Here is a 71,502-nt window from a genome sequence, read left to right as displayed (position 1 = left end):
GTTGGTTGGTTGGTTGGTTGGTTGGTTGGTTGGTTGGTTGGTTGGTTGGTTGGTTGGCTGGGTGGGTGGGTAGGTGGTTAGTTGGTTTGTTGTTTGAAATGATGTGACCCTTGGTAGGTCACCCACACACCAGGAAAGGCCCCACTTCCAAGACTGCTTGAACAACACAAAATAAACTTTAGACTGGATGGAGAGGGAAAAAAGAAATATTCGAGTGGTACGGGTAGGAACTGAGGGTGGATAGGGAAGGCATTGGGAGAAAAGTATGATCAGGACACATTTTATGAGATTATCAAACAATTAACAAAAATACTATTTAAAAAAAAATTCTCATCCGTGCAGTGATGGTACATGCCTTTAACTTCAGCACTCAGGAGGCAAAGGCAGGTGGATCTCTTTGAATTCAAGGGCAACCTGGTCTGCAGAGCTACTTCCAGGACAGCCAAGGCTACACAAGGAAACTCCATCTCCCAAAACAAACCAAAACAAAACAGAAACCAAACCAAAACAAAAATATTCTCTTTTAAGAATATTTTTAAGAATGCTTTTCAGATTTGATTTTGTCTTCACTTAGATTATCCCCCAATTTCCAGCAAAATATATATGGTATAGTGTGACTAATAATGACGGGTGACAGTTGGCCCTGCCACTGCATTCATCTTTATTCTGTTCCCTAAAAACTTACATTTTTAGTGCTGCATAAATATTATACATTTTATGAGATGTGATGTACCATGCCAGTTAGGATACTTGTGAAAATATAAACATCACAGTCTAAGGTAATTTACCTTGTGTGTTAGTGCTATAATTTATGCAATTCACCTCTGAGTGTTGTTAGCACTTCAAGATATATAAATGTAGCAAGACTCTTTTTACTGTGGTTTCATTTCCCATCATTTGATACTTGTGGTAAAATGTGGTCTGAAGCTATTAAGAGAAAAAAAGGAGAAATAAGCATCGTGTAAGTTTCAAATTCTGTGCCGTTCTGAGTATAAGGAAACCTTACACTGCCCTTCTCTGTCCTGCCTAGAATACGAATCCCCACCCCTTGTCCAGTGCATCCATGTGGTATACACTACCCACCCCTTAGTTACTTAGTAGCCTTCTCAGGTGTCTGATACAGCAGGGTGTGTGTTCAAATAACCCTCAGATCTTTTAAAAAACTAATCATCCCCAAAGCGAGCATAGTTTCTTTGTATGAAAAGGTAAAGGTTCTTGACTTTATAAGAAACAGAGGGGAAGACTTCTATAGGGAGGTTTCTGAGCAAAGAGGGAAAACCCAGCGTGTAGAGCACCCAGCGCTCGTCCTGGTTTCAGACAGGGCTGGAACATTCAGAACACGTCCTCCCAGAGCTAACGGAGGCCCTTCTCTAATGAAGTAAGTAGGTAGTTTGTTCCCCATTAAAAAAAAAAAATGTGTAATGGACATGTAATCAGAGTAAAAGAAACCCAGAAAGGAAGTTAGTGAGGAGAAGTTGGTTTTGCAGATTTTGTACTAAGTCTAGTAGAACTGTAGTTGCTAGTTCTCAGAAGGCTACATGGATCTGAGGTTAAGTCATCATCGGCAGTGGGGAAGCACCTCACTCACTATTTATGAGAATGGTCCAAACTGTACTTTGGAATAAGAACTATATTTAAATTATTATGTAATTTACTTCAATACAAATGGTGAGAAAGTTAATACTGTAAAGTTTTATTTAAATACTGAATTTCTCCATAGGGAGTAACAGTCTTTCACTGAGTTCGGTGAAGAAGCTCTGCCTGTCTGCTCTGTCTTGGTCAGGATTCCACATTGCTGACCACATCTAAATTCTGCTTATTTTTTTAAATCCATGCTTCATATTTTGTGTCATATTAGAATACAGAAGAATGTTTTTTAATGACATCAGTTTAAAGTATTCTCATTCTCTACAAAACGTATGCCTTTCTGTTGATTTTAAAATTATGTTTAGTGCGTGCGTGTGTGTGTGTGTGTGTGTGTGTGTGTGTGTGTGTGTGCGCGCGTGTATGTGCACATGCTTGTGCTGAGGGGATGAGGTGCATACCTATCACGTTACACAACTGGAAGTGATGGACAACTTTGAGGAGTCAGTTACCTCCTTCCACCACGGTAGTTAGTCCTGGATATGTATCTCAAGCCATTAGGCTTGGTGTAAGTGACTTCATCTTTGGAGCCATTTCTCCAGCACATAAGTTACATAACAAAACAACTTTAAGTACAAAGTCAGCCTGGGAACAAGTTTTTTTTAGTGTTTTCCGAGATGTTTAATTAATTATCTGGGTTTAACATTCTACTCTTTTCCTTCCATTTGCTCAATATTAAGTGCAACTCTACTGATTTCTATTTTTGAGAAGAAATATCACAAGTTGTTTTATTTCCTGATTATTATAACGTTTTACTTTAATAGCATTCTCTATATTTTACCTTATTCCATTCTTCCTACTACCAACAGCCTTCAGCATGTCCTATGAAAGGTAATGTTGGAACCCACAATCTAGAAGGACATTCTCCTTCATCAGCTAATTGGTGTAATTAATCTAAAGCATAAATACGGTGAGTATCATATGGGAATTATGCATAAAGCTAAGGCAGAACTAAATAAAGTTGAAGAGGAGTGTAGACTTCCTCCACGCATCTACAGTGTGGAACTCTGGGAGCTTCATGGGTATCGACAAAGCCAGAGGTGAATCAACAAAGAAGAATTGCCAAGGGGTGAGAGTCATCATGACTGTAGAACTGACTAGATTCAACAGTGTGCTCTGGCTCAAAAACTACCCAGGCCTATGGTTCTGACATGTTGTAAACTAAATTACCCAAGGGCTCTCAAAAGGTGCGTACATGTGCAATGGGAACACATACATTCATAGACATTTTTTCCAGAACTTCAGCTGAGAGTCAAAGAATGCCTAGTCCTGTTGAGGTCCCCAGAGGTCTGTTGCTGTGAGGGAGCCCGTTGTAAGAAAAGAAGCCTCTAGGTAATTTGAGCTACTTGTGGACATAGCTTTAAGTCACCGGTGGGGAAGTGTGAACCTGAGTGCAAGGGTCCAGCACAGCCAGTCTATCTCCACCTTAGTTCCACAGACCTTGTCTTGGAGGAGGGAGAGAAAGGAGGAAAGGTAGAGGGGTTGGGAGAGGGGGTTCTGCCTCTCAGGAGTGTGAACTTGCACTCACCTTCCAGAAAAGGCTAATATGTCTGTGTATCTGTGTCACTGTCTTTCTCCAGGTTATGTTATTAACTACCTAGGAGATAAGGTTACACAAGGCGTGATAACAGCACATCACCAAACCTTAAATCTAGCTGATCAAGTAGGACATAGGCTTCGTGTCAAACTCTTTCAAAGCACTAAGTAAAAGCTGTATGCTACCACACCTTTAAAAGTCACAAAGCCTGTGGCAGCAGGCAGGATGTAAAGGGAAAATGATGGGATGGTGGTGTCCAGACACATTCCTGGAGACCAGGGACATTTGCTAATGTTACAGTGTTTCTCTGTGTTTCAGGCTCTGCTGCAAAGCAAGGACAGCCATGGTCTGCAACAGCTAAGTAAAAGTGGATGAGCAGAAAGAGTGTATCGTATCATACCGTATCTATCTATCTATCTATCTATCTATCTATCTATCTATCTATCTATCTATCATCTCCCTTTCTCCCTTTCTTGCTCTCCCTGTCTCTCTGTCTGACTCTGTCTGTCTATCTGTCTGTCTGTCTCTCTCCTCATTCTCCCCCTCCTCCTCTCTCTAATGCTGTTGAAAACTGAATTTAGGGCTAGCTATATTTATGAACTGGCCAAGGTTGTTCCTTTTAAAAAGATGCTTCTTCTTTTAATCAAACTATCACCAACTATCTACTTCCTTATTAAAGAATATCATCATACTTACAGAGAAATCTGATATCTGTTTTCAGATTCCAAATCTGAATGCTGACTTACAAGTTTGCTCCTACTCAGTTTTACATAATTCTGAGACCAAAGAACATCTACTCCCTCCTACAATAAGCAGAAAAAATAAACACACACACACACACACACACACACACACACACACACACACCCCTTCCAGCTTTCATCCAATTAGGTGAGAATATCTTGTCTTCTTGTGTATTATGGCTAGGTACCATTATAATTATATGGACTTCAGAAATGGGCTCTTGTTGTAAACTTCTTGTGAGCCAAAAGAATAATGGTAGTGACTTTTACTATTGTTTTGGTAGTCACTCAGGGCACTCATGGTCAACAACTCATATGTATTCCAAATACATAGCTGGAATTTTTATTCTGGGAGGAAGCTTATAAAACAGTAGGTTACGGTCAGATAGTAGGGGAGGAGGACTAGAGGAGGGACATGGGGGGAAAGAGGGAGAGTAGGTAAGACCAGGAGAAGATGAAGGAAGGGGCCACAGCCAGGCTACAAAGTGAATAAATTGTTATGATAATAATAATAATAATAATAATAATAATAATAATAATAATAAAAGAAAAAACAGTGGTTTCTATAGGCTTTTCCAAATATTCTTTATACTCATTATCTCGTCTCTCTCTCTCCTCATCTCTATCTTTTCATTATATCTTCACCCCAACCTGCCTCCCCATTATTTTCTCTTTTTTCTTTATATCATCTGTGTTCTTTTATGTCCTCTGAAGTAGAAATTTCTGGCTGCTTTGAAGACTGAATTTTGTCATGTGCTGTTTTGCTGCAAGCTGGGCATGTGATGTTTTGCCCAGGTTGTCTTGTGAGAGGGCACATGATATTTTGCTCTTACCCCTCACATGCAAGGGGCATGGCATTGGCCAGCTGAGAACATCCATGGGTGGACTTTGAGGAGAGGACAGATATAGAGGCCCAAGAAGAGTGAGACATCACTTTTTGGATAGACATTGCTGCGCTCATCTTTGTGCTTCGACACTTCACAGAAAGAAACGTTCAGGAGAGCTTCTCCAGGCAATCCAGCTGGGCCTTGCAGCTTTCACTGACTTCATGTTGCTGCTTTGTGCTGGCCTTTGGACTGGACTGTTGGTATCCTGACTACTGAGTCTGGTATTCCCGGTATTCCCCTAAAGATCCATCAACCCTAATCAGCATGCCCCTCCTTAAGATCTTTCTTTGCATCAGGACTGAGTGCATCCTCTTCCTCTGTAGCCTGATGAGGAGCCCCACCAAGGGAAAGTGATCAAAAAGCAGACAACAGAGTCCATGACAGAATCATCCCCCATTCCTCTTACTAGAGAACGTATATGAGGACCGAGCTGTCCATCTGCTACATCTGTGTAGGGGGCCTAGGTCCGTTCCATGCATGGTCCTTGGTTGATGTTTCAGTCTCCGCAAGCCCCCCTGGACCCTGTTTAGTTGGCTCTGTTGGTCTTCTTGTGGAGTTCCTGTCCCGTCTGGGTCCTTCTATCCCTCCCCACCACAAGGCTCCCTATGCTCTATCCAATGTAGGTCTCTGCATCTGTTTCCATCAGCTGATGGATGGAGCAACTGAGAGGACAGCTATGCCAGGCTCCTGTACGTAAGCACAGCAGAGTATCGTTAATTGTGTCAGGGGCTGGCTGTCTCCCATGGGGTGGCTCTCAGGTTGGGCCAATTACTGGGTGGACATTACCTCAATCTCTGCTCTACTTTTGCCTTTCATGTCTTGTAGGTAGGTAGGGTAAATTCTGGGTCAAAGTCAAAGTGGGTTTCTGTTCCCCTTCCTCCCCTAGGAGTGTGTCTAGTCAGAGGGTGGCCTCTTCAGTCTCTATGACTCCTGTTACTAGGGTTCTCAGCTAGAGTCGCCCTCAAATCCTCCCAGAAGCCTACCTACCTGGGAGGCTTTTCACAGAGAAGTCCCTGCCCAAGGCTTCTCTTCTCTCTGCAAGCCCCCTGTCCTTCTGGCCCCCTGCACTCCCTAGATCTGATATCGACCCTCATTTCTCTCCATTCTCCCTCTCCTACCCTGTTCCCTCTCTTCAACTACTTCCGCTGTCTATTCTATTTCTGATTCTGAGTGGGAGCTAAGCATCCTCCTTATATCCTCCTTGATACTTATCTTTTTTGGGCTGTGAGTTATAATATGATTTATGTGGCTAAAACCCACTTGTAAATGAGTCTATACCATGTGTGTCTTTCTAAGTCTGGGTTACCTCACTCAGGATGACCTTTTCTAATTCCATCCATTTGCCTGCAAACTTCATGATCTTCTTGTTTTTAATAGCTGAGTAGTATTCAATTGTGTAAATGTGCCACAGTTTCTTTATCCATTTTTCAATTGAGGGACAGCTAGGTCGTTTTCAGATTCTGGCTATTGTGAATAAATCTGCTTGAACATAGTTTAGCAAGTACCCTTACTGTACAGAGGGGCATCTTTTGAGTAAATACCCAGGAGTAATATAGCTGAGTTTTGAGGTAGAGCTATTCCCACTTTTCTGAGATAATGCCAGATTGATTTCCAGAGTGGTTGTAAAAATTTGAACTCTCACCCGCAATGGAGGAGGGTCCCTCTTTCTCCACATTCTCACCAGCATGTGTGGTCACTTGTGTTTTTGATCTTTGCCATCCTGATGAGTGTGCAGTGAAATATCAGAGTCGTTTTGATTTGTATTTTCCTGATGATTAAGGATTTTGAGCATTTCTTTAAGTACTTCTCAGCCATTCAATATTCCTTTGTTGAGAATGCTCTGTACCCCAGTTTTAACTGGATTATTTGGGTTGTTGGTGTTTAATTTCTTGAGTTCTTTATATATTAGATATTAGCCCTTTGTCTGATGTAGGGTTGGTGAAGATCTTTTCTCAATCTGTTGGATGCCATTTTGTTCTATATTCAGTGTTCTTTGCCTTACAGAAGCTTTTTAATTTCATGAGATCCCATTAATTAATTGTGGGGTGGATGGGTTGGAGGTCTCCTTCTGTGAGAAGTAGTGGAGGGGGGATAGAGGAAATGGAGAGAAAGGGTGGAGTCAGGAGGAGAGAGGGGAGGGGGCTATGACAGGTATATAAAATGAATAAATGAAAATAAACATTTAAAAAGTATAATAATTTTTTTTAAATCTCTCTTTGCTTTCTCCTCCAATAGTACCTTTCCAGTTTCCTGGATTCTACATGTTCTGCAAGGTAAGCACAGAAACTAGAAGACTTGACACTCAGATCCACATATGATTGGGAGCCCACCACATTGGATCTGTGGGATCTGGGTTACTTCACAGAGCTTCGTTCATTGCTGAAGACACTACACACTTCAGTCACAGGATATGGAGAAATGTAGTTGGTGCCAACTGGACGCTTCTTAACTGAAATCTACTTGCTGAAATTTGTGAGAAAGACGGGGCTTTCAAGGTGGCTCAGCAGTTAAAAGCACTTGCTTCTCCTGCAGAGGGCCTGGGTCAGCATCCACATGGTAGCTCACAACTATCCGAAGCTCTCCAGTTCCAGGGGATTTGATGCCATCTTCTGACCTCTGTTTAAAACTAAAAAAAAAAAAAAAAAAAAAAAGGTGTAAGGAACAGACCAAATGATATTTAGAATCCGTTCCAACACTGGTCCATAATTTTCTGCAATGTGCCACAATGTCTGGTCATAGCAGGTGTGTGTGTGTGTGCAATTCTACCGCATCTTAACTAGAAATATTAGCCACCTGGTTCAGTTGTTGTCTCGGAGGCTTACAGCCTCTGTCTGCTAACCTACACCTAGTCCTGGAAGCTTCAAGCCTCCATACAACCTAACCTAGGCCTGGAATGTCTTCAGCCTCTGAGACTTACTGCTTAATAAGCTCACCCTTTCTTGTTCTTCCTGACTTCCTGGCTGGCTGGTTCAACTCAGCTGTTCTGGCTCAACCTCCTCTCCCAGCTGACTTACTCAATCTGTTTTTTCTGTCAGACTCAGAATTGCTCTGCTTAGGTTCAAACTAACTCCAGGAATTGAATCTGCTCTAATCTTTTGGCTCCTCATTCTCTGGTTCATTCTAACTTCACCTTAGTTCTCTCTCTGAAGCTCTTCTCCCTATTTACTGTTCCAGTAAAATTGCCTCCTCTCTCTCTCATTGCCCATTAAGTAGCTTCCCTTTCCTCTCTCTTCTCATGAGAGTTGGGGATATCCTATTCTTTCAAGTCTTTCTCTGATTCATCACATTTTCTGCCACTCAATTAGACATCACTTTCAAACATGGGTGCTTCCTTCTACAAACTAAGTTTACCTTTATTTCTGGGGATTAAAAGCATATGCCACCATGCCTGGACCTAAGCTTTTCTTTACCTGAGACTTGTTCTATACCAGGCTGGCCTTGAACCCAGATCTGCTTGCCTCTGTCTTCTGGATTAAATTTGTGACTGTATTCCAGCCAGATACACAGCCCTAGAAGGATGTGATCTCTTGCCAGAACATCCAAGTTCTGAATTAATATTCCTTTATACCCAAACGTCAACTTTTTCTTATTTTTACATCTATGTATCTCTAAAACATATTTTTAAAGATTTATTTTTATTTTGTGTGTATTGTTTTGCCTACATGTCTGTTTTTATATGTCACATGTGTGCACTGAAGGAGGAGGACAGAAACAGGCATCAGACACCCTGGAACTGCAGTTAGAGACAGTTGTCAGCTAACATGTGGATACTAGGAATTGAATCCAGGCCCTCTGGAAGGGCAGCTAGAGCTCTTACCCACCCTCCGGCTCCCAAGATGAGCATGCGCGTGAAGGCATCAGACAAGGTGATTCCTAGTGCTGAAAGAGCACTAAGATCAGCTTGTCCCATGCTGGACCTTCTGGGCACAGATCACTTCCAGGTTGAAGCTAATGAGACTCGTGGGCTGTAACCTAAATGTCAGCCATTCACCATTGAGAAGTCTGTTTATGGCTTTAAAGTTTGTATGTGTGCGTTTGTGCTATCATATGTGTGTGTGTGTGTATGCGTCTATCTGTGAGTATGTGTGTGTGTGCTCATGTGCATGCTTTTGCAAGGGCACCTGTGGGGGCTCTCACTTTTTGCACCCCTTGAAGTTGGGTCTCCGTTATTTCTCTGCCAGACTAGCTGTCCTTCAAGACTCCATGGGCTTTCTTGTCTCCTCCTGTCTCTCCCTAGGAGTGCTGGAACTGCGCCTGCTCTTACCATGCATCCAGGTTCCTCATGGTGTCTGACTCAGTGCTCAAGCTTGTATCCACAAACTCGTTTTCCCCATGTAGCTATCTCTCAGCCCTTAAATATTTTTTTAATAATATAGAATGATTTCAAAGGATTCTCTAATGACCCTACCTTATATTAATTCAAGTATTTGTCTCAAAACTATTCCCTATTATTTGAAGCTTAATTCGCCCTAAGAGACTCAATGGATATTATTCGGCATCTAGTTCTTGGAGGTATCAAAGGAACAAATGACTAAATGTCTTTCTCCTCCTCCTCCTCCTCCTCTTCCTCCTTTTCCTCTTTCTTTTTCTCTTCCTCCTCCTTTCCCCCTTCTTCACTCCTCTTCCTCTCCTCCTCCTTCTCCCCCTCCTCTTCCTCTTCTTCCTCCTCCTCTTTCTCCACCTCCTCCCCTTCTCTTTCTTTCCTCCTCTTCCTCCTTGTTCTCCCCCTCCTCTTCTTCCTCTTCTCCTCCTCCTCCTTTGTGTGTGTATGTGTCCCAATCCCTGTGTGCATTATCACTTGCTAGTGTTACTTTTGACAAATAGAGATGGCCATTGCCACCCCTGAGCTTTGCCTTCATTGCCTTGGGCTCCCGGAGCCACAGACAGGAGATGTAGGGCACTGAATGATTTGTCCTCTTGGTCCTATCTCATTCTCTCTGCCCCAGCCAGGATCAGTCGTTTCTATTTTTCTCAATCCTTAATTTGTAATAGTTCTACTAGTGGGACATTAAAGTTCTTTTTTCTCATAGGCATTCATTCTATGTCTAGGAATGAAGTAGCATTTTTTTTTTGTGTGTGTGTGTGTGTGTGTGTGTGTGTATGTCTATAGTTGTGTATATGTGTGAATAATGTGTGTATCTGAGTACATGTGTTTATGTGTATGTGCTTGTGTGTGTACTGTGTGTGAGTATGGGAGGGAGGGGCTTTCTGTTTTGAGACATCACCTAAAATGTAACCCATGTCACTCCCAAGGAGAAGGTGATAGGGGTAGGGAATAGGCTAGAGATCACAATTTTCACATTATATCTCTTTAGGGATATTTTGTGGTTTTATATTTTTATGCTTTGCACTTATTGTGTTAACAATTTTAAAGGGCAAATTGTAAATAATCAGTAATGTGAAATGTACTAAAGAAGTAATGATGGACAGTGCCAGTATTTATACTGTTGATTTTTTACTTAAATAGTCTTAATCTCTTTGGATCTCATTTGTCACATCTTTAATGACAATATCTACCTCAAACCCTTTTTACTTGTATTAGAACTATGTGTAAGATTGGCAATCTGGAACTCCAGAGAGGAAGGATGAAGTTTTGCCTGTGGTAGTAGTTACCCAAAGCTATCTTTTCAACGCTATGCTCTTCATCTTCACAGCAAAGAAAACTCACTCATCCTAATCAATTTTGTCCCAATTTTTGGCATTCATATCCCAGACCACAGTATGATCCTAAAAACCAAACACTAACCTGTTTTCTTCCCCACAATCTTAAAACATATGTTTTGTCCTTACTTAGGTATGGTATGAAGGGGACAAAAAAAAATACACAACTTCCTTTTTAAAGATAATCTACTTCTCACATAGAAAAAGGGAGGGAATGTGTCACCCATGGGCATCTGTATGGAGAAGCTCTGGTGGGCCAGGAGGCAAGAAGAAACACAGGCAAAAGCGTCTTCCGCAATGCTTATGGGCAGGGTGTGGTAAGGCAGGGCAAGCAGGCTTTGCTTAGTTTAGGTCATTTCACCAGGCTCTACACTGTTCTTTATTTGGGAGTTGATCTTGGAGTAATTACAGTAGGAGAATTGGGGCTGACTCTAGCAGACTACACGGAAAATTTAGATTGGCTTGCTGGCACTGGATGTGCTCTCTTCCAAGGGGAGTTCTTGGCTGTCTCCAAAACCTTGCTGATATAGGGTGAGCAGTCCCTGAAAGCCAACAACCTCCCGGATTTCAAAGCACAAAGACGTCAAATAAAAAAACACATGGTATCGTGCAAACGTTCTTCCTCGTCAAGCGTGTAGTAAAATGGGAAATTCTCATGGGGTATCACTATAGGTAAAATGAAAAGGAAACGCTAGCAAGAATTAATACTGCAAAGCCCTGTTCTGCTAAACAGCCTGGGCTTTGCAAGTCCTGACTGTCATGTCACATGCTGCTGTTATTACTGAAGTTCTGTTAGCATGCTCTTGCATCTATAGACATGTCCTCAGTTAGATGCCTGGCACCATGGAAGACAATGCTGTGAGGCAGATGCTTTTGAAATCTTCAATTGACCATACATAAGCCCAGCTTCCAGAGTCTTCTATGATTCAATTTCTAGGGGTTGTCCTATCAAAGAATTTTTGGTTTCTTTTGCAGACCAAGAAAATCTCATTTGTACAATTTGTAGATTTTGTACAATTTGTAGATTGTGTTGTTGTTGTTTTTCAAGACAGGGTTTCTCTGTGTAACCTTGGCTGCCCTTGAACTCACTCTGAGACCAGGCTGGCCTCAGACTCACAGCGATCCACCTGCCTCTGCCTCCCTGAGCGCTGGGATTAAAGGTGTGCACCACCACTGCCTGGCCGTAGATTTTGAACAGCTGTTACGTTACTGTGGGTTCTTATGGTTTTCTCCATAAGTGACCTTTGCCTTCCATTTTCTCTAACAGCTATGGTTGCTCAAATTAACGAGTATTTCTTTACTTCCCAGGCTTGGAAAAATGCTCTGTTAAATGCTTTATGTATTTATCCAACACACACTTACCAAGTGCTGATTCCGTGTCAGGCACTTCTGTAAGCGCTGAGGATGTGGCAGTGTGCAAAACAGACAAAAGCTCCCCTGTGGATCTTATTTCCTCGCAAGGATCTGGCAATTAGGCAAAGCAAAAAATACCCCGCACGTCAGATGGTGTGAATGCGGTGGAGCTAAGTGTTACAGAGGCAGGGGCCCCAGCCTTCGGGTTTAAAATAAAGCATAAGGAAAGGTCTTTGCGGAGGCGACAAGTTAGCGAAGACTGGAGGACGTGCTGGAGAAAGGAGGGTTGCATACGGGAAGCTAGCAGAGGCTGCGAGAAAAAAAAAAAAAGTGACAGCTGAGATTTGGGTTGCTGAAAGTGGAGATCCTGGAGGTGGTGCATAACAGCGACGGGAAGAAGCAAAATCAAAGATCAACTCCCTGCCTCAATGGACTTGCTGGTCTCATCAGGGAAAGATAATCCACAGTGTTTCATCACACCAGTGAGTAAATTTCTCCATTAAAGTACTCATTGCTAGGGATCAGCCCCTACCAGAACGAATACCATCACAGGTAGGGATGGAGAACTCAACACCAAGGAAGAGACTGAATGGAACAGAACAGCGTGCTGAATGAAGGGACTCTCCCCTTTCCTCCACACACCCCACTACTCAGTATGGGGGCGATGGCACTGTGGCTGACAGCTGAGATGCCAGTTAGTACATGCATAAGCACGTCCCTGACATTCCTGGGCCCTTCAATGTGGTAGGACGCACTCACGCCAGGCTTCCTAAGGTGTCCTCTTAGAGAGCTTGGCCATACATACAGGGAACAATAGTGCCCTCTTGTGTCCAACACGCAGAACTGGAATTTATTTTAACGTACCCTTCTGACTCAGGATTTTGTCCAGAGCAATCTGCTGCCTGCCAAAGTGAAGGAAATGATTCACTGAATTTACTGGATAAAATCCAGACTCAAATAATTCTGGTTTTGTCTAACTTATCTGGCTGGTTACAGCCCCATAGTCCCACTCAGCCTTTAGGGCAATAAATTACACATTTATTCTATTCACAATTCAGCTTTCTTCTGGTCAAAATCAAGATGCCTCAGTCCCGACTAAATCTTCGAGTGATCTTTCATCGGTTAACTCTGCAAACATTTTCCCCTGTCAACCTCACAGATGAGAGGCCAGTCCCGTTATACAAAGTGGAGAAGCATAACATTCCAGTGAGGAAAAAGGATCCTTCTCTGTGGTCATTTAGCACACTTCCTTGAATTTCTGTCTTAAGATTTGCCCCAGACATTCGATCTCACTGTCTCCTTTCCCATATACACATGTGTGAGCAGCCATACTTGAAAATTGTATTATGTCACTATAATTTTATACTGAAATTATGTTGTTTGATATGTTATATTGAAATTATATTCTAGGTGAATTAGATTCAAATTATATTGTATAATATTATAGGTAATTTACATTAAAACTATTTGTATGATATAGGTGAATTATGCTAAAATATATAATGTATATAATAATTATATATTATATAAAATATATAATTTTGGAAGCTATGTTATACTATATGTAATTGCCTTCATTATAGGCCTAAAAATCTCATTGTAAAGAAAATATATAGCTTGTGACTTTGGGGAAAAATACATGCTTTTATCTTCATGATTCTTCAATGAATTTGAGACCCACATTTCCAGAACAGCCATTGGTATACCTCGATGCCTTTGCACAGCCCTTATCACAAGGATGAGTGTGTTCAGCAGTGACAATATTGACAGCGGACTATTTCAGCCCTTATAGCACAAAGGGGAGACTTCCTAGGAGGTACAAGCACCAGTTTGCTTTAAATCACTTTCAAGGCACTAAAGCTCAAAGGAGGAGGTCATCATGAATGACTACTCAGATGGTCCCGTTTTCACTATATGAGGATGAGGATTGGGTGATGATTCTTGGATTCCAACTGCCTAACCAGGTGACTGTGTTTTTGCCAGAAAACTATTATCAGTAAAATATCAGAACTGAGGAACAAAATCACAGAAAACACCTTCTATGTGATAGAAACCGAGGATCTGAATAAATATTTCTATCAAGAAAAACGTTTACTTAATGCAGGCATTGTTGTTTTTATAGATGTTTAATCTGTAAGTAGATATTGACTATGTAATTACACCAAGATAGTTAACATCTTGTTTGACAACTGTTCTAACGTCTTAGTTGTGTGAAAATTTAGACTATCAGACCAGACGATGCTGAGATAACTCAGAACGAGCTGGCTGTTTGCTTAGCATGTGTAATTAACATACTTCACAGCTGAGGACATCCACCTCTGCTCTGGTTGACCCTTAAATACTTGGTAATATGTTGGCATGTGCAGACCCAAATTGTGGAGTTATCTTTCATTCACCCCAGCCCTCCTTCCTCTGCTTTCTTCCTTCTTTCCTTCTCCCTTCTTCTTCCCCATTCTTACTTCCTTATTTTGTCCTCCTCATACCTACTCTTACTCTTTTTCTCACTCCATTCTTTCTTTTTGTGTTCCTTTTATTTTGTTTTGAGACAGTATCTTGCTAGGTAGCCCAGGCTGGCCTTGAAATCACATGTAGTCAAGGCTAGTCTGGAACTTACATTTCGCCTGCTTTGGCCTCCCAAGTGCTGAGATTTTAAGTGTGTGAGCATACCTTATTCAATTGTGAAATTTCCTGCATTCTTTTAATTTCTTTCCTTATAATCTAATCTTTTTGTCTTCGTTGGCCTCGTTTTAAAGCAAGTAGTTGAAGAAAAGGAAAATCTTTCTTTTTGTTTTGAGTTTTTGAAATTGCATTAGTCTACTGATCTTTGGATAAGAGGCTGCCTACACTCAGTCTACTGCACATTCACCTATGACCATCAGGATCAAATTTTGACCCATGGCCTATGCTTTTCTGGGCATCTGGCTCTAGCAAGCCTCTATTTGGGCTGTACTATTCTGGGCCTGGCACTGATGTATTGTACTGTCTGGACTCCACTGAAGAGACCGAAATAGGAGAGCTTTGGTTCTGCATAGTCACTGCTCTTTTCAGACTGAAGCTGACCCCCCCCCCTCCAGGAACTAAAAGTAAGCTATCTACACACTTAGGGTGCAACACAGAATATCTAATGATAAGGTAAGTATCGACAGGGAAGTTGCAAAATATAGCATCCGAGATTGTTAGGGTCTCTTGCTATTGCTCTACACCCAGAACTTGCTAACCCAGGGAGGGACTAATGTCAGCTAGGAGATCCAGGCTCAGAGGAGACCATGACTGAAACCAGCCTGGCCTCCTAGACCTAGACAGAGAATAACATCCCACCTTTTCAGCCAAGAAAATTCTTTTTATTAAAATTCCAAGAGTTTGCTGGCTGTTAATTTTTTTGTTTGTCTGTTTAACAACATGAAAGAAGCTAGAGTAATATGGAAAAGAGAATCTTCACTGAGCAATTAATCGCCTCCATTAGACTGGTACGTAGACAAGTTTGTTGGACATCTTCTTGATTAATGATGATGTGAGAAGATTCAGGCCATTTTAGGTGGTGCCACTCCTGCATAGGCGATCCTCAAGTTGTAGAAAAAGCAGGTGGAGCAAGCCAGGCAGATCAAGCCAAAAAGTAGCACTCTCCCGTGGCCTCTGCTTCGGTTCCTACCTCCAGTTTCCTTCTTGAGTGCCTGCCCTGATTTCTCTTCAGGCTAGACTCTCCTCAGGCTAGGTAGCTGTTCTCAACTCGTGGGTCTCCATCATTGGAAAACATTTCCAATTGTCTTAGGAACTGAGACACTCTCTCAGTTGCAAAACCACAGTTATAAAGTAGTAACAAAACTAAATGCTATGGTTGGGGGTTCCTAAGACCATAAGAAATACGTGTTTTCCAATGGTCACAAACCATAGTTTGAAAGATGCTGCTGTAGAGTGTAATATGAAATAATCCCTGTCCACTCCCAGTTACTCTTGGTCATGATACTATCACAGCCACAGAAAGCCAGCTAGGATGCGCTGCAGATAATTACACCTCTTTGTTGCTTCGGGGTCCCATTGATTCATATCCACCCCATGGTGGTCCCCATCCATTCTCAGATGGCAATCGCCACACTGCTCTATACATTTGTTTATGTACCTTCGTTATTCCTTTTAGACCCGCAGCAACCAGAAGACAATGAATGTGCCTCATTCGTCCTTGCCTCCTCAGCACGTCGCATATTGGCATGCAAATACATACAAGCAGAATGACCTAATCTGAAAAATCTAAGTCCAGCACACAATGCCCAAACCATTTCCAGTGCTAACAGGGCAACATAGTGAAAACAGTTCCACACCTGACAGGCCACAGCCAAAACACAGACACTCTGAAAATACCGCACAAAATCGTCTTTGTGCTATTGGAGAAAGCATATATAAAACAAACAAATTTTGTGCTTGGGCCTGTGTCGCATTCCCAAGACAACTCGTTGTTATTGTAAATATTTCACAAATCCTTTCAGAAAAATCTAAATTTCTAATCATGTTAGATAAAGGATACCGATAAGCAATTGTAAGTTTGTAGCTAGTGTCTGGTGAATGAACAAATATTTCACTTCTAGAGGTTTGGGAATGTGGAAGACTTGATCTCCTTTGAGGAAGTGAACCAAACTCCCAACCACCCATGTTGAATATCTAAGTAGACAGAATTTAGCTTCTGCTTAGGATAAAGACAGCTTGAAGAAGATATCAATCCCATCTTAGCAAGAAGAAGAATCCAGGCAATCTACAAATTTGTAGTCATAGTTTTGTGTGTGTGTGTGTGTGTGTGTGTGTGTGTGTGTGTGTGTTAGAAAACTGAGGTTGAGCTGGGCAAGGTGGCACACGCCTGTAATCCCAGCACTCAAGAGAGGCAGAGGCATGTGTATCTCTGTGAGTTTGAGGCCAGCCTGGTCTCCAAAGCAAGTCCAGAACATCCAAGGCTACACAGAAAAACCATGTCTGGGAAAAACAAAAACAAAAAAAATAAAAGAAAGCTGAGGCTGCATAGTCTCCAGAGACTATGAAAGGGGTAAGCCCTGAGAAATAGGTGACACAAACCTTCTCTCCTGTGGAAGGGCCTGTGCAAGGGGCATAGGGAGGGGATGCAGCTGTCTTCAGAACAGGGTGCAGGACAACATCCAAATGTTCAGATAGCTCAAAAAGACAAGGCACAGTCTGGCACTACAGATAGTTTATAACACTGAGCACCCTCAAGGAGATGTGTGTTGGGGGGGTGGTATTTACCCACTTGCTGTTTTCCAGTTTTTAGTTATATGTTCAAGAGCAACATTTGAGGTAACACAGAAACCTTCCATCCATCAGTCTCTGGCAAAGGATTGCTTCTAGAAGAGGCTGATGTTTGTCTTAGATAAGATGCTGTAAAATATGCAGAATTAAAAAAAAACAACTCTGGATAGTTTTCTGAAAATTACACAATATAGGTGTATCAAAATATCATCACCACCATCTGTTCTTGAGCACCCACAACACTGGAGGAATGAGGATCACCTTTCTCACTAGGCTTGCCAAGATATCCCTGGTCCTCTAGCCTCTTCCTGTTGCTGCTCATGTTCTCTAAGTCTCACAGGGAGGGTGCAATCAGACCTTAGCTGCAAGGGAGTCTAGGAAGTATAGGTATTATGGTCGTCATTTTTGTTGGCTTTTTTCTGTTGCTTCCAGTTCAACAGGAATTCTAGTTATAGTTCAGAAAATGATCCTATAAGTTAGTTAAAATTGGAGTTGAAAGTCCAGTTGATAATACATACCATCAGTCTACTATCCAACTAGAAACATAGCATCAGATCCATGCTAGTTTTTTGTTTGTTTGTTTGTTTGTTTTGTTTTTTCCATAGTGACAGCGCAATTTCAGCAAAATAAAATTCATGTGCTCATTTGTTTATTGGTTTGTTTGTTTGATGTGCCCCTCTCCCCTTTTCTTTACACATCCCTTGCTCTGTGTTCACGCTGTTTTTTTGGGTGACCTCGTTTTAAGTTTGTACAGAACATAGTTAGCGTTGACTAAATGCTGCCGAGTAAATAATCTGATTCTGATAATTCAACATGTACTAAAGTGAAAGTGATTACTCTTCCCGTGGGAAAGCACAGATGTGTTTATGTTCACCTTCCTGAGACCCAGGAGGAAAGTACAGGAGGGATGTGCAGGCAATGCAGGAGCCGCAGCTGTTTTGCATATAGAGCTGTTACAATATATGTGGCTGACTCTCCTCTTCATGGCAGAGAGAGAGAAGGAGGTAAGGAGGAGGAGAGGGGAGGAGGGAAGGATGGTGGGAGGGAGGGACAGAGACAGACAGAAAGAGACACAGAAAAAGATAGACAGAGGCAGGGAGACTGGTCTAAAACGTCCCAAGCTCCAAGCCTCTGTATGTGTACACTATGTGTTACTGGCAACACATTACCCTAAAAGTACAAGATACCATCTAGAACCATGTTTGGGAGTGCCTGGCAGCCCGCAGAGACTGCTTGGTGTATCTCCAGTCAGCATTTCGCGGATTCCTAGAACCTGTGCCAGCTCAACTTTCAAGCTAAATCATTGGCAACTGGGAGGAAAAAAAAAAAAAAAAACAACCCACCCACAAGGTCTTAGGGTGCATTTTTTTCATTCTTTTTCTACAGCAAAAAGATGCCAGAGGCTTAAAGAGGTATTTGCGACTGCTGAATAGTAGCCAGCAAGGGAGTTTAGCCAGGAAGGGAAGTTAGCAAGAGTCCTTCCCAGAGTTAGGGTACTGGTCTCAGTCAGAGCAAGAGAAGACTTCTGTGTTCTGTGCTTTCAGCTGCCTAGCTCCATGGGTACGACCCAGCACAGAGCTCACAAGGCCCCTGGGGCTCTTTTCTTCTCCACGAAGGGATTGGGGTGGCAGGGCTTGTCTGGAAAGCACACTCCACCAGGACCCTGGAAACAGAGCAGGACATCACAAGGCCTACTGGCTGGAAGGAAAAAGAAGAGACTTGCTTGCTTGGCTCCCTTCTGCCTGGCCCCTGAGAACAGTAAATCTTGTGTGGATGCTGAGAGACTTCAGTTTGGCACGGAGCAAAGCTCCTACTGGTGATTAATGTGTTAGACTGTCTCCATATTTCCTAGGCAAGCCAGCAGTAGACAGCAAGTGAATAAAACTGTTCTACATTTCTACTTTCTGCTCTCATTTTCTTGGCAAATGCTGTCTTATGACCTTCTCTTTTGTACAGTTCAGTCATCCTGCCAAATGAACATACCTTAGACTCATTTCCCCCCTTGATGAGAAGGAAGATCTTCCTAAAGGAGTAAAGGAGGAGAAGATTGGAGAACGTTTCTTTATATCCACCTCCCTGTATTTGGGGCAGTTCATAATGAATATATTTTTAGGTATATGCCAATTTCCTACAAAGTGTAATGTCTTGGACACCCTAGCTATTGAAATGGTGGACTTTCGTGTTCACAGGTAAAGAATCTCAGGAAATGCTACCCACACAGAGAGCTGTGGTAATGAAGAGATCAGTGGGCACTTGTGCGTTACTCAGCTTGGCATCCTTGTGACAAGATACCTCACACATTCAAACAAACAAACAAACAAACAAACAAAAGAAAATTTGAGACCAGGGGTTGGGCCAGTAATAAAGTGCTGGTCCTGTAAGCATGAGGACCTGAGGTTGGATTCCCAGAGCAGACATCAAACCAAGGTGTAGCAGTGTACATCTGTACCTTGCATTTGACGTGTGTGTAGGGCTTGGTGCGTAGGGGAGGGACAGCCATCTCTCTGTCACACTATCCAAATATGTGAGTGCCAGGTACAAGTGGGCTCTGTCTCAAAAATTAAGGTGGAGAAACACACCCGAGGCCAACCTCTGGCTCCCGTAGGGAACTGCACCTGTAATAAGCAGACATGAACTCATACACACACTTGCCCACACAGAAACACACACATCTACTCAAAGAAAAAGAGGAAGGAAGGTTCATTTGGGCTGCAGTTTCAGGGGCCCTGTTTCTTCTCTTTCACATCATGGCAGGAGTAAGTGGTAGAGGAAGCCTTTCACCTCATGCCAGCTGAGAGGCCAGACAGGTGGAGAAGAGAGGCCAGGACCCCATTATCCTGTCCATGAACGAGTCACCAGTACCCTAAATTTATTTTAATAGCCACCATCTATAAGGTCATCTTCCAAGAGTACCACAGGCTGAGGACCAAGCCTTCAAGAAATGGGCCTTTTGTGAGAATATTCAATACCCAAATTATGGGCGAGAGAAGATGTTTTGTGAAGAACATTGTATAGAAAGCTGCATTCTCTTCCCATGTCTAAGAGTACCCATTCAGGTCACCAAACTTAGCCCAGTGTTGTGAGTCTGTTTTGTCAATGGAATAGCCCAATGGTGGTGAGTAATATATGATATCATACGGAGACTGGGGTCTTTTCTCCGAATGACTTTTTCTCTCACTGTTTCTAGAAGGAGCTGGGGTGGTAGCTGTAATGGGTCAGTGTGGTCGGCATGCACATCAGGGATCCCTTAATGTTTCATTCTCACAAAATGGCAGAACTTCCGTCAAGGAAGCCAGTCAAGGCCTGGTGAGTTCAGCATCTGGAGTCTCTTTCCACATAACCTAAAATGACTTGGGTTTGGAAGAGCAGGATGTCCACTACAGACTCTTCCTTCCCAGCACCCCCAGGCTTACACTGACCAACACATCAATAAGTATTGTGCTCCCATCTGAATCCTTTGCTGTGGAGACTAAAGGGCAGAACCAATATGCAAAGGCAAATCCAACAAAGAGAAACAGGACAAACCATCGAAACAGAAGGCCACCACCCTCACTAAAGGAGTGCAGAGGACATTGCTACCTGAATGGGCAAGAAAAGAAAAAAAAAATCTAAGTACATTTTATTTCACTTGCTGGGACAGCATCCATATCTGTGAAGATTTATGCATACATACAATTGCTACTTTATTCATTTCACATCCTCCTTTCCCCTTTACTCTTTTTTTTAATTAGCATGCAAATTAACGTGTTTCATTTTGTTTGCCGTGCCTATGTGTCACTGTACTTTCCTCTCCTTCCCTATTCTGCACCCTTTCCCCTCTTAGCTGGTTCCCCTTCTCCTCTGAAAGCACTATTCCCTTCTGTTTCTGTGACATTCATGCTTCATTGCCTCCCTCCGCATTAAGATCTCTTCTCTCAAGTTTCTTTGTGTAGTAAAGGGTGCTCGACACAGAGACTCACAACTGGACAACGTGCTGAGAAGGTCAGCGGAGTGCTCAGCCATAAAGGTGATATCTATATCACCTCCTTACCCTAAAGTTCAGGGACCACCACAAAAAGGGGAGGGGGAACCATGATGGTAAGAGCCAGAGGTTGGGGAGATCCTGAACAGAACAGTGTCTTCAGGACACATGACAGGGCTGCTGTGCTAGTGAACGCACATTTTCCTTTGTGGTACATGCCCACTCCCCTGCCCTCAAAAGTACAACACTTGTAATGACATATAATTTTGTTTTATAAAAATAATTATTTCTAGATTTTCCCCTGAATTAGCACTTAAACACTTACCTATTTGTACTATTAAAATTAAATTTTTATGAAAATCTTTAAGGACTGAACTTTTGTGGGGCAGGAGAATTGTTGAGACACTAGTTTCACTATGTAGCCTGGCTGATACAGAACTCACTACGTAGACTAGGCTGGCCTAGGATCTACTAGGATCTCATAGAGATCCACCTGTCTCTGCTCCCCCCCCCCCCAGTGCTAGAATTAAAGGCATGCAGCAGCAAGTTCAGATTGGAAACTTTTTAAAATTTAGCAAAGTTTAAAAATAATTTATAACCGTACAGTTACTTCTCAAGATCTCAAATCAGTGTGTGTGGGTGTGTGTGTAGGTATGTGCATGTTGCTAAAAATCAAACACAAATCACACATGCTAAGCATGCACCCTATCAGTTAGCTATTCTACCAGGTCTTTTATTTTGAAATATTAAAATCATACTTGCTTATGTACGTATCCAGTTTGAGCGGGTCTGGCCTGTTGGGAGAAAGTTGCTACTGCTGTTTAGTATAAACAATAGGAAGAGGGCAGAGGAGGTGCCCTCTGATGACTGGTTAGTCATTGGCACATAGAATAGAGCGGATATCCCCAGTACATTGCTCCTTTGTCATTGCAGTGTGCTGAACATCCGAATGAAGGCTCCTTGCCCACTAGTTAAGTGCTCTAGCACTTAACCCCAGCACATCACCTTTCTAACCCTGTGAGAATGTTATATTTATTTCAGTCCATTGACCCCAGGGGCAATGCTTAAAAAACAAAAACAAAAACAAACAAAAGACCAACCATTTGTGGGCCTAGTGCTTCCTAACCACGCATACTACAGATTCTGTTTTATTTATAACCTTATAAACTACTCTAGCTCATATTTTATTTGAGGGCTGAGGTGAACCTAAGTCTGCCACTTCAATAATAAATATCTCATCTGAATATAATTTGATGAGCAGAAATATGCATATAAAGAGGTGATACAGAATACAAAGTAAAGAACAGTTGGCATTAAAATGACCCAGTGAGACAAAACCACAGTACAGAACAGACTGTCTGAGGAAATTCGTTATAAAGGAGCAATTTGAACAAAACCCTTAAATTCCCTCTCCAACAAAGGATAATTAAATGATAAAAACAATTAAATAGTAAGGGGTGAATATAGAAAAGAAAAAAAAGTTGAAGATTGATGAAGTCAAGGAAACTAATCATCCATTTACTTACCAACTCATTCCTTGACTTAAAAAGTGTATTTAGGATAGGGGTGCTCAACCTATAAGTTGCGACCCTTCTGCTGGTTGAACAACCCTTTCACAGGGGCCACCTAAGACCATTGGAAAACACAGATGTTTGTGGTATGATTCCTAACGGTAGTAAAATTACAGTTATGAAGTAGAAGCAAAATAATTTTATGCTCGAGGTCATCACAACATGAGAAACTGTATTATAGGGTTGCAACATTAGGGAAGTTGAGAGCCACTGGTTTAGAACAAACTTTGTGAAAGTTGTATGAAATGTCAGAGAACAGAAAAAAAGGAACTAGGGAATAAGAAGCTCTGGCTGGAAACTAGAAGGCGTTTTATATTAGGAAAATGATTTTTGAGGAAGGAGTCAATGTGTTCATTGCACATATGAGAGAGAGGATAAAAAGGTGTCCTCGTCTAGAAGAAAGGAAAGGTGTTACAGGCAAGACTGGAGATTAATGGATGGCAGCAAGGCCCAGGATAAACATACATGGTCACATTCTTTAACTTGATAGAGGGAGGAGATGGGAAATAAGTGTGAAGGCAGATTGACCGGAGCCTAATGCACCAGCCTTCAAAGACAGGGAACCAGACGTACAGACATACCTTGGACAGTTGACACTACAGGGTCTCTATAGACAAAGGGAGGCCACTCCTGTTGAACCCTTTATTCACCCCACCCTATATACCCGGCCTGTTATAGCCCTGCAAAGGAGCAGGCTACAGGACCAGGCAAGGAAAATGAGACCACAGAGAAAACAATGAAGAGATGGGAAAAGGGCAAAGTTAGTCGTCTGTTTTTTCTGATTTCTATGTGACTGACATTTAGTCATCTAATTTTACTTTGCCAGTACAGTATCTAAACTCAGGGGGACTAAAATAAAGGAGAAAAATAATCTCTCTACTCCACCTAGTGTTAAATCTTGAAATGGCATCCGTGTTGGCAATTCTCACTTCCTAGTTACCTAACCAGAAACTGAATGAGGGAACGAGAGCAAATCAAGCTCTCTCTGGGAAACTGTGAGCAGCCCAGCAGAGCAAAAGATGACAATTTCCTAGCATCAAGTGCATCAAGCCTCCAAGGCCGTTGAGGCAATCCATAAATCGAAGGCAAGGCAGCAACTATGACTCAATCATACCTGGGAAGCACGGCTGCCAAGGGACGGAGAATAGCGTGGCTTGGTGTGCGCCCTCCACAAACCAGCTTCAGCATCGGATCGCTTCCCAGTTGCACAGGATGATACACGCTCCTGTGTGAGTCTGGAAGGTAGGAGTGAGGGACAGATGGAAGGAAGGGAGGCAGGAAAAGGAAAGAAGGCAGGCACCAAGGAATCAGAGGATAGAGGAATATTCCATCTGTTAGATCGCAGACTCCTAGCTGCCCCTCTCTCTCTCAGAACCCACACCACGCTGCCTCAGCAGCTACCTCTTCTAAAGGGCTGGTCTTTATCACTTGTGGAAGTAACAGGAATCTGTAAACAAATCTTTCTTAACTCAAACAACTCTGGTACCCGCCCAGAAACTGGCTCTGAGCCATGTCAAGCTAGTCCCGCCCCAGGGAGCGGAACAGAGATAAGGGAATTTTTGCATCTCCTTCTGTCTCACGCACTCTATAGTTTCTCTTTAAGTTCCCTGCCTCACTCTGTCCATGGCAACCAACTCCGACGCTCTCACTTTCAGCTATCTTCCCTAATGTTCTCCTAATGTCTGTAATTCTTTTACCACCAGAGCCCCATCATTTTGCTTCTGGTGTGATGCACTGTCTCCATAATGCTCCCTGACCTGATGGCCCAATCATTGCCTTCATGGTCTTCAGGCTATCTCTTCTAAGACAGCTCACTTTTAGAAGGTAATTGTGTCTGCTCCTTTCCCAAGCCTGCTACTCCTGTTTCTAACAATCCAAATAGTCATACCTGGTGAAAACAAATGGATAGATCCAATAAAAAATGGACTTGCCATAAGTCCATTTTATTACAGTAAATATGTTTAAACTTCACCAAACAGAATAGTGACAAAGGTAATGGCCATTAGTTGAGTATTTGTCATTTGTCTAATGTGTCCCTACAATATTTTATTTAATCCATGCAGTAGTCCTTTAAGGCACATAGTAGCAGAATTGTTTTACACATGTGATCTTGCCCAAGGTCACATGGTCATTAAACGGCAAAATGATGCCTTGATTCCCCTCCCCCCCCATCTTATTGTAAAACTCTGCTTTACTCTAACGGGCTACATGCCTCTTTCTATCCAAAATGCTCTGAAAGCAGGACCAATCGTGAGTACATATTTGGGACACTTAATCTCCTTCCAGTCATTTTTACTAAAGTCGTATTATACTAATGCAACAAAGATGAAAAAAGGATAGAGTGACTGATATTATCCTTTCAAATATGAATCCCAAGTCATAAAATGATAAAAGAAAAAGTTAACTTTATGTAGCGTTTTTAACCCTTCAGATGCAGTTAGCTTCTGTGGAAGCAGGTTTATCACACAGGGTCAGATGATGCCAACGTGTTGATTATGTGAGAAGAACATATGCTCCCAAGTGATCCTTTCTGCAGGAACATTACAACAGCATTATTTTTTTTTTAACAACTACATATAGAAGAGTGTTGGTCAATACAGTTTTTGTTTTGTTTTGTTTTTTGTTTGTTTGGTTGGTTGTTTTTTGTTTTATTTTGTTTCTTTAGGTCTGCAAAAACATCCTAGTGATTTGATTTGAGGCAAAAATATCTTTTATTGCTAAAGTTGTTAAACTTGGAATACTAGATCTGTTAGAGCACAAATTAAAATATTTCATTACTCCTAGAATGCTATAGTTAATTTTTTTTTGTTCATAAATTAAGGAGAGAGTCAATAGTCAGTAGCACAAAAACAAAAAGTTTATTTAAACCCCAGTCTGTCATATGAGAAATCATTTTAAGAATGTAGCTAGATTATAAGTTTGTACATCTTAGTTAACAGAAGTAGCTCATAAGCTACACTCATCCCAGGTTCCTGCCCTTTAATTCTGTTTCCTGTTTGTCACTGTGTTAATAAGCCATTGTCCACAAGTACCTGTCACATAGACCGATGTTTTCTGCCATTTCTTCTCAGCCATGACAAACTGAAATCCTTCTGAAACCATGAGAAAAAAAATTCTCCGTTACTTATGGCAAGTCTTGTGGTCAGTGTGTTGTAAACACTGTCAATACTATCTTCTTGTTAACTATATTTATCCTACAGTGTCTTAAGACATTCGGACTGAAGTTTTCTTACCAATAATCATGTCACACATTGATCAGTCTCTCCCCTCCCCCTCTCCCCTTATTCTCCCCATCACTGCTAATCAACCTGTTCTCAACCTCTATAAAATGAGCTTTTAAAATTTGCTTTTGAAGTGGTCCACAGTTTTTTTTAGCTGGCTACCCAGTCTGCTGTTTGCATGCCTTCAAACCTTCCCGTCATCTCATTCACTTCTTTATTAGGAAACTGCACACAGGCATATGACAATCATCAAAGTATATGAGTGACGATGAGAAAACGGAATCTTCCTTCCACCTGGAGTTTCCTAAACTGCTTAGAAGTAATTACTGTTCATGGAGTCTTACACGGTTTTCTAGACATTTCCTAACAATGTTAGCAATTACTGTTCTTCAACCATGCATCTTTTTCTTTCTTCCTTCCTTTTAAAATACAAATCAAGTTATGCTACACATCATTCTGTAACTTGATTACGTTATTAAACAATCTCATTTAAAATCATTTTGAAAAGAAGAGTATGTATTCATTTTATTTTATTTTATTTTATTTGTTTTTTTAAATTTTTTTTCATTTCATTTTAATACTAAAACAGAATACTAAAAAGTATTCTGTTTATTAAGATAGCAAGGCTATCACCTATTAATATAATAAAAGCATTTATTTTAGCATCATTTGCTTCAGTTCCCAGAGTTGCCTCAACAAGACAAATTTTTCTGAAAAAGATTTGCCAAATTAAAGGGTGTATTATGGGAAATCCTTGTAAGCACAAAACAAGACCCATTCTGAACAGATGGATAAAATATGGTTATATTAGATATTTCTGTTTTGAGTGTTAAACCCAACACTCAAAATTAACAAGACAATAAGCCAGGCAAAAGGATGTCTTATGGTACAAGGGTAACTTCTCACCAAGCTGTGGCCTTAGTTCTGTTCTTACCTAGCATTTGTGGGGCCCAAGGTTCAGTTCCCCATATTGTTAGGTGGGTAAAAGACTTCTTGCTAATTATAAGGAAGAAAAGTAATAAAAGAGTAGAAAACTGGGTGAGTGACAAAAGCAGGCCCTGGAGTGAGCAGGAAATATGAATAACCAAATATGAAAAAGAGTGTTCAGCTTCACTCATTTAAAATAGACAAACAGCAATATGCTATTTCCCAGTCATCGAGCTATCAAAATGTAAGTCTGTTTGAGAATGCAAGAACAGCTCTCAGAACATTTCTGAACAAATGACATTTCTTTGAAATCAACCAGGTAGTCAGTGTAACAGATTGGATGGAAGTGGAACAAGAGCAAAGATGTAAGAGCTGCAGAAACTTTCTTAGAAACCTCAATTTTTCAAGTGTCTTAACATCTTGAGTGACATTTCTTTCAGTTATGTCTCTGAGAAATTTCCTTTTAAATGTGCTGAATTTATGTCATGACATATGGGCATCCATCTGGATTGTATTGGAATGCCAAGCTAAAAGCACATGCTATTTTCCTAGAGAGCATCTATTCTTACTTTTTGGGAAACACTAATCTGGTGTGGAGGTTTGTTTTGTTTTGTTTTTAATTTAATTTAATTTTATTAATTACACTTTATTCACTTTGTATCCCCCATAAGCCCCTTCCTCCTCCCCTCCCGACCCCCCCTTTCTCCCCTTTCTTCACACATGCCCCTCCCCAAGTCCACTGATAGGGGAGGTCCTCCTTCCTTCTGATCTTAGTCTATCAGATCTCATCAGGAGTGGCTGCATTGTTGTCTTCTGTGGCCTGGTAAGGCTGCTCCCCACTCAGGGAGAGATGATCAAAGAGCAGGCCAATCAGATTATGTTAGAGGCAGTCCCTCTTCTCATTACTATATAACTGACTTGAACACAAAACTGCCATGGACTACATCTGTGCAGGGGTTCTAGGTTATCTCCATGCCTGGTACTTGGTTGGAGTATGAGTCTCTGGGAAGACCCCTGTGTTCAAATTTTCTGGTTCTGTTGCTCTCCTTGTGAAGTTCCTGTCCTCTCCAGATCTTACTATTTCCCACTTCTTTTTTTTTTGTGGAAGAATTCCTAAATTATTATTATTATTATTATTATTTTACATTTTATTCATTTTGTATTCCCCCCATAAGCCCCTCTCTCCTCCCCTTCCGATCCCACCCTCCCTTCCCCTTCTTCATGCATGCCCCTCCCAAGGTCCACTGGTAGGAGAGGTCCTCCTCTCCTTCCATCTGATCTTAGTCTATTAGATCACATCCGGAGTGGCTGCATTGTCGTCTTCTGTGGCCTGGTAAGACTGCTCTCCCATCGGGGGAAGTGATCAAAGAGCAGGCCTATCAGATTGTGTCAGAGGCAGTCTCTCTTCCCATTACTATGTAACCCACTTAGACACTAAACTGCCATGGATTACATCTGCACAGGGGTTCTAGGTTATCCCCATGCCTGGTGCTTCGTTGGAGTATGGGTCTCTGGGAAGACCCCTGTGTTGAAATCTTCTAGTTCTATTGCTCTTCTTGTGGGGTTCCTGTCCTCTCCATAACCTATATATCCCACTTCTTACATAAGATTCCACTCACTCTGCACATCAGTTGGCCATAAGTCTCAGCGTCTGCTTTTTTTTTTTTTTTTTTTTTTAAGATGGGGTCTCTCTCTAAATGGACCTGGCTGTTCTAGAACTCACTATGTAGCCCAGGATGGCCTCAAACTCACAGAGATCCTTCTACTTCTGCCTCCTAAGTGCTGAGGTTAAAGGAGTGTGCCGCTACACCCAGCTCCAGTTGTTAAGATGCCCACAAACTGTGCTACACAATTAGCTTGTCTGAAGTGTTCAAAAATTGAGTACCATCTTTCTAGTTCAGCTATCTGAATAATAATAATAATAACAACAATACTTTACTGAGAGTATTCTATATGATAATAGTTTAATTGCCCTTAACCCTCACAAGCAATTATACAAGTTGGGTATGTTGTATCCAAATGACAGGAGGAAATCCATGCTAAAAGAGAAAAGAAAATCATATGTCAAAAGTGATAACCTAGCTAATCATTGAGACATGCCTTGAATTTTGGTTTGCTTTGGTCAGCTTCAAAGTTCATATTATTTCTATCGGTGAACGCGAAGGCAAACTCAGTACAGCCAAGATAGAGGAGCACAGAGAAAGCCTCATTACCTGGAGCTGGCAAAACCAAAACAGAACAAAACAAAACAAAGCAACAACAAACCCACAAGGGTTGGTTCCGGAGCAATGCACCCTTCCCACAAGGAAGCATGGAGATTTTATTCAGGAAGCCTATATGCCTCTATGCAGAGTTGGGCTCATTCCTAAGCACACCCAGCTCAGGGTTTCAAAAGAAAAGATTGTAGACAGTTTTTGTTGTTTTTTTGTATGCGTACCTCAAAGTCAGGGAGCACAAACATAAAAGATTAGAGTGATGGACAGAATTGTCTCTGGGTACACTTAGCCTTTACCCAAAATGCTTAGCTGAAAAGGAAAGTAAGGGTACTTTGGAGGGCCGTTGACAGAAGGTGCTGCCTTGCTTGGTAACTAATGATACAATAGTTTTATGGCAAGAATCATTCCTGAAGAAAGGGAGACATGGTATTCGTGAAAAGTACAAAGGTAGTAGGTACTTGATTTTTCTTTTAATTTTTTTGAGGGAGTGTACTTTATGTATTTTTATTTTATGTGTATGAGTGTTTGCTTGAATATATGCCTTTGCCTCTCATGAGTGCAGTGTTCAAGAAGACCAGAAGAGAGCATTGGGTTCCCTGGACAGGTTGTGAGCTACCATGTAAATTCCGGGAATTGAATCTGGGTCCTCCTGAATGGCCGCCAGTACTCTTAACCACTAAGCCATCTCTCCAGCCCCATTAGGAAAAAGAAGATGAGTTGGTTTTCCAAATCACATAGATAATAAAGATGTCCTGAAACTATCTCTTACCACTTTTGACAACATAGCCTTAGTTTTCTTAGGTTTAGCATTATATGATGACTGCTCCCATATTTAAGCCATACTATTTAAGAGGTTTGACCACAGCAAATATAAATAACATAAAGCTTAACCACAGTTCGTGCACTGCTCAGTGTCATTAGCACATAATCATGTAACCACCAGCGCTATGTACCTCAGAGCTATTTCCTTGCCTCAGACTGACCGAAGGTTATATGTGTTAATAAAGCCCCGCTACCTTTCTGCCTCACACCGCCTGATAACCTAGCACCTCCTCTTCCCGGCTGTGTGAATGTGACCATTCTAACCAGCAAGGAAATGATACACTGCCAGTCTCTGCATCAGCTTTATTTCACTTAGCATAATGTCTTCAAGGTCCATCCATGTTGTCATGAGTAAAATATGAGGATTTCACTTCCCCTTCAAGATGAATAATCTCACTTATGCATACACCACATTTCTTACCCATAGTCACGAGTATTAGCGTATCTGCTTAAGTCTCTCCTTTTTTGCTCTTGTGGCTATACTTAGATATTGAATTTCAGAATCATACAATAATCTAGAGACTCCAACACAGCATTTTCTGTGGTGGTGAAGTATTATGAAAATATCTCTTTTTTTTTATTAATTACACTTTATTCATTTTGTATCCCCCCATAAGCCCCTCCCTCCTCCCCTCCCGATCCCACCCTCCCTCCCCTTTCTGCATGCATGCCACTCCCCAAGTCCACTGATAGGGACTTCTCTTCTTTCTGATCTTAGTCTATCAGTTCTCATCAAAAGTGGCTGCATTGTCCTCTACTGTGGCCTGGTAAGGCTGCTCCCCCCTCAGGGGGAAGTGATCAATGAGCAGGCCAATCAGATTATGTCAGAGGCAGTCCCTCTTCCCATTACTATGTAACCCATTTGGACACTGAACTGCCATGGGCTACACCTGTGCAGGGGTTCCAGGTCATCTCCACGAATAGTCCTTGGTTGGAGTATGAGTCTCTGGGAAGTTCCTTGTGTTCAAATTATCTTGTTCTGTTGCTCTGCTTGTGGAGTTCCCGTTCCCTCCAGCTCTTACTATTTCCCACTTCTTACATAAAATTCCATTCACTCTGCCCATCAGTCGAACAGAAGACCCAGAAATAAACCCACACACTTACGGACACCTGATTTTTGACAAAGATGCCAAAACCATACAATGGAAAAAAGATAGCATCTTTAACAAATGGTGCTGGTCCAACTGGATGTCTACATGTAGAAAAATGAAAATAGATCCATACTTATCACCCTGCACAAAACTGAAGTCCAAGTGGATCAAAGACCTCAACATAAAACCAGACACATTAAATCGGCTAGAAAAAAAAGTGGGGAATACCCTAGAACTCATTGGTACAGGAGAAAACTTCCTGAACAGAACACCAACAGCACAGGCTCTAAGAGCAACAATCAATAAATGGGACCTCATGAAATTGAAAAGCTTCTGTAAAGCAAAGGCCACTGTCATCAAAACAAAGCGACTGCCTACAGATTGGGAAAGAATCATCTCCAACCCTTTATCTGACAGAGGACTCATATCCAATATATATAAAGAACTAAACAAGCTGAAAAGCAACAAACCAAGTAATCCACTTAAAAAATGGGGAACAGAGCTAAAGAGAGAATTCTCTGCAGAGGAATATCGAATGGCAGAGAAGCACTTACAGAAATGCTCAACCTCATTAGCCATTAGGGAAATGCAAATCAAAACAACCCTGAGATTTCACCTTACACCCATCAGAATGGCCAAGATGAAAATCTCAAGGGACAACACATGCTGGAGAGGTTGTGGAGAAAGGGGAACCCTTCTCCACTGCTGGTGGGAATGTAAACTGGTACAACCACTCTGGAAATCAATCTGGCGCTTTCTCAGACAACTAGGAATAGCGCTTCCTCAAGATCCAGCCATACCACTCCTAGGCATATACCCAAAAGAGGCGCAAGTACACAAAAAGGACATTTGCTCAACCATGTTTGTAGCAGCTTTATTTGTAATAGCCAGAAGCTGGAAACAACCCAGATGCCCCTCAACTGAAGAATGGATGCAGAAACTGTGGTACATCTATACAATGGAGTATTACTCAGCAATGAAAAATAAGGAAATCATGAAATTTGCAGGTAAATGGTGGGACCTGGAAAGGATCATCCTGAGTGAGTTGTCCCAGAAGCAAAAAGACACTCACGGTATATACTCACTCATATAAACATACAATATAGAATAAACCCACTAAAAGCTGTACATCTAAACAAACTAAGCAAAAGAGAGGACCCTAACTAAAATGTTCAATCCCCATCCTGAAAGGCAAAGAGGATGGACATCAGAAGAAAACGAAAATAGGAAACAACCTCGGAACCCGCTACAGAGGGCCTCAGAAAGCCAGAAGAAAACAGGAAACAACCTTGAAACCTGCCATAGAGGGCCTCTGAAAGCTTCTGCAGTATAGACTGTCAAAGCAGATGCTGAGCCTGATGAAAATATCTCTTACATGAATGTTACCCTGGACCTCTAGTGGTCACTGAGGACTTAAGACCTACTCAGAATGTTTATTTAACCAGCTCTTAAGAGAACAATGTAACAACCAGCCTTAGGACTTAACATTTCCTATGTAATTAGCTTTTGCATTCTAAGCTATTGCATAGCTGTAACTTAAAGTTACATTCTCTTCCATGACCCTCACCCAGAATAATGCATGTGCCTTACAATAATAAGTGGCTGAAAGCAGCAAAAGTAGAGGGTGAAAGCAGTCTTTCCTTCTTTCCTTACTTCTTTTTTTCTCTCTTTTCTTCTATTTTTTTTTTCCTTTTCATCTTTGCATATATATTATGGCTTCTGGTTTTGGATTTGTGTGAGACTCCTGTGTGGGAATGTGAGTTATCCATATGTATTTCTTATGCTTTATCTATCTCTTATTCTTCTTTGGTTATTGCTTTTTTATATTTTATTTCATTTTAATATTATTCCTTAGGTGCGTGTTTGTTTTCTCATGAGACACAGGAAGGGTATGGGTTGGGATGGCTGGGGAGGTAGGAACTGGGAGGAGTAGGAGAAAAGGAACTTGCAATCAGAATATATAGAGTGAAAAAAAACCTTTTAAATTAAAAGAAAAAAGTCATAAACTTTCTTTTACATATAAAAAAGTTTGATCCACTCTGAGTTAGATTTTGTGTATAAGTATTCAGTTTTATTTTTTGTAGATGGATATCCAGTGTTTGAGAGAGCATGCTTTGTTTTTCAGCACAATCTAGAGACAAACTGCCCTTTCTCCAGAGGCAAATCTTGTTATCCTTGTTTAAAAACCATCTGAGTACATATAATAGTGTTTATTTGGGTCTCCATTGCATAATGAGAGCCTGCATACTTGGGTTTTCATGCCAGTAATTGCCATTGTTTAATTACTGCCATTTCTGTCATAAGTTTTGATATCCCTAAGCAAGATTCCTCAAGTTGTGGTCTTTTTAAAGATTGATTTAGATGCTGAAATACTTGAAAAATATACATGCGTTTTTCTATGCCTGTGTGATGTTTCAAATATGTCACCAGGATTTTAATAGAGATTGCATTAAATCTGTAAATCACCTAGAGTGATATTGGTATCTTGATAAATTTTTAATCCATGAATATGGAATGTCTTTCTAATTCATTTTCTTTAATTTCTTTAAGCAACAGTTTTCTCATTTGGAGTATGTGAGTCTTTTAACACATTAGCTAGGTTTTTTTTCTAAGTGCTTTACTCTTAATGGAGTCTGTTCAATTTCCTCTTCTTACTGCTCACTGAATGGGTTCACATACAGGACTGGTCTGTATCTACTGATCTTCTATCTTGTGACTTTGCCAAATTTGTGGTCTACCAGGATCTTGTGGCATCCTCAGGGTTTCTGCATATAAGATCATGTCACAGGCAGACAGAAATCATTTTACTTCCCCTTTCTCAATTTGGATTATTTTTTTTTTACCTCTTCTTTTCCTTGCCAAATCTAACTGGCTACAGCTATGTGTACCTAAACACACAAAATAGAAGTTCGGGCTTAACCACAAGTTCTGTGTGGCAGACAACAGTTTCTTTTCAGAAGGGAAGTTCAAGTGCAACCCAGGCTAGGAGCAGGAGCAAGAGAAGAGGGAAAGTACCATTTCTGCTCTCTTTGTAGGTCTTGCTAGGTTTCTGGCTTTGGTTGATGTATGAAAATGGAAGTGACCTTGGTAAGAGGAACTGCATCTTCGCATTAGGGAAAGGGCTCAGAAAGACATGCCCTGCAGTTCCAGATGAAGTGAAGCAGGACAAGTCCTTTCTGAAAAGTGACTATGAAAAGGGGTCAGTGAATACCACTTGCAAGGATGGCCTAGCTGCATAACTTCCCGATTAAGGACAAAGAAATCACAGGAATGGCCAAGAGCAGTTCTTTCTTTCTCTTTCTTTCTTTCCTTCCTTCTTTCTTTTCTCTCTCCTTCCTTCCTTCCTTCCTTCCTTCCTTCCTTCCTTCCTTCCTTCCTTTTCTTTTCTCTTTTCTTTTTCCCCCCCAAGACAGGGTTTCTCTGAATAGCCTTGGCTGTTCTTGACTCGTTTTGTAGACCAGGCTGGCCTCAAACTCACAGAGATCTGCCTGCTCGCATTGCAGGTGTACTCCACCATGCCCAGCTACCATGAGCAGTTTTAATGCCACAAAAGCACAGCTTCATGGAAGGTTTCTGCTTACGAATCAAATCGAGGTCTCTCTTGATTCGACTCCCTGTGACAGGCTTGGGAAAGCGAAAGTGTATGTTGATGACTGGCCAGCAGGGCCAAAGTTCCTACTGCCATTGCTCCAGCAATACCAGCTCCCACAGAGTGGAGCAAAGGTAGGCGTGGATGGCTTTTCCTGTGGTAGCCTGGGGTCCGTGTTAAAGGTGCACGCCTTGGAAGGGGAAGTGCATTTAGTTAATCTATTTGTGCATGCCCTCCAGGTAGTCTCGGGGGCCCTAAAGTATTGCTGATAATGAGAAGAATTGATCTGGAGAGTGGAGTAACAAGCTTTGGAGGAAGGCGAGGCTTCTAAGTCAGAAGTCTTGGGTGACAGGTGTGGTTCAGCTCCCTGAAAGCCCCCCCCCACTTAGTCTGTTCCCAGTTACAATTGTATTTACCTGCTGGTAGGTCAATGGCTTGGTTGGTTCCTAGCCCTATGTAGTAAGGGTTTGAGGGTTCAGGCACAGCCAGATATCCTGAGCACTTTCTGGCTGGGAGTGAATAAGCAAATTCTGAACCTTATCAAGGGTAGAGAATATAGAAGGAGGAATTCTAGCAACAGTGCTGGTGGGGACTAGGGCAGTAATGGTTTTGGTACCAGATGGAGCCAGCCTTGTAGGAAGAATCATTGTTGGAGTTGGGTCTTTCCCCCTTGGGATGGGTAGGAAATATCTTTGGGGGCCCATTGGTCTGGAGGCCCAAGAAGGTATCCTCTTTTTGACAGTAAATTTATCCCCTGGGTTTCTTTTGGTAGCAAAATAGAATATTATTTCCCAGGTTCTTCCAGGGCCCCATGGAATATACTCATTCTTATGTTGTCTCTAATCTCTTAGCCTTATGATTATGGAATTATACCTCCCTATTGTGAAGTTCTGGGGAGGGATCTCTTTTTCTGCGTACATGTAGTTTTCGGCATGCTCTCAATAGGCCTCAGTTTCACAACCTCAATTGTTACAATAGAAATTCCCCAGATGACCTGGCCCCTGACAGTGTGGGGTTCTGTTTGTGCGGAATGCATAGAACTCGATTTCCTGGATCTCTCTCTCTCAAAAGATAAGTCCCCATGACCATCCTTCTGTAGTTTAACCAGACTCCAAAAGTGGCACTGGGGTTGCTCATCCTTAGTTCAATTGACTATTACTTCTCTGGGTCTGTGATTCTTAATTCTCAAGTCCAGATACGGGGGCAGTAAGAGTTATAGTTTCCCATGAGCATATTGAAAGAAAGGACAAAGATGAGCCTAGTGTTGTGGGTTAATGATCTTGAGTCAGTCTTATTTTTAAGGGGTCTGAAGTCCAAGTGTCAGTCTCTATAACATCTTCCTCAGTAGTTGGATGCATCCGAAGGATGACACCAGCCACTTTCCAGCAATATAGTCACAGGCCTGGCAGGCTTCCTGCAAAGCCTGAAGAACTGGAGAGGGGAGAGACTGCACAGCTGCCTGAGGAACATCTCTGAGTTCAGGGAGGATGGGAAACGGTCTCCCAAATATAACTTCAAAAGAAACACACTAGACTCTGGGCTTTGCAAATAGGAACAGGTTGACCCAAATTTTTGACAGGTTCCAGGACCAATTTGGCCAGAGTCCTCTTAAAGGTTTTATTAATCCTTATTACCTTTCTACCCGATCTGAGCTCTGTGGCCTATATGCACAATGTAATTTCCAATTAATATTGAATAGCTTTATCAGATTTTTGAGACACTGGGAAAGTAGGATGGTAGTTAAAATGCTTGTCACACAAGCATGACTGAGGACCACAATAGGCATTCCCAGAACCCAGGTAAGTGGGAGATGGTTAAAGGAGCTTGCCTTATCATCCTAGGGTACAGAAGATGGAGATGAGACACCCAGAGCAGGCTGGCTGGCAAAGCTAGAGTAGCAATAAGTTTCAGGTTCAGCTGAAAGACCCTGCTTGATTGAATGAAGCATAGAACAATTGAGGAAAATACCCCAAATCCAAATCAATTTCAGGCCCCAATACATATGTGTACATATGTGTATACACCCATACACCCACCCCTAATATACACTCACATATACATGCCAAAACATAGACTTGAAAAAGAAAAATAATAACTATTTAAAGCCATTTACTAGTCAACCAATATTATAGCTAACCGAATATCTGTAAATAATTATAAATTATATAGAATATAAAAATATAATTATATAATTTTTATATAATAAAAATATAGGTTATAGAGGAAGCATATTTTACTCATCTTATCTAGTGATATAAGTTGCTCAGCGAGCATATCTGTTCCACTCCACCAATCCATCGCACAGCTAATCGGGGCTTCTTATTGCACAGCAAATCAATTCCAGCTAAGGCTGAGAGAGATTGGTGTTCCCCAAGACGAGTCTCAAACATGGAAACTCTTATTGGCCTTAATAACGGACTCAGAATCAAACTGCTTCATGCTGGTATATGCTTGGCCAAAGCTAGTCAGAGAGCCAAGCCCAGAGTCAGTGTAGGAGAGGACCACACAATGACTTGTCCTTCAGAGATGAGCAAGAACAGTGCTCCACCATGACTACAGAGGTATAATACAAAAACGCAGCATGTTCTGATGTCAAAGAACTCACAGGGACGAACTCTTGCTAATACGATTAGCGTTTTGTTGGCTTCCGGGTGGGAAAATGTAGAGGGCGATTATTTGCTAAGGACAACCTCTTGTTTATGATGTTGGACTTAGGACGTTACCACTGGAAGAAGAGGGTAATCATGAGCCCAGTAGCCACAGGTGATAACCAACTGGGCCCCAGGAATGGCAACTTGCACAATACACACTGCTTGCTTTCAGTTTAATCGTCCATTCACCTTCTTCACTTTCACTTCACCCCCGGGGACTGTTTTATTATTAGTTGACAAAAGAAATCGTTGTGGTGAGTCCTTAGCACCAAAGACCAGGTACTTAAGGTTTCAAAACAAGGAAATCCAGTTAGGTACTCTCTCTTGTATACTTTGTTATATTTTTACTATGTATTATGTCATTGCGTGTCTGCAATGAAAAGAAAAGTGAGATCATTCCCCCACAGTCACATTTTTTTTTTTTTAACTAACTGGAGTCCTCAAAGCTAATTAAGGAGGAAAGAGTTTATTGGGCTCTTCTCTGCCCTAATCTGCATGATGCCTAATTTGTAATTTGTGGATTCTGTGGAAAACTGGGCTGGCTTGAGCAAGAAGGGCTCTTTGTGACAGCCAGTGCTACAACTCCCTCCCTCCCTCTGTCCCTCCCTCTGTCCTTCCTTTCCCCCTTCCCTCCCTCCATCCCTTCTTCCCTCCCTCTCTCCCTCCCTCCCTTCCTCCCTCCCTCCCTCTTTTACTCACTTTTTTTTTCCTCATTGTTTCTGGGTGTTTCCTTATTGCATTTGGGACAAGACCTCCTCCTGACTGGGAGATGTCCTCAACTCTTCCTGCTGGAAAACTGGATGCCCATTTTGACCAAGAGATTAAGTTGAACTTTACTCACTTTAGAAGGTTGCAAAGAAAATGAATCAAGGTAAGCAAATGACTTTCACTTTGTTAAGGCACGTCCTGGTTTTCCCCCAACCCTTGATCCTTCTGTTTTTGTGCAACTCCCAGCTCCCCGCTTCACTCTCATCCACAGTCCCAAGCCTTAGACCACGCACTCTTGAAATCTGACAGTTTTGCGAAGCTCTCCCACCACAGAGGGCTTGGCTCCGAAGCCAGGAACTTATTGACTTCCAGAGTTCTGCGGGCAGACAGCTGCGGGTAGCTCTCATTACATTTCTCCCTGAAGTACAATTTGTAACCATTTCAATGAATTCCAGGAGGTCCTTAAAAAGAAAAAGAAAATCCCAAAGGTAACGGCTTAAAAACAATTTAACGATTTTGCTGAAAATATCCTGTATGTCACTAAATAGACTTTCTCCTTTCCTACCCCCCGCCCCCGCCTCTTTCTTTCTTTTTTTTTTAATCTCAACTTAGGTTTCACTTTCAGGCTTGAAGGAAATGTCTGATTTTAAAAAGTCCGAAGACTAAGGAGATGAAGGATCTCTGGCTGAATTGATTCAGATTGACTTTGGCTTCTAATGTTAATCCAGCTGTCCCCCACCTGGGGAGTAAAACTGAATCCTGCAAGAAAAGAGGGTAGAAGATGATACAGGTATGAGGGGAGAAACGAAACGCACCATAATTCCAAGTGCAAATTTAGCAACAAAATATGACTTCTGTGATAAGACATTAATTTTATTCCTCAACTAAACCAAAAACAAAACAAAACAAAAAAAAACCTTCCTCTGTAGACCTCTGTTCTTGGAAAGACAGATAAAGAAGTCTTCCTAAGTGATTTTGTAAAAGCCTTTAAAAAGGGGTGAGGGTGGCTCTGAGTGGGGAGCAAGAGGCAGAGACACGACCGAAATGTGTGTGTCTATGTAGTATATAGTATAAAATGATCAAGAATAGGTAAGAAGATCATAACAAATATTAATTAAAATGCCTTCTATAATTGCACCTTTGCCTTAAAGAAACAAAATCTCAGAAGGTTAAAAACTCCTTCCTGTTTAGCTGGCTAGAGAGGAAGAGCTGGCATTCTATAATGCTCTTGAGAAAGAAAGGATCCTCAGATGTTTGTAGGAACTGCCGATTTGCTTTTTCTAACAGAATTGAAAAGGATGGTCAGAAAGGAGGGCAGGCTCAGGAGGAGGCTCAGAAAGTTACACAGTAAGGGCAGAAACCAAGGCTGAGCAACTGTGGACTAGTTGGGGGAAAACAGTCAACCTTCAACACATGGAGGTTGTAGTAAGTTATGATATGATTATGGGTTGACATGCCTCGGCATCTATGTGCCTGTGCAGTAACTTAAAAAAACGATATTGCAATGTTCATAAACCAAATTATAAATCCTGGGTAACTGGAGGTATTCTCCATAGTCCTTGCCTTAGTCATAATACAATGCAGGCTCCCCCTTGAATGAAGAAATGTAATTCTATTACCTTCTAAATGCTTCCTCCAACGCAAGCTCGTCTCCCTCCCTCTCCTCCCCTGCCTTTCCTTAAGAAGCAGTCGGTAGTAATGTTTTCTTCATTCTCATTTTATACATCAACTGGATTTTTGTTTGTTTGATTGAAATGTGTCCTTGCATATGTCAAATTACTTTTTCCTTCTGTCCTAGTTGTTCAGCTGACTGTGGAGTTTGGAGTTCAACACATTTTATCTTAAATGTTTTTGAAAGCTTCCCTTTACTATTATCTATGCATTACATATTAACTCATGTTATTGGCAAAAAAGTTTTTTTTTTAAATGAAAAAGGATCTCTTTTCTTTGGAAATAATTGATGATGATAATGACCACCTTACGAAATGTTCAGAATTTGTGCCTTTCCCCCTTTTCTCTCTTTTTTCTGTGTGTGTATGTGGTCACTATTCTGATTTTTTTTTCCTCAAGACATGGTTTCCTTCGCTGCCCTGGACTCACTTTGCCGACAAGGCTGGCCTTGCAGTCACAGAGATCCTCCTGCCTTTGTCTCCCTGTGTGCTGGGATTAAAGGTGTGCTCCACCATGCCTGACTGTGGTCACCATTCTGAATTCCCTAATATTCTATCCCCACGATTTGTTTTATTTTTACACATCCTTCTTGCTTTGTTAGCATTTTGTGGATTTTTTTTCTCTCTCTTCCAATGAAGTATGTTTTCAGATTGGGACTGTCTTTCAGTTATTCGTGTACACAGCTTATAAATGCATTGGTCCTCAGTAATTCTGACTTTTATTTACAGCCTTTCCAGAGGTGTAGATGTTACCTGAACAATTAGTAGACTACCTCGCAGAAATTCACCCACGATCTGGTAAGCAGATATGAGAAAACCTCACAGTACTAGGAGAAAAACTTGTGGGGTGTCTGTGTCTTATTCTATAAAGTGTTTTGTAATGCAAACTTCATGATAGGTTCATCTGTACAGAAAGAAACAGTAAATATCATTTGATCACTGGGGGTCATGAACCATATCTTCTGTGAGAAAGGGGAAGCTATTGTATGAACTACACATTACAGGTAAATTTTAAAAATAATGCACTGAATAAAGACAGCCACAGATATATGGAAATGAATGAGATTTCATCCTTTGTGTTTCCAAGAACAGTCTGTAGAGACAGCAGAGTGCTTGCTTCCGGGAATAAGAGTGGCAGTTTACAGGGAACAGAGGAATTCTTTGAATTTGAGTTACACAGCTTCATGCATTTGCCAAAGGTCAGAGAATATATATGTAACATGCCTTTTATTATTACGTGTTTTATAATGGATAACAAATTTTGTATAAAAAATACTGAAGCTAGAGACGAGAAAGTAATCTATTCGGGGGGAGACTGGAGCTTGCAGGACATGAGCTGATGATGGAGGTGTTCCAACAGATCATATGTCATAACACAAGCATAGTCATTGCAAAATTCTTTGAATTGTCTAGAGTATTTAAGAATAACTTTTTGCTTCTCTTTTTTCTTGTTTTGTTTTGAGACAAGGACTCACTGTGTAGCTTTAGCTAGCCTGGAAATTGCCATGTAGGCTAGTCTGGCCTCAAGCTCACAAAGATCCAACTGCCTCTGCTTCCCAAGAGCTGCCGGGGTTAAAGATATGTGCTACCATGTTTGGCCCCTTTTAATAATTTTTATTCAAAAATTTGAGAATGTGTTGACTATAGAATATTCATACACTGGAACATTTTATATCAATAAAAATGACCAATGTTAAGACATGATAAGATGTGGATAAATCTTGCAAACTTCATATGGAGAAAAAAAATGATAGCTCACAAAAGGATACCTGGCTTAGCCATGGGGATATCATCTAAGGCCACAGAGAGCACCTGAGAGCATCAGGAATGTCCAACCCTACATATACCAATTCACCTGCACATACATGCCTTGTGATTAAATTTAAGATACAAATTAGGCATAGCAAGAGGCTAGCAATAATTAATAATAAACCCAATTCTGACATTATAATCTGGTAAAAATTATGACACCCCCGAAATGCCTCCATTCCTCATTGCACTATAAACTGTAATAATATTTTGTATAATGTCTGCCACAAGTAATTGATGTAAACTGTGCTAATGAGGGGCTGCTGTAATGCAAGATTTTGTTAATACTTATGACATAAAAACTTACTACACTGTAGGAATTAACAGTGTTTGTGATTAGGAAGAATGAAGAATTGTTGGGGTGGTGTGAGGGGGGGGTTTCCTAAAGCATTGGAGTCCTTTTTTTTCTTAATTTGAGTAGCGAGTCCACTGACACACCCATGTATTAAAATTCAATAACTTGTAATTTGTGATTTGTACACTGTTTTGTATACATTTAAAATATAATTGTTAAAATAAAAACTAATCAGGGTAGGACTGGTGTGCAAAGCTAAGTTTATATCTAAGAACATGAAATAGAGAGATAGAGAAATAAAACTGCAAAACTTGATATGGGGACTGGACTATACGGAACAACCAATATCTGCTTGAAAGTGATTCCAAAGGAGAGAATTTAGGAAGTGTAAGAAAGGAAACTGTCGTAGAACAAGAAGTTATAAAAGTTGAGGAAGGCATGCAATTTTGGACTGAAGCAAGCAGAATCAAGCAATAGAGACATCTCACAGGAAAGACATAACTGGAAAAATTCTTGTGAAATTTTGCATTATCACATTTCAAGAGATGACATTAAAAGGTATAAAGAGAAAGTGCTAAGAAAACGAAACTTTATATAAAGGAAGAGAATGGAGTATGCAAGAGGAGGGTGCTTTCATGATTTTGTATGAAATATATTTTTTAAATTTATTTTTAAAGCATTTTTTTTCCCTGTGTGGGAGCCTGTGTACTGTGCATGTGCCTTAATAACATGGAGGCCTGAATAGAATGCAGATTCCCTAGAACTGAAGTTACAATGAGTCACCATGTGGGTGCTGGGAATAGAACCCTGATCCTTTGCAAGAGTAGAAAGTACTTTTAGTTGCTAAGCCTTCTCTATAACCCCATGATGTGAATTTGAGGTTAATATTTCTATATGATGAAATAATAATGAACCGCATTATTTGTTTAAATAATACATGCTAATAAAAATAATATAAAGCGTCATTTTCTTAGCAGTTTCAAATAATCCATGTATCAAAATTATTGAAGACGTAAACTGGGCGGTGGTGGCGTGTACCTTAAATCCTAGCACTCAGGAGGCAGAGGCAGATGGATCTCTGTGAGTTTGAAGTTAGCTTGGTCTACATAGTGAGTTGTAGGACAACCAGGCTACAAAGAGAAAACTTGTCTCGAAAAACCAAAGCAAAGCAAACCAAAATAAGTAGGTAAATAGATACAGAGACAGATAGATAGATAGATAGATAGATAGATAGATAGATAGATAGATAGATAGATAGATAGATACAATAAGAGTAAAGATCAAACTTTGAAAGACCTTTAGAGGTTGTCAGTAATGTACAGGCAGACTCTTCAACTTACTTATTTTCATTCTTTTTTTATTTTTTTTGTTTTTTTTAAATTTTTGTTATCAGTTACATTTTATTAACTTTGTATCCCAGCTGTATCCCGCTCCTTCCTTCCCTCACAATCACACCTTCTCTCCCTCATCTCCTCCCTGCCCCTTTCCAAGTCCACTGATAGGGGAGGACCTCCTCCCATTTCATCTGACCCTGTTTTATCAGGTATCTTCAGGACTGGCTGTAAAGTCCTCCTCTTTGGCCTAGCAGGACAGCTTCTCCCTTGGGGGTGGGGAGTTCAAAGAGCCAGTCATTGAGTTCCTGTCAGAAATAGTCCCTGTTCCCCTTACTATGGGAAAACAATTGGTTACTGAGCTACCACAGGCTTTATTCAAGCAGAGGTTCTAGGTTATATCCATACATGGTCCTTGGTGGAATATCAGTTTCAGAAAAGACCCTGTGCCCAGATATATTTGGTCCTTGTGGAGCTCCTATCCTCTCCATATCATACTAACTCCCTCTTCTTTCATATGATTCCCTCCACTCTGCCAAAGGTTTGGTTGTGAGTCTTAGTATCTGCTTTGATACACTGCTAGGTAGAGTCTTTCAGAGGCCCTTTGCAGTAGGCTCCTGTCCTGTTACTTGTTTTCTTCTATGTCCAATGCACATCTCATTTGTCTTTCTAAGTGAGGATTGATCATCTTACCCCGGGTCTTCTTTCTTGTTTATCTTCTTTAGGTGTATAGATTTCATTATGTTTATCATATCTTATAGGTCTATATAAGTGAGTATATACCATGTGTGTCTTTCTCCTTCTGGGATATCTCACTCAGAATGATCTTTTCTAGATCCCACCATTTGCCTGCAAATTTCAAATTTCATGATTTCCTCCTTTTTGATTGCTGAGTAGTATTCCACTGTGTAAAAATACCACAATTTCTGTATCCATTCCTTAGTTGATAGACATCTGGGTTGTTTCCAGGTTCTGACTATTACAAATAAAGCTTCTACAAACATGGTTGAACAAAGGTGCTTATTGTGTACTTGAGCAAATTTTGGGTATATGCCTAGGAGTGGTATAGCTGGGTCTTGAGATAGCACTATTCCTAATTGTCTGAGAAAGCACCAGATTGACTTCCAAGGTGGTTGTACCAGTTAACATTCCCAGAAGCAATGGAGGAGGGTTCCCCTTTCTCCACAACCTCTCCAGCATGTGTTGTCATTTGAATTTTTGATTTTAGACATTTTGATGGGTGTAAGGTAAAATCTCAGGGTCATTTTGATTTGCATCTCCCTGATGGCTAAGGATGTTGAACATCTCTTTAAGTGTTTCTCTGCCATTCTATATTCCTCTACAGAGAATTCTCTTGTTTATCTTCGTGCCCCTTTTTTTAAATTGGATTACTTGATTTATTACTTTTTAACTTCTTTAGCTTTTTATATATTCTGGATATCAGCCCTCTGTCAGATATAGGGTTGGTGAAGATCCTTTCCCAGTCTGTAGGCTCTCGTTTTGTTCTGATGACAGTGTCTTTTGCTTTACAGAAGCTTTTAAGTTTCATGAGGTCTCATTTATTGATTGTTGCTCTTACAGCCTGTGCTATTGGTGCTCTGTTCAGGAAGTTGTCTTCTGTGCTAGACTCTTCCCCACTTTTTTTCTAACAGGTTTAGTGTGTCTGGTTTTATGTTGAGGTATTTAATCTACTTGGACTTTAGTTTTGTGCAGGGTGATAAATATTGAAGTATTTTTATTTTTCTGCATGTAGACATCCAGCTGGACCAGCACCATTTGTTGAAGATGCTGTCTTTTTTCCATTGAATGGTTTTGGTGTCTTTGTCAAAAATCAAGTATTCATAGGTGTGTGGGTTTATTTCTAGGTCTTCTATTCGGTTCCATTGATTCTCCTTTTTGTTTCTATGCCAATACCATGCAGTTTTTATTACAATTGCTCTGTAGTACAGCTTGAGATCGGGGATGGAGATACCTCCAGATGATATGTTGTTGTACAGAATCGTTTTGGACATTCTGCGTTTTTTGTTTCTCCATATGAAACTGAGAATCTTTCTTTCAAGGTCTGTAAAGAATTGAGTTGGTATTTTGATGGGAATTGCACTGAATCTGTAGATTGCTTTTGGCAGAATTGCCATTTTCACTATGTTAATCCTACTGATCCATGAGCATGGGAGATCTTTCCATCTTCTGATGTCTTCTTCAATTTCTTTCTTCAGAGACTTGAAGTTTTTTTCAAATAGATCTTTCACATGCTTGGTTAGAGTCTCACCAAGGTACTTTATGTTATTAGTGGCTATTGTGAAGGGTGTTGTTTCCCTGATTTCTTTCTTGCCCCTTTTTTCTTGGGTATACAGGAGGGCTTCTTTTTTTCTTTTCCTTTTTTTTTTTTTTTTTTTTTTGAGTTAATTTTGTATCCTGCCACTTTGCTGAAGGTGTTTATCAGCTGAAGGAGTTCTCTGGTTGAATTTTTGGGGTTGCTCATGTATACTATCATATCATCTGCGAATAGTGACACTTTGATCTCTTCCTTTCCAATTTGTATCCTCTTGATTTCCTTTAATTGTCTTATTGCTTTAGCTAGGACATCAAGTACTATGTTGAAGAGATATGGAGAGAGTGGGCAGCCTTGTCTTGTCCCTGATTTCAGTGGGATTGATTTAAGTTTCTCTCCATTGGGTCTGATGTTGGCTATAGGCTTGCTATATATTGCCTTTACTATGTTTAGGTATGTGCCTTATATCCCTGATCTCTCCAAGACTTTAAATATGAATGGGTGTTGGACTTTGTCAAATGATTTTTCAGCATCTAAGGAGATGATCATGTGTTTTTTTCTCCTTCAGTTTGTTTATGAGGTGGATTACATTGATGGATTTCCATATGTTGAACCACCCTTGCATGCCTGGGATGAAGCCTATTTGGTCATGGTGGATGATATCTTTGATGTGTTCTTGGATTTGGTTTGCAAGTATTTTATTGAGTATTTTTTGCATCAATGTTCATAAGAAAGATAGGTCTGAAGTTCTCTTTTTTTGTTGGGTCTTTGTGTGGTTTAGGTATCAAGGTGACTGTGGCTTCATAGAATGAGTTTGGTAATGTTCCTTTTGTTTCTATTTTGTGGAATAGTTTGGAGAGAATTGAAGTTAGCACTTCTTTGAAGGTCGTGTAGAATTCTGCGCTGTAACCATCTGGCCCAGGGCTTTTTCTTTTTGGAAGGGAGACTGTTGATGACTGCTTCTATTTCCTTGGGGAATATAGGACTATTCAATTTTTCTACCTGATCTTGACTTAATTTAGGCAGATGGAATCTATCAAGAAAATTGTCCATTTCTTTTAGATTTTTGAATTTTGTGGCATATAGGCTTTTGTAGTATGACCTAATAATTGTTTGGATTTCCTCACTATCTGTTGTTATGTCCCCCTTTTCATTTCTGATTTTGCTGATTTGCATAGTTTCTCTCTGCCTTTTAGATAGTTTGGCTAAGAGTTTGTCTATCTTGTTGATTTTTCTCAAAGAATAAACTCTTGGTTTCATTGATTCTTTGAATAGTTTTACTTGTTTCTAATTGATTGATTTCTGCCCTGAGTTTCATTATTTCTAGCCATCTGCTCCTCTTGGGTGTATTTGCTTCTTTTTTATTTTTCTAGGGCTTTCAGTTGGGCCTTTAAGTTCCTTGTACAAGATGTCACAAATTTCTTCTTGAAGGTATTTAGTGCTATGAATTTTCCTCTGAGCATTGCTTTCATTGTGTCCCACAAATTAGGGTATGTATACCTTAATTTTCATTGAATTCTAGGAAGTCTTTAATTTCTTTCTTTATTTCTTCCTTAACCCAGCTGTCATTGATCAGCAAGTTGTTCAGTTTCCATGTGCTTGTAGGCTTTTTTCTCATTCCAGTTTTGTTGAGGTCCAGCTTTAGTCCATGGTGGTCAGATAGAATACAGTGGATTATTTCAATCTTCTTGTATCTGTTGAGGCTTGCTTTGTGACCAACTATATGGTCTATTTTGGAGAAGGTTCCATGATGTGCTGAAAAGAAGGTATAATCTTTTGAGTTTGGGTGGAAAGTTCTGTAGACATCTATTAGGTCAATTTGATTTAGGACCTCTGTAAGTGCCTTTATTTCCTTATTAGGCTTCTGTCTAGATGATCTGTCCCTTGGTGAAAGTGGGGTGTTGAAATCTCCCACTATTAAGGTGTTGGGATTGATGTATGATTTAAGTTTTAATAATGTTTCATTTATGAATGTAGGCACCCTTGTATTTGGGGCATAGATGTTCAGAATTGTGATGTCCTCTTGGTGGATTTTTCCTTTGATGAGAATGTAGTGTCCCTCCTCATCTTTTTTTTTATTAATTTTGGTTGAAAGTCTATTTTATTAGATATTAGGATAGCTACCCCAGCATGTTTTCTAGGTCAGTTTGCTTAAAAGACATTTTCCAGCCCTTTACTCTGAGGTAGTGTTTATCTTTGTTGCAGAGTTTCGTTTCTTGGATGCAGCAGAATGTTGGATCCTGTTTCCGCACCCATTCTGTTAGTCTGTGTCTTTTTATTGGAGAGTTGAGTCCATTGATGTTGATAGATAATAGTGACTAATGAACGTTAGTTCCTTTTATATTGGAGTCGGTGGTCATACTGTGTTTCATTCCTTGTTTTCTTTTAAATTTTTGTTGGGATATTATCTGTATGCTATTTTTTCTTGGGTGAAGTTGTTTTCATTGGATTGGAGTTTTCCTTCTAGTATCTTCTGTAGGGCTGGTTTGCTGTGTAGATATTGCATAAATTTAGTTTTGTCATGGAACGTTTTGTTTTCTCCATCTATGTTGATTGAAAGCTTTGCAGGATATAGTAGTCTGGGTTGGCATCTGTGGTTTCTTAGAGTCTGCATGACACCTGCCCAGGCCCTTCTGGCTTTCATAGTTTCTGATGAGAAGTCCAGTGTAATTCTGATAGGTTTGCCTTCATATGTTACTTGACCTTTTTCCCTTGCTGCTTTTAATATCTTTTCTTTGTTCTGTAGATTTAGTGTTTTGACTATGATGGGACATGATGTGTTTCTTTTTTGGTCTAGTCTATTTGGTGTTCTGTAGGTGTCTTGTATATTTATAAACATCTCTTTCTTTAAGTTGGGAAAATTTTCTTCTATGATTTTCTTGAAAATATTTTCTGGACCTTGGAGCCTGGAGTCTTCTTTTTCATCGATTCCCGTTATTCTTAGATTTCGTCTTTTCATGGCATTCTTGATTTCTTGGATATTTTGTGTTTGGGACCTTTCTGATTTTACTTTTTCTTTGAGAGAAGTATCAATTTCTGTGAGTATATCTTCAGCTCCAGAGATTCTCTCTTCCATCTCTTGTATTCTATTGGTGATGCTTACCTTTGTGGTTCCTGATCTTTTCTCCAAGTTCTCCAGCTCCAGGGTTTTTTCAGTTTGTCTTTTCTTTATTGAGTCTAATTCTGTTTTCATGCCTTGCACTATTTCCTTCATCTGTTTGAATGTGGATTCCTGTCTCTCTCTATGATGGTCTCTATTTTTTTTGTTCATTTCCTCTCTATATGCCACTAATTGTGCCTCTATTTGTTTAGCTATGTTTGCCTGTGTTTCTTTAAGAATTTTGTCCATTTCCTCTTTCTTTGTCTCCAATTGATTGTCCAAATCTTTGATAGATTTGTTCATTTCCTCTTTAACTGTCTGAATTTGCATGGCTATTGCTCTAAGAGAATTGTTTGTTTCCTCTTTTTGAACCTCAAATAATTGGGTAAGCATAGCTTTAAATTCATTTTCCTGTGCTTCTGATGAATTAGAGTATCCATCAATTTTGGGGGTTGCTGGTGAAGTCATGATGTCCTGATTTATGTTTGATATGTTCTTTTGCCTACCCCTGGCCATTGGCTTATCTGAAACTTTCCCTGTTTGTTTCTGGATTCTGCAGTTCAGACTTGTACTGTCTCTCTCTGGCATCTGGAGAGTTCTTCAGGAAGCTGAGAGAGGTCCCATGGCTTCAGCGTGTGCATTGGTGCATTAGCTCTATCTGTAGGAGGAAAGTATGCTGGCGCAAAAGGGCAAATGCAGGCTTGCGCACACGTGTGTGTGTGTGTGTGTGTGTGTGCGCACGCACGCGCGTGTGTGTGGAAATATGTATGGAAGTGTGCCTGGAGGGACAGAGTGATAGAGAATGTTGAATCCTTGAGTGTGTGGGAGGGGCTCTGCCTTGCAGGCTTCTAAAGGGTTATTTGTGCATGTGCTGTATATTTAGCAGGTTCTGGTGATGGTCACTGAGCAATTTCCAGCATTATCTGCCTAAACTCCTCAGTTGGACCCGCAGAGCAGGGGCTTCAATGTCCCAAGTGACCCTCTGTTTCCCACAGTGGGTATGTGGGTGAGAGGGGTCCGATGCCTGGCTTCTATTTCAGAAGGACCCTTTATCTGGGGCTCTGTAGACACTCAAGGGCGTACTCACTCTCAAGCAAGTCACATCGGCATGGATCAGCATATCCAGGCTCTCTGCTCTCTGATTTGGCCCTGCTTGGTCTTATGCAGGAGGACTGATGTGCTCCGTCAGCTCAGCCACCACGTTAGGAAGTCCAGCTGCAGCTGGAGACTAGGATGCTGGTCCAGAAGCCTTCTGGGAAGTCCTGAGGACCCTCCACTGTGCTCTCCAGGCCTGGGAGGCCCAGCGCCTGGTGTGCCTAGCTTGTATGGTGGGACTGCTGGGCTTTGGTGGGTATATATTGTATTATCTGTCACTGAGGGTTCGGGCAGGCCGTACAGTCAGTGGCTGAGCGACCCTGTGGGGCTAATATGGTGGCTAGCAGACCTGGGACCCTGGGAGGATGGTGCCGTGGGTCTGGGACTCTGAGACTGGTACAGATGGGAGTTGCCGCTAAGGGGCTAGGAGCTCCGCCTCCGCCGCTAGAGACCCCAGGCAGGAGCTTTGAGCTGGCTGTGCTGAGGAGGAGGGAGGTCCGAGAAAGGGGAGTGCCAGGAGATCAAGGGATTGTTTCTCTCCTACCCCAAACAAGTCCACCTGTGACCGGAGACCAAAGTTCTCACCTCGTGCAATGTTCCCTGTCGTTTAGAAAGCCTCTCCATCATTTCCCTGGCTTCAGCAGTCCTTCCACTTACCAACTCGGGCGTTCAGCTCTTCCACAGCTCAGAAACTGTGCGTGCTAGTCGCCATCTTGGCTCTGCTCCTCCTTATTTTCATTCTTAAGCCAAATACTACTGAAAAATTACCCAAGGGCATCTCATAATCCAGAACTTTTGGTTTTTAAAGTAAAATTCAGAACAGTTTGAAAGGACACTGGCCTCTGCAGATAATCTTGTCGCTGTCCAGGAACAATGCAGGCTGTCACAATCTGTGACAGGAACCACCTGCAAGCCATGCCCAACTAGCGTGAATGAAAGAGAGAAGCTTTCGACTCCTCTTGAGTCTTCATGAAGTTCCTTATTCTTCAAATGCTCTACTTTAGTGCTTTTACTGCTGTCATCTTATCTAGTGGTTAGCTGAGAGTATCTCGTGATAAGTTTGGGTTTTTCATTGTAAAGTGAAATATTACAAGACAGAACATAGTTACAGCTACACACTCTTAACTCCTGGTCTTCTTACTGTGGATGAATAATGGTTACATTGCTTAAGGCTGAGTACGATAGGTCACCTCAATTTACTTCCTTTGATCTTCACAGTTACCTTTGGAGGATTTCAGTTAGATCTGAGAAGTGAAAACTTGCCAAGAGCTACAACACAGAAGCCCCATGCTCAGAATGTCGGTCATGTACTGCAGGTCTACTCTCTTCACCATGTGCCACTGATTCTTCAGTGAATACCGACTGATATAAGCATAGAATTGTGAATGAGACTTCTTAACATTGGGCTTTTCCAATTACCATAAAGCTTTCAGGCCCCCAGCCCTAACATTTCTACTGTAGCAACGTCATCTGATGCTGTCCTAACAGTTATAGGAAAGTAAGGGTGAAGAGATTGGTCAAACCAACCAAAGGGAAGAGCTCGCATCTACTGTGCTACAAAGTGAGGCACTGAGAAACTCCGCATAGTTGGTTGATCAAGAAACATAGGTTTTTGTACAGTCTTTTAAATTATAAATGCAATACTATATTAGATGAAGCTGAACATAACTATTAAAAAAAAACAGCAAAGAAAATGAGAGAAGAGTATAGGACAAAATTGCCTCGGGTCAGTAACTCCATGGGTGAGCCCGAAGGAGGTCAAATACATTAGACAAAGAAAAACAAAAATCACGTGTTCTTGTGTGAAAGATGAACTTCTACAATTACAGAGCAGTGGCTAGCAGAGGTTCAAAAGAGTACAGGGAGGTGGAGGAGAGGGAAGGTGACTAGCAAATACAAGGGTGCAGCTGAAAAAGAACTACTCAGATAACTATGGTTAAAAATGATGAAGTATATTTCAAGATAGCTACTGTAAAGGATTTAGAATGTTCTGAACATAAGAAATTGATAAGTATCTGTACTGGCAAACATGGAAATTGCTCTGGTGAGCTCATGAATCACATAATGCTGAACTATCACTGTACTCCGGAAGTATGTGAAATTATTATGTCTGTAAGAAATACTTTCAAGAGGAGATTTTTTTTTTTCTGGAGTAGGCTGACTTGTAGATAGCTTTAAAAATAGTAAATAGAACAATAGATAAAAATAAAACAAGCAGAGTTGTGAGGGAATGGCTTGACTGGGTTCCTTATCTTTAGGGTGTGGTGAAGAATGAAGACGTATATCTGTAGATCACTTGGCTTCATAGTGCTATTTGAATTATTTCTGCTTGGTGCATTACTTGAATGCTATGTAATTGTATGGTGTAAAATTTATTAACAGATCTTGTATAGAGTGGGTGATACATTTTAAAAGAATACACCAAGGGATATGGAAGCATGGTAATAGCCTTACTTTTCATCTTTCTTTTACAGGGCAGAATCATGAAACACCATTCATCTTACCTAATATACACCGTTGCGGGACTTTTGTCCCTATGGATTCTCTGTGCATCTTCCACAAACCAATGCACTGTGAGACACGAAGTAGCTGACTGCAGCCACTTGAAGCTAACACACATACCTGATGACCTTCCCACTAACATAACAGTGTTGAATCTTACCCACAATCAACTAAGAGGGTTACCACCTGCCAACTTTACAAGGTACCGCCACCTTGCTATCTTGGATGCAGGATTTAACTCCATTTCAAAACTGGAACCAGAACTGTGCCAAATACTCCTTTTGTTGAAAGTCTTGAACCTGCAACACAATGAGCTATCTCAGATTTCTGATAAGACTTTTGTCTTCTGCACAAACCTGTTAGAACTCCATCTGATGTCTAACTCAATACACAAAATTAAAGGCAACCCTTTCAAAAACCAGAAGGTAAGAGGAGGATGTTCATTATGTCCTAAGAAATGCAAATATTACTGAAGTCAACTGAAGTTAGGTTTTCAGGTTACTCACTCATCAAAGTCTTCATAGCTATCAAGGTAAGAGAATAAGGGCAGGTCCACCCTTTTTGGGACTGCTGAAGTCCACCTGTGCAAACATGGGTATTGTGACATGAATCTGTTTTGGAATGACAGTCTTAAATTAATCTGAACATTATGAAATCTTCCTTTCTTGAATTGTTTCATTTGAAAGAGAATTAAAGAGAGACATCCTGGGCAGAAATGTTTCTGACTACCCCATAAATTATCCCCCAAAAATAAAATCGTTGTGCTAAATTTAGGATGTTGAGCAGTAAAAAACACAGTGAGCCCAAACTCTGACTTCAATAAAAGTAACAAGTTGATAGAGTGGTAGAGCAGACTGTTTGACTAAAATATTACCTACTCTTTGGAGTTTAAGAAATCTTAGAACATTACCTTTTTAATGGTTTCTGCTTTTTTTTTTCTTTTAACATTTGCTCAAATTTTAAATCCATGAAAAGCATGTGTTATTAGCTAGTAGTCCCAGTAAATCTTAAGTGCTTAACTTAAACCAAAACCATTTGAAAAGTCAATTTATTTTCTTTATTTTCTGGCTTCAAATGAAATAAATATGGAGACTTATTCCTTCTCAGATACCAAAGGCATAATGTACAGATTTAAATGTGCTGTGAAGCATTGCTAAAGGTAACATAATATATTGGCCAGTCTCTGAGCCTTCTTAACTATGGTGTGCAGGAAATACCTTGCAATGCCAAGATCACAAAATCTGATCAGAAAAATTACTAGAAAAACACATTTTTTTCTTCTTAATGCATAAACAAAAGTCTTGTTTTCTTTGATAGAAATTCCATTTGACTTCTCCCTAACAGACATCAGGGTCTCTCTTACTTTTTGCCTAAATCTGAAGCTTACAGGCAGGCTGGTACCCTGGCTTTTGTAATCATCCTGCTCCCTCTTTGAAGATGTTTCCTGAGCCTTAGCTGCAGGGACCGAGTTTTCTTTAAGGAATATTTTCTTCTGTAACTAGTTTCCAAGGTTCATGCATCATATTGTGTTTACCAAGCCACCCTGTTATCCCTTATATCATAAATAAATGATTATAAATAAGTAAATAACCAGTTGTCCTTATATCATCAATAACAAGCTTAAGTCCTTTATTATGGTGAAAGAAATAAGATGATTCATGAAGAAACTAAATTCTTGAAACAATGGTGAGAATTTTTTAGGTTTTGCTTAAATGTTTTTTAATTGAAATTGAATTATAACACACACACACACACACACACACACACACACACACACACACCAGCCCCAAATTTCTACCCTCAAGCCCTTCCCAGCTACCTTCCCTCAAATTCCTGCTACGTCCCGCCCCAATGTATAGCCTCTTTTTCTTTGATTAATGTTGTATGTGTGTGTGTGTGTGCACAAATGTATATAAGTACAACCTTCTGAATCTGTTTTTGTTGTTTGTGTGCACACAGTTTCAAGGCTGACCTCTCTGCACTGGTCAACCCTTTAAGGGAACTCATTCCTGGGAGGGGCTAAATTTCTTCTCCCAGCAGCCATCAGTAGCCTGTAGTTCCTTGTCTTAGGGATGAACCTCCTCAAAATTTTCCCCGTCCATGTAACATGTCTGTTGATAACTGCCATTTTCCTCGTCTTGATTATGCAGCCATATCAAGCAGAGAGTTTTTCATAGCAGACATCCTGGTACAAGCGCTGAGGAAGAGTGGGTGAAAAGAAGTGAGGCATCTTATTGCGACACCTCAAAGATTCACACATTTGGAGGGAGCTGCTTCTGGTGTCAAGACTCTAATTTGTGTGTATCTATTTTTCACTCTCAGAACTTAATCAAATTAGATCTGTCCCACAATGGCTTATCATCTACCAAGTTGGGAACTGAGGTCCAACTGGAAAATCTCCAAGAGCTCCTCTTATCGAATAATAAAATCCTCGCGCTAAGACGGGAAGAACTTGATTTTCTTGGCAATTCTTCTTTACAAAAGTTGGACTTGTCATCAAATTTACTTCAAGAGGTAAGAAGTCAAGGCAAAAATTATTTAGTAGTCTTCCTTCAGTAGGTGTAACCACTAACTGTGTCGAAATTTAAGATTTCGAGTAAAGTAAAATTTTAAGTCTTTAAGAAATCCTTCAGGAAGGGGAGAAAGACCTCTCCTATCAGTGGACTGGGGGAGGGGCATGGGTGGAGAAAGGGGAAGGAGGGAGCTACAGGGCGGCTACAAAGTGAATAAACTGTAATTAATAAAAACAAAAACAGATGCAAAAAAAGAATGCAAATTAAATAAAATCAGTGAGTAAATTAAAAAAAGAAAGAAAGAAATCCTTCAACACCTGCTGCTCGAGGCCACTGATGAGGCTAATTGTAATCCCTGTGCCTTGAAAAACAAAACAAAGCAAAGCCCCACTGATTTTAGTTTTCCTAATTTGTGAGAATCAAGCTCTTCTTTCTGAGATCTAAGAATTGAAACACTCTGGTAGTTAAGAGCTCAGGAAGCAGACTGCCGGTTGACCACCTCTCTGTAGGTAGGCTTTGTCTTTTAAGAGTCATGTGACCAGGTAAGTTATTCAAGCCATCTGCACTCCCAAGTCTGCGCTCTACTAACACTATGAGGCAAAAGAATTTAATAATGCATTTGGCATAAAGCGATTCTTAGTATTAAAATATTTCCTGTAATGGAATATTCCTCAGTATCTTGCTTTTTTTTGTGACCCATGACCTTCAGCTGACCTATTTATAGACATGGCTATCTATTTTTGTGGGTACATATTATATCTGTTATGAAATATAATGAGGCAAGGGCCCATGCCAAGGTGTTCCCCCGAGAAATTATGTCATGGAACAGATGTGATTTAAAGGGGGTTCACTGGGAGAGGGCCTGAGAAAGAGCAAAGGCAGCGAGGAAGCCATGAGGACAGAGAGAGGGGCAGAGAGGTGGGGAAAGGGGTATCCTAAGACAGAAAGGGAGAGAGAGAATGCTGGGAACGGAACAGAGAGAGAGCTGGGGTGGTGAGTGGTACTTTTATCAGGGCTCACACACCTATAGCATCTGGCACCTGGCCATGGTAGCAGGGCATGATGTAAGCAGTTGCTAGGTCCCTGAGGACAGGCCAGCAAGATTGCCTGCACGCTGACGATACTTATGAGTTCATTGAGTATTGCTCATGTGTTTACATGTTTAGGGCTGACCACATGGTATTGGATAGCCAATAGCTCATCCCTGGGGAAGATTGACTGTCTTCCCTCACTAGAAAGAAATTGCCTGGAACTCTTCATCTAGGTCCCGGCGGTTTGTTCTCAACCTTCCTAATGCTTTGACCCTTTAATACAGTTCCTCACGTTGTGGTGACTCCCAACCCCGAAAATTGCTTGAGTTGCTACTTAATAACTCTAATTTTGCTACTGTTATGAATCATAATGTAAATACTTTTTTTTTTTTTTTGAGATAGAGGTTGCGAGCCACAGATTGAAACCCACTGACCTAGGATATTTTATAAGCTTTGAGAATATGGGAAGTTCTTAACTAAGTTTTAAAAAGCTATTTTGTCAAAGCAGATACTAAGACTCAACCAAACCTTTGGCAGAGTGCAGGGAATCATATCAAAGAAGGGGGAGTTAGTATGACGTGGAAAGGATAGGAGTTCCACAAGGACCAAATATATCTGGGCACAGGGGTTTTTTCCAAGACTGACACTCCACCAAGGACCATGTATGGATATAACCTAGAACCTCTGCTCGGATGTAGCCCGTGGTAGCTCAGTAACCAATTGGTTTCCCAGAGTAAGGGGAACAGGGACTATTTCTGACAGGAACTCAATGGCAGGCTCTTTGACATCCCCACACCCCAAAGGAGGAGCAGTCCTGCTAGGTCACAGAGGAGGACTTTGCAGCCAGTCCTGAAGATACCTGATAAAACAGGGTCAGATGAAAGGGAAGGAGGTCCTCCCCAATCAGTGGACTTGGAAAGGGGCAGAGAGGAGATGAGAGAGGGAGGGTGGGATTGGGAGGGAATGAGGGAGCAGGATATAGCTGGGATACAGAGTTAATAAAATGCAAATAATAATAAAAATAAAAAAATAAAAAAAAATAAATAAAAGAAAAAAAGCTATTTTGAAGATAAAAAGGATTATGAAGAAATTTATCCTGAAATAATAATGAAATGATTTGTGTATGTAACTCTTCTTTATTTTTAAAATACATTTTTTCTGTTTAGAACATGTATTGCCATAATCTTATAAAATACATAAACAATGAGGGCTAATAAAAGTCACTTAGAAGTCTACCATCAAAACCAAACATGACTACTCTGTGTATACATATTGACACCTCTTCTCCAACTTACTACAAGAAAGCCAACAACAGCTTAAGCTCAGAACAACTTAACTCTACCAACTCTGTGGAAAGACCGTCTGTATATTTTGTGCACATCATCTTCTTAATCAACTTATTCTTTTTACTCAGGAGTAAATAGAGACCAAGAAGGGCACGTGAGGGAGAGGCCTTCCTGATATGCCACCCGACACTACGCTTACCATAGCTGTGCATTGAACAGCTCCCACACAATTAATAATTAAAAAGAAAAAAACTTTCGAGGCTGCAAACAATGCTACAAGGCAAATTTACCACAGTTTAATAGCTACCTGCTTTGCATACAATAAAGCAGCCCCATGCCATGGCACACACCTGTAATCCCAGCCCTGTGGGAAGCAGAGGCAGGTGAATCATTTTGAGTTCCAGGCTAGCCTGTTTTATAAAGCAAGTCCAGGAAAGCCAAGGCTACACAGAGAAACCCTGTCTTAAAAAAAACCCCAAACCCAAAACAAAACAATAAAAACCATTAAAGCAATACCTCCTTTTACATTCCTAGCTCGTCCACTTCCCCTTTAGCCCAAACTTATTAAAGCGACATATAAGAAATCCCAGCCCCTTTGCTCTCTCCCTGAGTGCCAGTGCTCAGGTTTGGCTGCTGCCGTCTCTGGAGTCCCAGGTCAGCTGAGACTTCTGATAACAGAGCCCAAGTCAGTGAAAGGAAGCTGAAAACATCGCCATGAAATAAGACCTGTGTAGAAAGACAAAACTGAAGAAGAGAAAATACCTGTCACTGGCCACCGAAAGCACTCACCAAAACACACTCAGGTTCTATTTTTCACACAGAGTTTACTAAACGCAACTGGATTCAGTGTGATTTAGGCAGAATGTCAGGAGTCACAGCCATGCTTGAGAGGTGGGGGGGGGGGCCCTGTGGGTGGGTGTTAACAGCCACTGGGTGAAGAAGGGATTAGGAGGGACAGAGTGGGCTACCCAGCCCAAGTCACAAGGTAAAAGGGGAGAGGGGGACTGAGCGGAGAATCAAGTCAGTCCTACCGAGCCTGTTACATCTGGTTTGTTATTTGTTGTCTGTTTTGAACCTTCAGTTTTCTCCAGGGTGTTTTCACGCAATCCGAAAGTTAATTGCCTTCCTTTTGAACAACGCCCAACTAAACCTCCACCTCACAGAGAAGCTTTGCTGGGAACTGTCAAACACAAGCATCCAGAATCTCTCTCTGGCTAACAACCAGCTGCTAGCAACCAGCCAAAGCACTTTCTCCGGACTGAGGCAGACGAACCTCACCTGGCTCGACCTTTCCTACAACGGTCTGCGTGACATTGGTAACGATTCCTTCTCTTGGCTCCCGCACCTGAAGTACCTGTCTCTGGAGTACAATAACATACAGTGTTTGTTGCCTCGCTCTCTTTATGGACTTTCCAACCTGAGGTACCTCAGTTTGAAGCGAGCATTTACTAAGCAAAGTATTTCACTTGCTTCACACCCCAAGATTGATGATTTTTCCTTTCAGTGGCTAAAATGTTTGGAATATCTCAACATGGATGATAATAACATTCCAGGCACACAAAGCAATATGTTCACGGGATTGGTGAGTCTGAAGTACCTAAGTCTTTCCAAAACATTCACAAATCTGCAAACGTTATCAAATGAAACATTTTTGTCACTTGCTCATTCTCCTTTGCTCGTGCTCAATTTAACGAAAAATCACATCTCAAAAATAGCGAGTGGTGCGTTCTCTTGGTTGGGCCAACTCCGGATACTTGACCTTGGCCTTAATGAAATTGAGCAAGAACTCACGGGCCAGGAGTGGAGAGGTCTGAGAAATATATTTGAGATCTACCTGTCCTATAACAAATACCTCCAACTCACTAGTAATTCCTTTGCTTTGGTCCCCAGCCTTCAAAGACTGATGCTCAGGAGAGTGGCCCTCAAAAATGTGGCCATCTCCCCTTCGCCTTTCTGCCCTCTTCACAACTTGACAATTCTGGACTTAAGCAACAACAACATAGCCAACATAAATGAGGACTTGTTGGAGGGTCTTGAGAAGCTAGAAATTCTGGATTTTCAGCACAACAACTTAGCAAGGCTCTGGAAACATGCAAATCCTGGTGGTCCCATTAATTTCCTGAAAGGTCTGTCTCACCTTCACATCCTGAATTTAGAGTCCAACGGCTTAGATGAAATCCCAGTCGAGGTGTTCAAGAACTTATTTGAGCTAAAGAGCATCAACCTAGGACTGAATAATTTAAACATACTTCTACCATCTATTTTTGATGACCAGACTTCTCTGAGGTCACTGAACCTTCAGAAGAACCTCATAACGTCCGTTCAGAAGGATGTTTTTGGGCGAGCTTTTCAAAACCTGAGCACTTTAGATATGAGCTTTAATCCATTTGACTGTACGTGTGAAAGCATCGCCTGGTTTGTCAACTGGATCAATCAGACCCACACTAATATCTCCGAGCTGTCGGCACATTACCTCTGCAACACTCCACGTCAATATCACGGCTTCCCAGTGAAGCTTTTTGATACGTCATCCTGTAAAGACAGTGCCCCCTTTGAACTCCTTTTCATAATTAATACCAGTGTGCTGGTGATTTTCATACTTACGTCCCTGCTCGTTCACCTCGAGGGCTGGAGGATATCTTTTTACTGGAATGTTTCAGTGCATCGAATTCTTGGTTTCAAGGAAATAGATGCACAGCCAGAGCAGTTTGAATATACAGCATACATAATCCATGCCCATAAAGACAGAGACTGGGTCTGGGAACATTTCTCCCCAATGGAGGAACAAGACCAATCTCTCAAATTTTGCCTGGAAGAAAGGGATTTTGAAGCAGGTGTTCTTGGACTTGAAGCAATTGTCAGTAGCATCAAAAGAAGTAGAAAAATCATTTTTGTTATAACACATCACCTACTAAAAGACCCTCTATGCAGAAGGTAGGTGAATTTTGCAGAAGTTTATGTCACTACTTGTTTGTTTTGTTATTTTTTTTCCAAATGAGCTTTTCAAATTACTGCATTCACGATTCACAAAAATTTTAACAAAATTGGGGGGGGGGGTAAGTTTTAATTTTTAGTGAAAGTACAAAATAAATTCCACAAATAATTTTAGATGGCTAAGCTTTTCACTTTTTAACAACTATATGTTAATATAAATATTCATTTTAATATTTCACTTAGATTCAAGGTTCACCATGCGGTTCAGCAAGCTATTGAGCAAAACCTGGATTCAATCATATTGATTTTTCTTCAGGATATTCCAGATTATAAACTAAACCATGCTCTCTGTTTGCGAAGAGGAATGTTTAAATCTCGTTGCATCTTAAACTGGCCAGTTCAGAAAGAACGAATAAACGCCTTTCATCATAAATTGCAAGTAGCACTTGGGCTACGGAATTCAGCACATTAAATTTATTTGGAGATTAAGTTGGTAAAGGGATGGATCTAATTTATAAGGGTCCACCATAAATCTGACTTTTACTTGAAAGTTTTGTTATCTGTTTATATGTGTAGATGATGATATTATTTCATAATTGAATCTCAGTTTTGAAACATTTTTGCTTATTTCAGGCTTCTTATCCGTAACGGGTTTATTCATTCCGAATAAATTCATGGGCCGTTAAGGGCATCATTTGTTAATGAATTCCCAATTGATCTCTGAGGTGTATGAAAACTCCAAAGCGTTTAAAGGGGTTTAAAAATATTCTTTATATAAATAAAACTCAGAATTTTATAGATATAATTTTAAAAAAATTGAGTCTTAGGGTGCAGCTCATGCTGGTCTGGAAATTAGTATTTCAAAGAATGTGGTCTTGAACTCACAGAGATCTATCTGCCTCTGTCTCCAGAGTGATGCTTTTAAAGGCAAGCAGCACTACACCCAGCTACATAAGCTTTTATGATGCTAATTTTTGAGGCATTTATAGGATAAAAGATAATTGCTTTTATTGGTATAAGGGTACGTGAAGGGTAACAAGAATAACATATTTTAAAAGTGAGATTTTGGTTTGTTTTTTTTTTTTTCAGTTGAAAAGCTTTGTATTTAATTTTGATGTTGGTTTTGATAAATGTGGAGTCGCTTTTAAATCTGCATGCCCAAGAGCAGAATATCTTCATAATCTTCATAGTTTCACAGGCCCCAAACCTATACACAGCTGACTCCATGACGGAAGTACCATTTAGGTCATAAAGCTCAGCACACAGACAGCACCGCCAGCCAAGGTGACAACAAAGATCTAATTCATCAAAGTCCATAGTTCTGGGAAAGTCTCCAAATGTACTAACCTTGCCTTTTTGGCTTCTGTAGTTCTGCTTCTGGCTGTCTGTTTTTGTTAACCAAAATATGTCAACACGAATTTGTGTGTGTGTGTGTGTGTGTGTGTGTGTGTGCACTTAAAAGATCAACCTGAGAAAAGCTTGGGCCTACACTGGGATCCCAAACACCCAATGTGGTTGCTAAATGGCTAATAAAGACTTTCTGTTGTCTTAAACCCATGTCTGAGCAGTCTTTTCTGGTGGATCTCTCACAAAAATAGATGACTTTTATTACTTTATAAAATAGATATTCAAATGGATACTTGTATTTTCCTAACATTTATGTTTCTTCTGCAGGAGAATTTAATTAAATTTCTTAACCGCATTATAGAAAGCTTTACTTCTTGAATACTGGTTAATAGATTGTCTTTGTGGAAAACAGCATTTCTCTCTCCTGGTCACAGACCAGGGAGGTGGCTTTGGCAGAATCACTTGGTCTCAATGGTGTTCTTTGGAAAATTTTTTTCCATAATATTTTTATTGGCTATTTGGAAATTTCACAGCATGAACCCTGATCACACTCCTTTCTCAGTCCTCTCCTGTCTGTTCCCTGACCCATGACCTGCCCTTGAAAAAAAAAGGAAAGAAAGAAACAAGTTCAATTCGTATTGCCCATGTACTTACTGAAGCATGATCAAACTCCTGATGGCTAGCCCCTTCAAGAAAACTGAGTCCATCCCCACCTGCATCTTTGCCAGACGCCATCAACTGTGAAGAGCTACACTTCAGCATTGTTTTTATAATTTTTTTTAAAGTTCTCTTTAGCGGCTTTCTGTCTAGGCTGTTATTATAATACCGTGAGATGATGCAGAATGGGTCACTTAGCCCCTAGTTAAAACACTGTTATATTATGCTTTATCTTTAATAAAACAAAGCTCCTAGTTTTGTTTTATGATTAAGAAGAATCAACATATTAGAAGTACACATAAAAAGCCTTTTGAAATATCTCTTGCTCAGGTATTGAAAGATAAGAAAAAAAGTGTGTAAGTTAAAAACCTGAGGCCTTCTCCACTGTGAGGCTCCGCTCTTTCTTTTCTTTATTTTTTTTTTGAAGATTCACTTATTATGCATATAGTGTTTTGCCTGCGCGTATGGCTGCATGCCAGATTCATTACAGATGGTTAGGGTCCACCATGTGGTTGCTGGGAATTGGACTCAGGACCTTTGGAAGGCCAGCCAGTGCTCTTAACCTCTGAGCCATCTCTCCAAGCCCCTCTTTGTTTTCTCAAACCATGCTCTTTAGGATGAATTGACTTTGGAAATCCCACATGCAATATTTAAAAGGGAGAGCAATCAATGGTGGTCAGGAGAGAGGTGAACAGGCAGCAGAAGGTTATAAATCTGTGCTACGATTAGGAGGGAAGCTTCCTGAGGGAGACAAGACAAGAGGACTGGGAAATACGCTCCTTGCTGAGGACAGAGTATTAAAGTTACTTGTAATTTTTCCACGTGGAAGCTTTACTTATTCTCCTCCGTATATCTTAGTTGTTCCCCCTTTAAAAATGTTGTGTTAAAGGGCCATACTATTTGATGGTTTAGTTCAAATTGTTGCAGCAATGGATTTGGGGAGTCTTCAGTAGTCTTTCGTATCCCTTTATCCCTTTCTTGTACTGCATTATCCTCTCTTTCCCTCTCTTTGGTATGTGTGTGCGTGCTTGCATTAAACCTTATTTTTTAAATTGCATTGTACTCTAAAAGAATCTTGAATGTCTCCTGGCTCCCTGTCTAAGCAATCTACAAGAAGTCTTGGACCCTTTCAATGGAAAATAGCATTAGTACACCTGGCCACAAGGAAATGCTTTTCTTTTAGGCCTTTTCATGCTTACAAAGCAAGAAATGTGAATGCACATAGACTCATACATATGTACATATCTATAAATACTTCCATATGTATGCACATCTAATATGCACACTAAGTTAACTAATCTGTATGTTACAATAAACAATCGCTCATTTTGGTGTCTCCAACTCTAATCCATGACCCCACTGATCATTTCAATCTTCACCTTGCCTTTCTGTAAGCATCCTCTCCAACACTGATCACTATTTCTTTACTTAATCATTGATTCTATATATACCAGGGTCAGAACTGTTAACCCATGTGCTGTGGAAAGCAACTTTCACAGCTACAATAAGATGCTTGTGTGTAATGCCTTTTGTACTAGTTTTACACACTATTTTCTAAAGTTGCCTCAGCTAGCACTTCCCCTCACTCCCTTCAATGAGGTCAACAGTCCTTTTGTAATAAAGTTGCATTCCTTTGTCACAGTTTCTATTCTACCCTGAGATTCCCGAACCTCTGGAATTATTTTGGCTTGTTTGCATACACAAAAGCTTATTCTTTTTTTTTTTTTCTTTGTGTGGTGAAGTTTTACGGGTTTTGACAAAGGTATAACATATTAAACTTTATCATCTTGCAGTCTTAAAGGATACTTTTCTCACTCTAAAACATTTGTTTCAAGTTTTCATAAAAAAGGGTCTGGGCCGGGAGGACTCTCATTCTGAGGAGCAGCACAGCAGGATTGGCACAGTGACCAGCAATCAGAACTCGCGGCCATAAAACACAAGTGGTTGTGTTTCTCAGGTGAGAGGATACCCCACGGTGGGGGATTCGATCAGCTTTAACTCACCCGGCAAAACCGCGGAAGAGATTCCCGTTCCGCCAGGCGCTTGGTCGCCAGCCCAGAGCTACCCGCCAGCGTGATCTGGTCACGGTCCCAGACTGAACTGTGGGCCCACAACACCATAGACTGGATTTCCCAGTCGAGAGATAACCCCACGGAGCAGGAAACAATTGGGACCGACCCCAGGTTACCCAGACATCCCCTGGAAAAGACTCGGGTTCCGCGGGTGCCCCAGGAGCCAGCCCGGACCCAGAGCCGGGAGGGACAAAGGCGCCTGCCTGCACAGAGCCCTGCCTGCGCGCGTGATTCGCCGCCTCAGATAGAACTGTGGGCACCAGGGCAACAGGGCACCAGACTGCGTGTCTCTGGCAGGAGGAAACCCCCAGCGGAGGGGGTCAGCAGCTCTAACGCTTAGGACACCCAGCACCAAAACACTTCCTGGACTCACGCAGACTCTAGTGCAGGCAGAAGCGCTGTGCTCTGCCGCCATTGTTGCGTTCCCCTGGGGCACTGGGACACACAGCTGCATCCTCGGACCTGCAGGGGTCGAAGAGCTATTACAGCAGCCCTCAGATACTGTGCCAGGGATCGGCCAGTTGTCCCTGGCTGGACTGCCAAAACTGTAGGAATCCCTGATCCTTCAGGGGGGCTGCACCCACAGCGTCTGGACCAGAGCAGTGCCTGTAGCCGCCATCCCAGACAGAGACACACAGCTTCTGGTCCAGAGTGAGGCACCCAGCCTCCAGACCAGAACAGTGCCCCCAGGTGCCAAATCAACCTAGGTGCACATTCTCCAGGTCCAGAGCAGAGCAATCAGCCTTTGGCCCAGAGACTTGCTGAGTGCACCTCCCACTTTCTCAGACAGAACTGTGCGCCCCAGGATAACAGACTGAGTTTCCCTGTTGGGAGAAAACCCCATAGCTAGGGAATCAGCAGTTTCTTCAAGAGGACTGTACATGGAAATTTAGTGAGCAGCAGCACACTAAATTTATAACAAGAAACCCAGCAGTGGGGCAGCTGTCTTGAGAAATTTTATGGGTAAGAGGAGATCCCCCCCTGCCTAACATAGACCACAGCTACTACTCAGGGCTATAAACCTGAGGTGAGCAGTGGCATCTCCGGAGAAACACTGGCCATACAGTGACCATAACCAAAAATCAGAGAAGGACTCCTTCAGGAAAAATCATCTTCCGGCCAAGGGGATACTCCCTACCTCAGGACTCCAGGAAGCACAGAAACTAACAGCCAAAACCTAAATCAGCCCAATGGGTAGAGGTCAGCGTAAAGGCTCAACCAACAAAAGACAGAGCAATATGGCATCTCCAGAACCCAGCCATCCAGGGGCGAACAGCCCTGAACAATGCAGCATAATAGAAAATCAAGAAGAGGACCTTACATCTATGTTGATGAAGAGGATAATAGAGGAGACAAATAAAATACGTAAAGAATTAGAGGAAGATAAAACCAAACAGATCATGGCTATCCGTAAAGAAATGGAGGAAGATAAAGACAAGCAAATTAGGGCCATCCGTGAAGAAATACGGGAAGATGCAGCCAAACAGCTTGTGGCCTTCAGAGAAGAAATAATTAAATCACTGAAAGAAATCAAAGAGACAGAGTTGAAGGAACTAAAAGAAAAAGAGGAAAATACAAGCAGACAGGTGAAGGAAGTAAACAAAACAACTCAAGACCTGAAGATAGAACTAGAAAAATTAAAGAAAACACAAATGGAGGAAATAATGGAGAGGAAGAATTTAGGGAAGAAAACAGGAACTACAGAGGTAAGCATAACCAATAGAATACAAGAAATGGAAGAAAGAATCTCAGGTGTAGAAGATACAATGGAAGAAATCGATGTATCTGTCAAAGAAAATGTGAAATCCAAAAAATTCCTGACACAGACCGTCCAAGAAATCCAAGACAATATGAAAAGACAAAATTTGAGAATAATAGGAATAGAGGAAAAAGAAGACTCCCTTCTCCAAGGCCCAGAAAATATTTTCAACAAAATCATTGAAGAAAATTTCCCCAAGTTAAAGGAGAAGCCAATAAGGATACATGAGGCCTACAGAACACCCAACAAATTTGACCAGAAAAGAAAATCCTCCCGCCACATAATAATCAAAACAGGAAGTATACAGAACAAAGAAAAAATACTAAAAGCTGCAAGGGAAAAAGGCCAAGTAACATATAATGGCAAACCCATTAGAATCACACCTGACTTTTCAACAGAAACTATGAAAGCCAGAAGGGCCTGGACAGATATCATGCAGACCCTAAGAGAACACAGATGTCAACCCAGGCTACTATACCCTGCAAAACTCTCAGTCCTCATAGACGGAGAAAACAAGATATTCAATGACAAAAACAAATTTCAACAATACCTACACACAAATCCAGCATTACAGAAGACACTGGAAGGGAAAATACAACCCAAGAAAATTAGCTTCTGTCAAGAAAACACAGGAAGTAATTAACCTTACTACAGCAAAACAAAAAGCAACCAAGCACACAAACTTATGAACACAGCCAACATCAAAATCAAAGGATCTAACAGCCACTGGTCATTAATCTCTCTCAACATCAATGGACTCAACTCTCCAGTAAAAAGACACAGATTAACAGAATGGATACGTAAACAAAACCCAGCAATCTGTTGCATACAAGAAACACACCTAAGACACAAAGATAGACATTACCTGAGGGTAAAAGGTTGGAAGATGACTTTCCAAGCAAATGGACCCAAGAAACAAGCAGGAGTAGCCATTCTAATATCTGATAAAATAGACTTTCAACCAAAAATAATAAAAAGAGATGAGGAAGGACACTTCATACTCATCAAGGGAAAATTCCACCAGGAAGACATCACAATCCTGAACATCTATGCCCCAAATACAAGAGCACCCACATTTGTAAAAGAAACATTGATAAAATTTAAACCACATATAGATCCCCACACATTAATAGTGGGAGACTTCAACACCCCACTCTCAACAAAGGACAGGTCAACAAAACAGAAATTAAACAAAGAAACAATATCTCTGACAGAGGTCATGAATCAAATGGACCTCACAGACATTTACAGAACTTTACACCCAAACACAAAAGAATTTACCTTCTTCTCAGCACCTCATGGAACCTTCTCCAAAATAGACCATATAGTTGGTCACAAAGCAAGCCTCAACAGATACAAGAAGACTGAAATAATCCCTTGTATCCTGTCTGATCACCATGGAATAAAGCTGGACTTCAACAACAACAGAAATAGCAAAAAGCCTACACACACATGGAAACTGAACAACTTGTTACTAAATGACAGCTGGGTCAGGGAAGAAATAAAGAAAGAAATTAAAGCCTTTCTAGAACTCAATGAAAATGAAGACACAACATACCCTAACTTGTGGGACACAATGAAAGCAGTGCTAAGAGGAAAGTTCATAGCACTAAGTGCCTTCAAGAAGAAATTCGAGACAGCTCATTCAAGCAACTTAATGGCCCACTTAAAAACCCTAGAAAAAGAAGAAGCAGACACACCAAAAAGGAGTAGACGGCTGGAAATAATCAAACTCAGGGCTGAAATCAATCAATTAGAAACAAATAAAACAATTCAAAGAATCAATGAAACCAAGAGCTGGTTCTTTGAGAAAATCAACAAGATAGACAAACCCTTAGCCAAGCTAACTAAAAGGCAGAGAGACACCACCCAAATCAACAAAATCAGAAATGAAAAGGGGGACATAACTACAGACACTGAGGAAATCCAAACAATCATTAGGACTTACTTCAAAAGTCTATATGCCACAAAATTTGAAAATCTAAATGAAATGGACAATTTTCTTGATCGATTTGACTCACCAAAGCTGAATCAGGACCAGGTAAATCAACTAAATAGTCCTATATCCCCCAAAGAAATAGAAGCAGTCATCAAAAGTCTCCCATCCAAAAAAAGCCCAGGACCAGATGGCTTCAGCGCAGAATTCTACCAGACCTTCAAAGAAGAGCTAACTCCAATTCTCTTCAAACTATTCCACAAAATAGAAACAGAAGGAACATTACCAAACTCATTCTATGAAGCCACAGTCACCTTGGTACCTAAACCTCACAAAGACTCAACAAAGAAAGAGAATTTCAGGCCAATCTCCCTTATGAACATTGATGCAAAAATACTTAACAAAATACTTGCAAACCGAATACAAGAACACATCAAAGATATTATCCACTATGACCAAGTAGGCTTCATCCCAGGTATGCAGGGGTGGTTCAATATACGGAAATCCATCAATGTGATCCACCATATTAACAAACTGAAAGAAAAAAACCACATGATAATCTCCCTAGATGCTGAAAAAGCATTTGACAAAATCCAACATCCATTCATGTTTAAAGTACTGGAGAGATCAGGGATACAAGGCACATATCTAAACATAGTAAAGGCGATATACAGCAAGCCTATAGCCAACATCAAACTGAACGGAGAGAAACTTAAAGCAATCCCACTGAAATCAGGGACAAGACAAGGCTGCCCACTGTCTCCATATCTCTTCAACATAGTGCTGGAAGTCCTTGCTAGAGCAATAAGACAGTCGAAGGAGATCAAGGGGATACAGATGGGAAAGGAAGAAGTCAAATTATCACTATTTGCAGATGATATGATAGTATATATGAGTGACCCCAAAAACTCTACCAGGGAACTCCTACAGCTGATAAACACCTTCAGCAAAGTGGCCGGATATAAAATTAACTCAAAAAAATCAGTAGCACTCCTGTATACAAAAGACAAAAGGGCTGAGAAAGAAATTAGAGAAACAACACCATTCACAATAGCCACAAATGACATAAAGTACCTTGGCATAACCCTAACCAAGGAAGTCAAAGACTTGTATGAAAAAAATTTCAAGTCTCTGAAGAAAGAATTAGAGGAAGATATGAGAAGATGGAAAGATCTCCCATGCTCATGGCTTGGCAGGATTAACATAGTAAAAATGGCCATCTTACCAAAAGCAATCTACAGATTTAATGCAATTCCCATCAAATTGCCAACACAATTTTTTACAGACCTGGAAAGAAAAATTCTCAACTTTGTATGGAATAACAAGAAACCGAGAATTGCTAAACAATCCTCTACAATAAAAGATCTTCTGGAGGTATCTCCATCCCTGATCTCAAGCTGTACTATAGAGCAACAGTTATAAAAACTGCATGGTACTGGCATAGAAACAGAATGGTGGATCAATGGAATCGAACAGAAGACCCAGAAATAAACCCACACACTTACGGACACCTGATTTTTGACAAAGATGCCAAAACCATACAATGGAAAAATGATAGCATCTTTAACAAATGGTGCTGGTCCAACTGGATGTCTACATGTAGAAAAATGAAAATAGATCCATACTTATCACCCTGCACAAAACTGAAGTCCAAGTGGATCAAAGACCTCAACATAAAACCAGACACATTAAATCGGCTAGAAAAAAAAAGTGGGGAATACCCTAGAACTCATTGGTACAGGAGAAAACTTCCTGAACAGAACACCAACAGCACAGGCTCTAAGAGCAACAATCAATAAATGGGACCTCATGAAATTGAAAAGCTTCTGTAAAGCAAAGGACACCGTCATCAAAACAAAGCGACTGCCTACAGATTGGGAAAGAATCATCACCAACCCTCTATCTGACAGAGGACTCATATCCAATATATATAAAGAACTAAACAAGCTGAAAAGCAACAAACCAAGTAATCCACTTAAAAAATGGGGAACAGAGCTAAAGAGAGAATTCTCTGCAGAGGAATATCGAATGGCAGAGAAGCACTTACAGAAATGCTCAACCTCATTAGCCATTAGGGAAATGCAAATCAAAACAGCCCTGAGATTTCACCTTACACCCATCAGAATGGCCAAGATGAAAATCTCAAGGGACAACACATGCTGGAGAGGTTGTGGAGAAAGGGGAACGCTTCTCCACTGCTGGTGGGAATGTAAACTGGTACAACCACTCTGGAAATCAATCTGGCGCTTTCTCAGACAACTAGGAATAGCGCTTCCTCAAGATCCAGCCATACCACTCCTAGGCATATACCCAAAAGAGGCGCAAGTACACAACAAGGACATTTGTTCAACCATGTTTGTAGCAGCTTTATTTGTAATAGCCAGAAGCTGGAAACAACCCAGATGCCCCTCAACTGAAGAATGGATGCAGAAACTGTGGTACATCTATACAATGGAGTATTACTCAGCAATGAAAAATAAGGAAATCATGAAATTTGCAGGTAAATGGTGGGACCTGGAAAGGATCATCCTGAGTGAGTTGACCCAGAAGCAAAAAGACACTCACGGTATATACTCACTCATATAAACATACAATATAGAATAAACCCACTAAAAGCTGTACATCTAAACAAACTAAGCAAAAGAGAGGACCCTAACTAAAATGTTCAATCCCCATCCTGAAAGGCAAAGAGGATGTACATCAGAAGAAAACGAAAATAGGAAACAACCTCGGAACCCGCTACAGAGGGCCTCTGAAAGCCAGAAGAAAACAGGAAACCACCTTGAAACCTGCCACAGAGGGCCTCTGAAAGCTTCTGCAGTATAGACTGTCAAAGCAGATGCTGAGCCTGATGGCCAACTGATGGGCAGAGTGAATGGAATTTTATGTAAGAAGTGGGAAATAGTAAGAGCTGGAGGGAACGGGAACTCCACAAGCAGAGCAACAGAACAAGATAATTTGAACACAGGGAACTTCCCAGAGACTCCTACTCCAACCAAGGACTATTTGTGGAGATGACCTGGAACCCCTGCACAGGTGTAGCCCATGGCAGTTCAGTGTCCAAGTGGGTTCCATAGTAATGGGAAGAGGGACTGCCTCTGACATAATCTGATTGGCCTGCTCGTTGATCACTCCCCCCTGAGGGGGGAGCAGCCTTACCAGGCCACAGTAGAGGACAATGCAGCCACTTTTGATGAGAACTGATAGACTAAGATCAGAAAGAAGGAGAGGAGGACCTCCCCTATCAGTGGACTTGGGGAGTGGCATGCATGCAGAAAGGGGAGGGAGGGTGGGATTGGCAGGGGAGGAGGGAGGGGCTTATGGGGGGATACAAAATGAATAAAGTGTAATTAATAAAAAATAAATAAAAGATTTAAAAAAAAAAAGGGTCTGAAGCAATAACTCAGTGGTTAAAGGTGCTTGCTGCTCTTGCAGAGGACCTGAATTTGGTTCTCAGCCTATAGGTCAGGAGACTTACAACCACATATAACTTCAGCTACAAAAAATGTGATGTCCTCTTCTGGTCTCTGAGGACATCCACATGCAAATCTGCATATCCACACACAGACACATACAAATACAACATAAAGAAAAATAAGATAGAAAAATTTAAAAATATTTAAATTCGGCTTCTCTTGAAACTCTAATCAACTATGGCCTATTTATTACTTCTGTAGGTGTATGTTTTATATAATGCTATATGAATAAAATCATTTGTTATGTAATAAATGCTGAGCTAATTGATTTATTTGAAGCATTGTCATTTGCTGAATTTAAGGTGCAATTTCCTGACACGTCCAGGTACTTAGATGTACATATTTCAGCTTTCTCAGGGCTGAGTTTACATGACTGCAATAAGCAGTATAAATGGTATCAGGGCAGGCTACATGGCAGACAGAAAACAGCAACTACATGGTAACCAAAAGCTGCTGCTGTATCGCAGCAGAATGTTTCAGGACCACTGGAAGCCACTGAAACCAAGGTCAATGGAGATGGCTGATGTCCTTTGTTTCTTTATAATCCAGTCTCCATTTATCAGCCAACTGTGCAGAACTGGCTGTTCT

At 40.9% G+C, this 71,502-nt stretch overlaps 1 protein-coding gene across 4 annotated transcripts; it reads left to right on the top strand.

The window, feature by feature from the left end:
• Positions 1 to 37,843: 37,843 nt before the first annotated feature.
• Tlr3 (toll like receptor 3) lies at positions 37,844 to 61,224 on the top strand. Of its 4 annotated transcripts, XM_055593651.1 has the most exons (8): positions 37,844 to 37,992; positions 38,455 to 38,619; positions 40,229 to 40,297; positions 49,474 to 49,653; positions 51,876 to 52,328; positions 54,226 to 54,417; positions 57,815 to 59,667; positions 59,911 to 61,224. In XM_055593651.1, exons 5-8 carry the CDS (start codon positions 51,885 to 51,887, stop codon positions 60,137 to 60,139), a joined length of 2,718 nt encoding a protein of 905 aa, XP_055449626.1. In that variant the 5' UTR covers positions 37,844 to 37,992; positions 38,455 to 38,619; positions 40,229 to 40,297; positions 49,474 to 49,653; positions 51,876 to 51,884; the 3' UTR covers positions 60,140 to 61,224. The 4 variants fall into 4 exon arrangements, with proteins under 4 accessions (XP_055449626.1, XP_055449625.1, XP_055449628.1 ...); XM_055593650.1 differs by lacking the exon at positions 49,474 to 49,653 and having other exon boundaries at positions 37,845 to 37,992; XM_055593653.1 differs by lacking the exons at positions 37,844 to 37,992; positions 49,474 to 49,653 and adding an exon at positions 38,015 to 38,317.
• The last annotated feature ends 10,278 nt before the right edge of the window (positions 61,225 to 71,502 follow it).

Source organism: Psammomys obesus, unplaced genomic scaffold, assembly GCF_907164565.1.
Source record: "Psammomys obesus unplaced genomic scaffold, mPsaObe1.curated_primary_1811, whole genome shotgun sequence".
NCBI lineage: Eukaryota > Metazoa > Chordata > Mammalia > Rodentia > Muridae > Psammomys > Psammomys obesus.
Note: the sequence above shows the minus strand (reverse complement) of the source record. Positions and strands in the feature narration are given on the sequence as shown.

Coding starts and splice junctions, on each gene's coding strand:
- Tlr3 (XM_055593651.1), top strand. CDS start 51,885: ATGAAACACCATTCATCTTACCTAATATACACCGTTGCGGGACTTTTG. Junction 54,418..57,814: donor CATCAAATTTACTTCAAGAG/GTAAGAAGTCAA, acceptor TTGAACCTTCAG/TTTTCTCCAGGGTGTTTTCA. Junction 59,668..59,910: donor AAAGACCCTCTATGCAGAAG/GTAGGTGAATTT, acceptor TATTTCACTTAG/ATTCAAGGTTCACCATGCGG.